Raw genomic sequence first — 72,089 nt, forward strand, 5'->3', positions numbered from 1 at the left:
AGGCATAGGCCTCGTGCCCTTCCCCAAAATTAACTCCACACGGATAAGAAATTCAAATGGAACACACACAACTATCAAATTCCTATAAGATAACATAGGAGACACTCTAGATGACCTTGGGTTCAGCAACAACTTTACCAAAGACAGGATCTGTCAAATAAATAATTGATAAACTGGACTTCATTAAACGTAAATGTTCTTCTCTATAAAAGCAACGTTCAGAGAATGAAAAGATAAGTCACAGACTGAGGTAAAATATTTGCAAAGCTTAAAGGACTATTATTAAAAATATATGAATCACTCTAAAAATGCAACTGTAAGAAAACAAACAACCCAATTTAAAAGTGGACAAAAGACCTGAACAGGCACCTCACCAAGGAAGATACAGAGTTGGCAAATCAGCTTAGAAAAATGCTCCATGCCATATCTTCAGGGAATTGCCAATTGAAGCAACAAAAAGATGTCACTGCAAGCCCACTAGAAAAGCTGAAATGCGGACACTGACCACACCAGATGCTGGGGAGGATGTGGAGCAGCAGGAGCGCTCACCCACTGCTGGTGGAAATTCACGCTCATCCCCTGCTGGTGGAAATTCACGCTCATTCCCTGCTGGTGGAAATTCATGCTCATCCCCTGCTGATGGAAACTCACACTCATCCCACTGCTGGTGGAAACTCACGCTCACCCACTGCTGGTGGAAATTCACGCTCATCCCCTGCTGGTGGAAATTCATGCTCATCCCCTGCTGATGGAAACTCACGCTCACCCACTGCTGGTGGAAACTCACGCTCATCCCCTGCTGGTGGAAACTCACGCTCACCCACTGCTGGTGGAAACTCACGCTCATCCCCTGCTGGTGGAAACTCACGCTCATCCCACTGCTGGTGGAAATTCACGCTCATCCCCTGCTGGTGGAAATTCATGCTCATCCCCTGCTGGTGGAAACTCACACTCATCCCACTGCTAGTGGAAATTCACGCTCACCCACTGCTGGTGGAAACTCACGCTTATCGGCTGCTGGTGTATTCTGAAGTGGTGCAGCCCCCTCGCAATACAGTTTGGCAGTTTCTTACAGAACTACACATGCCCTTACCGTGTGGTCCAGCAATCACACTCTTCTGTACCTACTCACATGAGCTGAAAACATTTCTACATGAAACCTTGAATGCAGCTATTAATAGCAGCTTTATTCACAGTTGCCTACAATCAGCAGCACCTATGATATCTTTCAGCAGTTGAGAGGAAAAATAAACTGGTTCATCCAGATAATGGAATAGTATTCAGAGATCTAAAAATGAGCAATTATGCCATTAAAAAACATGAAGGAACCTAAAATGTACAAAGTGACAGGAGCCCGTGTGAGAAGGCTGCAGGCTATATATGATTTCCACTGCGCCACATTCTGGAGCAGGCAACACTATGGAGACAGTGGAAGGGTCCAGGGTTGCCCGGGACTGGGGAGGGATGAGCTGGTGGAGCACAGGGGATTTCAGGGCAGTGAAAGTCCTCCATATGACACAGTCATGGTGAATTCTCAACAAAGTGCATTTATCAAAACTTAAAGAATGTGCGACACAAAGAAGGAGCCCTAATGTAAATTAGGGGCTTCAGTGGATCATGTATTAATATTGGTTTATTGATTATAACAATATATCACATTAATGACTAATGTTAGTGATTCAGGCACGTGTGTTTCTTTGGGGTGATTGGAGCACGTGTGTTTCTGTAGGGTGACTGGGGTACGTGTGTTTCTGTGGGGTGACTGGGGTACGTGTGTTTCTGTGGGGTGACTGGGGCATATGTAATCTCTGGAGTGACTGCAGCACGTATGTTCTGTGGGGTAAGGAGGCATATAGGACTCTGTATTGTCACTCTGTTTTTCCATGAAGCTAAAACTGTTGTAGGAAAAAAGTCTACTTAAAAAAGTGTCCATCTTAAACCTATGTACGCATTTTATGCTGTTAAAAGTTGCCTGATGAATATTTTTTACGATTCATGTACAACTATAAGCTGACCAAGTAGTATATATATATCTGTGACTGGGTTCAGATGTAACTTAAACTGAACTCAGCCGCACACCAGCATGCTGGTGCTACCCGACCCTCAGATCGGCTCTGATACTGTGGGCAAGAAAACCAGGCCCAGGTGCAAGGGTGTAGAAACTCTCTCTCCAACAATGCAAGGTTTTCTGGAGACACCGAAACTTCTCAGGCTCCCTGCTGCTGTTTGAAATGCCTGGAGGAACCTCACAGTGCAGATCCATGCCAACGTCCACAGGGAGAACAAAGAGGAAAAGTGACTGTCAAAGGTCTCAGCTGTGGCTCACGCCTGTAATCCCAGCACTTTCAGAGGCTGAGGCTGGTGCATCACAAGGTCAAGAGTTTGAGGCTGGCCGGGCGCGGTGGCTCACGCCTGTAATCCCAGCACTCTGGGAGGCCGAGGCGGGCGGATCACGAGGTCAGGAGATGGAGACCATCCTGGCTAACACGGTGAAACCCCGTCTCTACTAAAAATACAGAAAAATTAGCCGGGTGTGGTGGCGGGCGCTTGTAGTCCCAGCTACTCAGGAGGCTGAGGCAGGAGAATGGCGTGAACCTGGTGGGTGGAGCTTGCAGTGAGCCAAGATCGTGCCACTGCCCTCCAGCCTGGGCAACAGAGTAAGACTGTGTCTCAAAAAAAAAAAAAAAGGTCTCAGCTAATTCCAAGGTTCAGAATGGCAGCTGGGCTGAGTCTCAAGTACTAAGGATTCTGTTTCTTGTTCTTTCTCCTGTGAGAGGATTGACCACAGAGGCCCTGGAGCCAGTCTGTTGAGGGCAAAGTCTAAGCAGCCCCTTTGCCAGCTTTGCAAACTCAAGCTACTTGCTAATCTGTTCCATGCCCCCGTTTCTCTGTCTGTAAATTAGAGATCAGGTAGGTCCCTGTATTAAGTTTGCTGAGAAGGTTAAATGTGTTAATGGTTATGGAGTGTTAAGGTCATTTCGCAGCACATGATACACGCTCAGTAACTGTGAGCCTGGTTATCTTCAGGCCATCGCTGCCCACACTTTTGCTCCTAATAAGGATTTTGGAGGGCACACCTCATCATTTTAGGTGGCCAGTAGACTCCTGGCTTAGTCACTGGCTGATGCCCGTAAATTATGGACCTACTAATAATACAGACATTTACCTCTTTTCCAAGAGTCCCGCCCATTGAAACAGCATCTGTGTTTGATAGATTCTGCATTTGCTAGACAGTTGTCCCATACTAACCTCCTCTCTGCTCACCAGGGCTGGGGCTGGGGTCCAGAACGAGGGAGTCACTGCTGAGTTAGCCCCTGTGGTCTCACCTGCACCTCCTTCTGCTGGTCCATATGTGAGTCCCTCATCCTCTGGCAGGTCTCAGACCCCCACTCTCCCTAGAGCATCCACGTGGTACCAGAGAGACTGGAATTTCCACCCCGGCCTGACCATCGACTCTGCCAGTGGCTCTCATGCTATCTGTAGGAAAGAATATTTTAGTTATGATTTACAATATCTCACAGGCTGATACGTGTATAAAATGCAACAAACATGAATACTAAGCCATTTAATTAAAATGGGAAATACAAAATGCAAACTTAGATATTTGCTACATTTTAATAAACATAATTGTAACCCAAGGTGACATAGAAAAGAAGGAAACATTTTAAGGAAATACACAGGCCACACAGTGAGGGCCTTTGTATGAGTGATCAGCAGGGCAGAGCTGTTTTGGTTTTTCTCACAACCCACCAAACAAAAGGTAATGCGTGCCGCAGCCCACCTTGAAGGAAAGGCGTGCATGTCAATGTTTAAAGTGCTAAGTGAAAAATAAGCTTGATTCTTGCTTGTTCATTTATCTTCTCTACATGGAGTGCCAATCCAACGGGCAAGAGATAACGCATCTCTAAAGAAATTTTATGCTTTGTTTTAACGCATCTCACGGTGGAAACCAATCACACAGTTATGCTGACAGGAGTGAAAGAGAAGAGATGTTCAGGCAATTTCTGCAAACTCAGGATACCAATTCTAACACTTACTCAGGAGGACAAAGGTGGGACTCTATTTAGAAAATTCCCTTTAAATCATTCTTCAGTAGCCAGTTCCTGTGATTTATTCAGTAATATTGTCATTGATTTTAAATTATTTTTCAATAAAATAAATGGATTCCGTATTTTAAGCACCTTCAGGCCACCGTGGACAAGCTGACTGCCGCACACCGCTTGCTGTGAGCTGGTGCCACAGGGTCTGCCCATTGGACAGCACATGGCTCCTGACACTCGCTAGGTGAGGTCGCGGCACCTGAGCTCTCCCGGGTCCGTGAGGAAGAGTGCCCGACCTCAGGCTGGCACATTTGAAAACACTGACTCTCAAGCTCTGTACCTGTCTCCTCCTCCCACTAACACGGTGTGAACGGATGAACACACCACGCTTGCTGGCCTCAGACCTTGCTGCACGTCTTAGAGCAACCTTGCCGCTCTGCCACGAGGGAGATAAGTGCAGCCAGTGGGACACCAGACTCGCTGTAAGCTCTGTTTCCTCAGTTTTGAAAGTGGGTACAAAATAGCAACCTCAGAAGACTGCAGTGGAAGCTCAGTTACAGCAGCCCCTGCGTTGAGAGGGAGGAAGGAAGAAAAGAAAGGAGGGAAAGAGGAAAGAAAATAGGGAGAGAGGGAAGGAAGGAGGGAGACAGGCAGGAAAGGAAGCCCTGGTCTCTCTTTTCCTCACTCACAATAAGCGGTAGCAGTAGCGAACCCCCACCTGAGACACCTGCCCAGGGTGTCATCCCTGTGCCCCTCGCTGCGTCTGACCTGCCCCTCACGCCTCTGCGGCCGGCCCCATTCTTCTCTTGCATGGAGAAGAACCTGATCCCAGATGCTGGCTTGCCGCTGGCCTCCCTGCTCTCTCTCCTGTAACGGGACAGGCCGTTCCCTGAATGCCCTGCTCTCCTTGGCTCAGGTCTGGGCTGCCCACTGACCTGTCCTAGAGGAGGGCCCAGGCCCTGGACCCACATGGGTCTCCCTCACCTGCAAGAGGTGCCCGGACCCCACCTCCAGCTGGGGAGACCCCCGTGCACCCCAGAGCCTCCCTCCTGGCACTGAGTGCAGGGAAATCTAGAGTGAGGAGAGCAGGCCTGCTCCAAAATGTGAGAGCTGCCACATGCCCGGCTCCTAGTCCGCTCCTTTTGGGGAAGTACCTGACATTCAGAAGAGTAATACGCTGAAAAGATAAATGTGAACCTAATTCATCCTCAGTGAACCAGGAACGGTAAACGTTAATTCTCAGTGGCAATTCAACTTCAATCTAAACTTGGCAGGAAGCAGTTTGAGTCTTGACGGAAGCACATGTCAGACAGTAGCTTCAGACGACAATTATTCTCAGCCTCATGAGCACATGTGACTTAAACTGGATTGACTTAGAGATTACCTACTTGGAAGTCATAAAGCCCTTGACGTGCTAAAAGGGGTAGTAATATGAGGAACCGGGACGTCCTCAGAGAAACCAGGGCAGGAAGCCAATTCGGGTTCCACGAAGCAGATCGAGGGAGCAGTGGCTCTCAGAAGCCTGTGCAGCTGACAGGTCTTCGGAACTTTATTCCCGGGGATCACACTTCCCACCTCCTTTCCCATGTGCGAAGTCCATTCTCCAGGTCCCACTTAGGACACCCACTGCCTGTCTTTGCACATCATTCACGGAAGCGCAAACATGCAGCCCACCTCACATCTCCACTCCAGCACCAAACGCCATCCCAACGAGGCTTTCTGTGCCTCAATTCTAAATTTCTGGACATTTAATTGATGATAATGGATTTCATTTTTCAGAGTTTACTTGGCCTACCTGGGATGGTAAGCACTTTCTATGCACTGTACCAGGGGATCTCCGGACAGCCCTGGGTTCTGGGGCCGCCTTGCAGGGGAGAAGGCGAAGGTGGAGGGGTAGCCCTGGGTTCTGGGGCCGCCTTGCAGGGGAGAAGGCGAAGGTGGGGGTAGGAGCCTTTTCCAATGCTGCAGTAAGTGCCAGATCCACAGTCTGAACCAGATTCAAGAAACTCCAGAGTTCGCTTTCCAAACCAACCTGAGAATTATGCAGGTCCTCACATGCAGCCCCACGCCTGTCTCATTGGTCCCAGGCTATGGCTTTGACCACTTGACCCCAGCGGTGAGCGCATAGGTCACTCACTCACCTGTAGCAGGAACACGGACACAGCCGTAGAGACTGCATCCCTGGGTTTTCCCAGAAGGACCTTGGGTATGGAGGACGTGGCCCCCACAGGGCATGATCAGAATGTCCAGCACTGTCCAGTTCACTCACTCTGGAGTCCCTCCTTCCCTGGGCTGTTAAAAAGCTATAGTAAGTTCATGAGAACCAGGTTATGTTTGAAAACTCAATAGTCTTACAAAAATCCACGCTCTCTTGACTGTGTAGAAACTTCATTTGAGAACCATGTCTTCAATAAACAAGGCTGTGGTCAATTTTCAGCTCCTGGGAAGCTGAATGGCATTTGTCAGATCTGTCCTGCTTTAAGGCGAGTGACTCAGGGCTCCTGGGTGTTCTGAGGAATGTAACAGAGTCAGAGTCGGCGCCTGGCGAAGCTGGCAATGAGACAGGGGTTCCAGATGGACGTGCTTCAGAGACAGAAGAAGCCTGCAGCTCCCACGCCTCAGACATCCTGCCGGGCCTGGGTTCTGTCTCATTCCAGAGCCTTTAACTGTCTAGTCTCTGCTGGTCAGTGTATCCTACTTTTATCCATGTGCGTGGGCCAGTATTCTTCACCATCTTGCTGCTTTGTGGTCAGGGTTTTGAGCAGATGGTCCTCCCCACGTGCTGGTTCCACCATTTGCTAAAGACCTTGGAGCCATTTTCTAACACAGTGTAGCAGGTACCAAGTTTGGGAGCCTTGGTGCTTTCTACTGTGGGCCAGAAAGATAGAAATTGTTAGGAAGTATTAGAACATGCCTTCGTGAATGTTTAGCTGGTTCTAGCCCTGATGTTGACTTGGTCTTTTAAAAACTTGATTTGGAAAAAAAAGTACCCACTCTTTGAAATTCTATTTTTTTTTTGTCATTTTTATTCACAGGTCATGCCTGAAAGGCTTCGTTTCTCTTTTAAACAGGCCTGTCTGTATTCTACTTCCTAATACTGACTTTTTGCAACTTGAGGCAACTATTTCTCAAAAAGTAAGGACAATTTTTTTTAAAGTTTTTGTCTTGAAAATCCCTTCATCATCTCATTTTCAGAATAAGTTGTCCCCTGAACTAATTTGTTACCTGAAATCTTAGGACCAGGCACTTCAACTGATTAAAAAAATAAGAATTTGGGTATTTGATATTTTTTTCAGAATGTGAAACTCAATAATGTTTGAGGAAGGCAACAACTTAAAGAAAGTCAAGATGGGTCCATGTTTGATATTTAAAAGATGGTCAGAGTCCCTTTTATAGCAATTTTATCTACTGGTGAGCAAAAGAGGGAAAATAACTTTTCTGTTAGAGATGTTCCTGTTGAAAGGCCTACATTGGCAGTGGAAAGGAAGCTAAATCACAACCTTATTGCACAGTGACCATCAAGTAGTAGATAATTATTATCTTTGGACAAATTAATAGTAGATACATAAATCAATGAAAGAATAGTTGAATGAATGATGGAATGAATGAAAGAATAGTTGAATGAATAAGAGAATGAATGGATGAGTGAATAAAGAAATAGATGAATGAAAGAATGGACAAGAGAATGATGAAACTAACGGATGAGTGAATGAAGAAATGGACAAGTGAATGAAGAAATAGATGAATAAATGAAGGAATTTATGCGTGAATCATGTAATGGATGAGAATAAAGGAAGGGATGAATAAATGAAGGAATGAATGAGTGAATGAAGGAATAGATGAGCAAATGAAGAAATGGACAAGAGTATAATGGAATGAATTAATGAGTGAATGAAGGAATGGACAAGTGAATGAAGAAATGGATGAGTGAACAAAGGGATAAATGAGTAAATGAAGGAATGTATGAGTGAATGAAAGAATGGATGAGTGAACGAAGGAGTAGATGAGTAAATGAGGGAATGGATGAGTGAATGATAGAATAGATGAGAATGAAGGAATGGATGAATGAATGAAAGAATGGATGAGTGTATGAAGAAATAGATGAGTTAATGAAGGAATGGATGAGAGAATGAAAGAATGGATGAGTGAATGATGGAATAGATAAGAATGAAGGAATGGATGGGTAGATGAAGGAATGGATGACAGAATGATGAAAGGAATGGATGAGCAAATGAAGGAATGAACAAGTGAATGAAGGAATGGATGAGTTAATGAAGGAATGGATGAGAGAATGATGGAATGAATGGATGAGTAAATGAAGGAATGAACAAGTGAATGAAGGAATGGATGAGTGAATGAAGGAATGGATGAGAGAATGATGGAATGAATGGATGAGTAAATGAAGGAATGAACAAGTGAATGAAGGAATGGATGAGTGAATGATGGCATAGATGAGAATGAGGGATGGATGAGTGAAAGAAGGAATAAGTGAATGAGTGAATAAAGGAATGGTTTAGTGAATGAAGAAATGTATAAAGGAAAACTACTTTTTCCAAGGAAGTATCCATATTTGTAAAGCCGAATTTTTGTTGTTGTTTTTTCAGAAAGACCACCCTGCTCAGGGAAAACAAGGTGATTTTTAAATATTTTTTTCTGAAATAGATGTGTGAGCAGGATTACTTTAAGATGGATTTATTCAGGATGGCCACACATCTTTTCAAAGTGCTGATGCCCAGACCCTGTCACAGGCATGTGGTTGGCATCTGGTAGGAGATACTTTTAAACTCTTCCTGACTGATTAAGAAATGCAACCAAGGTGGGGATCACAACTTTAAAAAGACACACATTTCAGAACAGCTGCATGTTCAGAGAAATGACACCAGTGTTTTCAACAACCCAAAGGAAACTATGATATTAACCTTTTAAGTTGCAAGGGTCCCAGCCCATCTGTAGGAAACCTGTATGATTGCAGGAGCCGTGTGAACTGCCTGGCTCTTCTGGTGCTGTCCAGAGTCTCATGTGCATCTGTGACCTCTCAGCTGTCCTGGTGCTTTGTGTGCAGGGCTTTCAGCAGAGAATTCTCCTCTCAATAGTTGACACTACTGTTTACCAAAGATCCTGCAGTAGTTTTCTGTCGCTGTTTAACAAATTACTACACATTTAGCAGCTTTTATTGCCTCATTCTGTAGGTCAGAATGTGGGACGGCTCACCTGGGTTCCCTGTTTAGTGTCTCAGAGGCTGGAATTGAGGCACTGCTCTCAGGGAGCACTGGGGGCTTAGTAGCTCTGAGGGTGTTTCGGTTCCTCCAATACTTAGTATCTTCAAATAGCATCAACATATATTTTGCTCACAAACCAGAAAGTTGGTTAGGAGGTTGGAGGTGGCTTCTCTCTGACCCACTTGGCATCCACGGGCCTGACTGGCACTGGGACTGGCATCACCCGAAGGTCTGCCCACTCTTCCTTGCTGTGTTCCCACCAGGGGCTCCAGCATCAAGGGGCTGGAACAAAGCCCTGGGGGCACTCTTCTCTTTACGTGGTCTCTCCACCTGAGCTCCCCAGCATGCTACCTTCAGAGCAGCCAGACGCCCTCCATGCTGGCACAGGGGTTCCAAGTCACTTGCTCCCAAGGAGAGAACAAGTGACACAGTCCTGTCTTCCTCTCAGACCTGAAGGAGGGCACCTGGGGGCCTTGCAGCGTCCCTGTTGGTGCAGGCTGTGTGGATTGGGGAGGGTGGCCCAGTCCCCAGTCTCTGGGGCCTGACAGGAGGGAAACAGCCTCCACTCTGTTGGGAGTGGAAGCTACGGCAGGGTGTGCAGGAAATGCATCTGTGGCTGCTCTGGGAATATCGAGTTAGCCTCCTGGGTTTGTAATTGTCACCGAATTTGGAAATGTCTAAGCCATTGTTATGTCTGTTTTTCCTCATCACTTTCCCCTTTTACTACAATTCCATGTACATTATATTTAATATACTGTTCTGAGTGTTGTTCTAAATGGCACTAAGGAACTAGTTCCTCATAAGAGTTAAAGACTTAGCACTAAGGTCGATGTTTTTCTCAATCACTGTTTTACTTTTGATAGTTTCTTTTTTTTTTTTTTGAGACAAGAGTATCGCTCTGTCGCTCAGGCTGTCATGCAGTGGCGCAATCAGCTCACTGCAAGCTCCGCCTCCCAGGTTCACGCCATTCTCCTGCCTCAGCCTCCCAAGTAGCTGGGACTACAGGCGCCCACCACCATGCTGGGCTAATTTTTTTGTATTTTTAGTAGAGACAGGGTTTCTCCATGTGAGCCAGGATGGTCTCAATCTCCTGACCTCGTGATCCACCCGCCTCGGCCTCCCAAAGTGCTGGGATTACAGGCGTGAGCCACTGCGCCCGGCCTTGAGAGTTTCTTTTGCCCTTTCTTCCAGTTCTCTGATCTTTCCTTCCGCCATGTCTAACCTCCTGTTAATTCCATCCACAGTATTCCCCACAGCAAATGTTACATTTTTCATCTCTAGGAGATCCCATTTTCATATTTTCTTTCTCTTTATTGTGTTTGTTTCCTTTAGAGCCTTGAGCTTATTAATAACATTTATAATAACTAAGGTTATGATGTGCTAATTCCATCATCTCTGTCAGCTGGGTGTGTTTTTCATTGCATTTTCTCTGCTAAGGGGGCATTTTCCCCATTTTTCAGACGATACGGAATGTTTCTATTGCGTACTTGGTACTGTGAATACCATGTGAGACGGCCATATTTTATTTTATTTGTTAGGAGACTCAGGCCTTTTTCAGGCTCACAGTTGAATTACTTGTGGGTCAGTGTGGTTTTTTCCAGCCTTGTGATGGCCCGTCCGTCTAGGACTAGTCTGGCCCTTCTAAAACTCCACTCATGACCTGTGTAGTAGGAGGCCTCTCCATTCTTATGGTGAAGTGCAACCTTTCCAGGCCTGTGTGAGCACTGAGATGTTTCAGCCTGAAGATTCCCGGTGTCTTTTTCAGTGATCTTGTGGGCTTTTCACTCAGCATGCTGACCACGGCCCAGGTGAGGACTCATGAGGGCTCCCTGCATGTCACGGGAGTCTCTGCTGGGCGGCCTCTGCTTCCCAGGGTGCTGCCCACACAGCGTGACTGTCTCAGCTGCCCTGGGTTTTCAGTGCAGTCTCTCCAGCCAGCAGCCCCGGTTCGGTTTGCTTTTGCATTTCTGGTCTCTGGGCTGCAGAGTGGAGGCTGTGCCAGGAGGTGAGCGGGTCCATAACGAGGGCTCACTGGGTCTGTCTCCCTTCTCTCCGGAGCCTCCATGATCAGCTGTTTCTATCTGCAAACGTGTGCTTCCCATGTTTTATCTCGTTTTCTTTTTTTTTTTTTAATGAGAGGAGAGTACTTCCTGTAACTTGTCCTTCGTAAGTAGAAGAAGACCTAGAGAATAGGCTTTGTTTTGCTTTGTTTTGTTTCATAGAAGACAGAGTCTACTGTCTAATCAGCACCCAGCCAACCTTAGCTGAATTCATCTCAAACAGTGCACCGAGAAGCTGATGATGACTTGATTGAAAAATTAAAAAATCGTCAGAAATGAGATTTGTCCTTTTATAGCCCTCATTAGCTATTTGTGCATGGCAAATTAACAAAAGCTAAAAAAGAAAGCCTAAGGAAAAAAATATGTTATTTACTACACTAATGAGTATCTAAGTGTTAAATTCATTGTATTAAATGATGGTAGAATTTGTATTAATTTTTACTTAACTTCTCAATTCCTGTCAGAAGCAACCTAGATCAAAATCTGTTTACATATCCTCCAAAACAGTGCAAATCAAGGAGAGTAAATAAACTCGTAACCAAGACCTGCAATGCGGCCAGGAAGTAGACAATGCTGTGATGTTTCATACGCACTCAAGTGAAGACATGATTACCCAAAACCATCACAGCCGCCCCGCCCTGTGCCGGAGGGTAGAGCTGGGTCAGGACAGTGCTGGGCCTAAGGCATCCAGAAAGACATCAGGATAATATTAGTGAATGCATGGCATCACTTAATAAAATTAAATCAAATTAAAGAGTTAATTACACAGAGGCACAGAAGCACCTGCGTACACGTGTAAGACGCTTCACAGAATCATTTGGTGAAATTACTCCCAAAATGGAAATAACCCCAGCGTTTGTCTACAGGAGAAATGGTCAATAAATCATAATGTCATCATCAAAGGAAAGATGACATGTTGATGGGGGCAGTGCCGGGAGCGCGGGAGGTCCGGACTTCAGCAATGCTCGAGTCCAGGGATGGACAGTTGTTCCCTTGGGCCTCCCATGCAGCAGGAAGACTCATTCCTGCAAGAGCTTAATACGGGATAAATCCTCAGTCCCCGGAGCAGCCCTTGATCGGCTTCTTTGTGTTCCAATTCCATAGCTGTTGATATGCCTATAAATTCGTATGTCATTTGCTATAGTTGTTTGTTGAAATTGAGAAGAACATCTCAGAACTCATGTTGCTTTTGAGTTTGTTGTGTATGGAGACATGGGAACTCCACTGAGCAGGACACTAATTGTTTATATCAGCAGATGGTGGACATGGAACTCCAGAACGTGTGCTTACAAACTCCTATTTGTGTTAGACTCCTCCATTCATGGAAAGAAAACAGCTAGTTATGAATTACTTGTATAAATTACTAAATAATAGTTCATTACATTTTCCAAAAAGAATATAAAATTTCTGTGTAATATTTTTTATATTTTTAACATTAACAAATTAAATTTTTTGTTTTCTTTTTAATACATGATTTAGTGTTTTATAAGAAAATAATTTTAAAAATATATTAAAATAACTTTTGGATATTTTACATTTAATTTGCATTTTCTGTAAAATAGGTAAAGTTCTGAGCACTTTGAAGACAATGTGTTGAATGAGGTAATCCTGTTTTTTCTCATATAAAAGCAAAACATCATAATCTGTGATGCAGCTGAAAGAAAAAAAAGAAAAACACATTTTATGGAATAGAAACACAGTATAATGCATGAGTTGTCAATCTCTTTATTACTCATCCAAATATTGCCAAAACGCTAGCGGAGCCCCTAAGAGGGATGTTTGAGAGGTTCCATCCCAGATTTCATGCTGCTGACTCTCAATCATTTAGAAACCACCCTCCAGGAGTTTTTACTTTGTCAGTGGAAGCCTTCGTATCAAGGCAGGGGTTCGGATCACCTGTGAGTCTTCCTGCCCAGCGCTTTGTTCCTAAGCACTTGGACCCACGGTTGGTCATCTGTGGCCTGGAGATGAGAGCAGAGGCCACACAACAGAGGCCAGCGAACAAGAGAGGAGCCCCTGCCACTGCCCGCAGGTGCCCGCCAGCTTCCTCAGCCACGATGTCGCTCTTTCCTGCACTGATCACAGTGTTTTTTTTTTTTTTTTTTTGAGACGGGGTCTCGCGCTGTGTCACCCAGGCTGGAGTGCAGTGGCGCGGTCTCGGCTCACTGCAAGCTCCGCCTCCCAGGTTCACGCCATTCTCCTGCCTCAGCCTCCGAGTAGCTGGAACTACAGGCGCCCGCCACCACGCCCGGCTAGTTTTTTTGTATTTTTAGTAGAGACGGGGTTTCACCATGTTAGCCAGGATGGTCTCGATCTCCTGACCTCGTGATCCGCCCGCCTCGGCCTCCCAAAGTGCTGGGATTACAGGCTTGAGCCACCGCACAGTTTTAATCAACATCGCTAGGACACTTTGCATTTACATGCACTTCACAGGCCATCTCCCGAACAAACCCCTCAGGAAAGGCTTCAGTTGGTTCTTACTATTCCATGTGAAAAAGAGAAAAGAGAAAACGGAAAAACAAAACACAGGGTCTGGAGAACCCCCCGTCCCCTGTCCCGCCACCCCGGAAGGCACCAAAGATGTGGAGGATCTGGAACTCACGTTTTCTCTCAGATGATTCTGTTCATGGTAATGATAGAAAATATAAGTAACTATTATTAAGGATTCAGCGCAGAGAGTCCACACCTGGGGGCAATTCCTCCCTGCAGGCTGAGCCCAGCTCTGCTCTCGGCCTGGGGCTCTGTTTCTCATGAGACTTCTGGGGTGTCTGAAGAAAATGTGTGTTGGAAGAATCCATCCTCTTGAGTGGTAGAAGCAAAGCAGGTTTTCCGCAGCCACCACAGCAGGGGAGAGGCTTCTCCGGAAAAGGGGGAGGCCGAGCAAGGACAGCCGTGAAAAGGCACACTGCAAGAATCACAAGCTGCTGGGTGGCTGGAGTGGAAGCCAGACCACAGGTGGAGGGACGCAGCCCTGCGGCCCCTGACGAGCCACTTGCCTCCGAAGACACAGAAGCCCCACAGGCCAGAAGGCTGTCAGCCCAGGGAGATGATGTTCGCCTGGATCAAGGGCAGCCAAAGGCAGGAGGGCTTGTCAAAGGCTGCTGAAAAACCCCCAGTGTGAGAAGGCAAAGGCCTGGGGCGGGGCCGGGTGGAGAGATGAGGGGTCTCTCTGTTCAGGCCCTGAGCACCGTCCTGTGCCGTAGAGGGGCTGAGAGGGCGGTAACTGCTCTGTTCCCACAGCATCGTACCCTGTGGAGTCCATGCAGGATCAAGATTTGCAAATGAAACATAAATCAGTAAAATACCACACTTCCCCCAAAACTACACAAAACAGCTAAGTTGATTCACAGCCGAAGCTTCCATGTCTGTCTGGGCTGATGTTGCTCTGTGAGGATACGTTCTCCCGGTTCGTTTAGTACGAATTATTTCTAACCCCAGCAAAGGGAAAGATTGCTTGCTATTTCCAACCTTAAAATGACTTCGAGCAACAGCTTTCTTTAACCTTTGCATTCAATCAAGTGTCAGCTTCATGTGAGGCTAAAATCCACATCCCAGAGAGCAGAAAATAACAAGAATACAGCTACTAAAATAACATGGTGAACAGCACGTCGCACCACCGAAGTCTTGATGTCCTGAATAGAATTTGTGTCTTTGTCAGACACATGATTTGCTGAAAAGAATTCCCTAGGGCAGGCCCTGTTCAGCGCATGATGGCATGGTCTACAGTAGACTCCTTTGAAGCAATTTTAGCACAGTAAAGGCGGTAATTACATAACAATGGACATAACACCGATGACAGGCTGCTAATTTTCTGCAAGTAGAAGTTACTCGTTTTGGGAGAGCTCCCTTTTATTCTCCTCAGAGGGAGGAAAAGGAATGTTTTGTGGACGCTAGAAAACAAGATGCATTATGTTCTGATTTTCTTTAAAAAAAATTGCACATGTGGTAAAATAAGCATATTGTTTTCAAAAACATTCTCTTGTCCTTAAGTTTGCAATTCATTGCCAGAGTCTCAGGATACTGCAGCTCCTACGTACTCATTTCCTCCTCCGAGATGTGTTCTGAATATAAATTGTATTTAAAATAATTTGTGAGCCTGCAGTGTAAGCTCCATCCTTTGCCAACTGGTGGTGTGGAAAGGCAGGGAGCTGCTCCTGTCTTGTGCTCCCCGGGTTGGGAAACTCAAGGGCACACCAGGGCACACCAGGGAGCCAGCATGTGGTGCAGACCCAGGAGGCTGTCGCATCCATGAGAACAGCTGCACCTTCCCTCAGGGTTACAGACGCCTGGCTAAGCCCAGCCCGGGCATCCCGCGAGGCCACTCACTCAGGCAGCACACCTGCCAGCGTCTCTTCTCTTCACAACCTTTTCACGGCTTAGTCTTTCCTACAATATCCAGTGGACAGCACTTTGTGCCGTGGTGAGGACATTCGTGCGCTGCCTGTTTCCTGGCCGTCCGCCATTTCTGACACGAACCCCCTGTGGGATGGTCTCAAAGGCTGTTCAGTGACCTGGCGCCGCCCCCCTCGCTTGTGAAATGCCATTTCTCCCCCACTTTCCCAAGTTAGTTTTTCTTCCGGGACTAAATCTAATTTCTTCTCTATTCAATAGCCTCCTCTGACTAATTTAACCCTCATCCATTTCCTTTACTTCTGCTAAATTCCTACAGTCTCAGCAGCTGAGAGGAAAGCCTGGGTGGATCCCTGGGCCTCTCTGTGTCTCTACGAGGTGAGCTGCCACAGCTGTTTCACTGCTCTACACCCCGGTGCCCTCACCTATGCAACAGGATGCCACAGTCACCCTCAGCCGGGTGCTGGGAGAGTCAGGCCTGCAGCCCCCATGCACTCATCGCCAATCCCCCAAGCTTCCAACACCAGAGCCACGGGACAGAAATGCTGGTATCGGGCTCTAAAATCTCTCCATAGGCTAACAGTTTGGTTGAGGAAGACAAGCTGTCACCTCTTCCAACAAGAGGGAAATGTCTGTTGAGTGGACGGAGTCCACCACGAGCAGGTCTGAAGCGGGAGGTGGCAGCGGGCGGCTGATTCTCACTGCTGCTCACTGGACTCAATCATCTGCTTTGGAATACAAATGATGTGCTTCCTACACAGAATGAAAACACTGCATGTGATTTCATGACCTGAGATTAAACATCACGAAACCAGAGCGTGGAAATGAAAAATGCTCCAGGCTGAGGTGGGGCTGTCTGAGGTCTGGGTTCAGCTGCTTCCTCTCAAGGGGATGCGCCACTGTCTGCGTCCCTGGAGCAGGCCATGGAGGAGAGGTCAGCACAGGCCACAGGACTCCGGTGTAGGCCTCGGGGGAGGCGAGGAAGCTGGACTAAGCTCTCACTGGGGTTGGTCTGAGGCCCGGCACCTGTGGCTGGAGTGGGCCCCAGGGATGGCCAGTGAGTAGGTGGGTGACAATCAGACCTCACCAGGGGCAGGTTGACCGGGACTCAGACAGTAGCACCAGGGCCACACCAGCTGAGAGGGGCAGGAGAGGAAAACTGAAGTTCCTTACTAGGAACTGAGGGCCGAAGGTGAGCCAGCAGGAGAAGCCAAAAGTAAGGTACATATTTCCTTAGCCAGGGTTTCAACCAGTTCAAGGGGAGAACGTGCCACCATTTATCAGAGAGATGTGTTATCTGTAAAATGTACCACCAAAGATACAAGCAAGACAAGAACGTGGGTGGTCGCTGTGGGCAGGGTCTTTGCAGAGCAGGGCACTGAGGCTCAGGAAGGTTCAGAACCTTCTGGGGACCAAGGATCCTCCTTGCCCACAAGGGACACCAAGTCCTGGGGTGTGGGACACCCACCCAGGGCCCACGAGAGCCCACCATGAGGACACATAGCCTTTCCACAGCCACAGAGGATCCAGTGGGCAGGAGGTTGGGTGTGGGGTAGGAAAACCAAGCAAGGTCCGAGTTACAGAGAAAAAATACAACAAAAAACAAGACCAAGGTCCCAGGATCTGCGAAGGAAGATACAGACCTAAGGCAGCAGGACAGAGGCAGGTCGGAGAGGTTTTTATTTTGTTTTGATTTGGAAAAAGATTGCCTTTGGTTTAAAAAGGCAAGTCAGATCCTAAAATAAGAATTAATGAGTCCTGGTCCTAGTAATGATGGTTAGAACAGCAAGGATGGGGAGTAAAGGAGATAGGTACAATCAAAAAGTTTTCTATTTCATGTACTTATTTTAAGGAGAGGAAATGAAAATACGAACAGTGAACCTATTCAGACATCCAGGCTTACAGGGCATTTTTATTCTAGTTTCCTAAATATTTCTGGCACTGTTCCTGCAACATTAGCTCAGCATCTCCTGAGAAATACAAGAACATCTGTGGTTTAACAGAAGCAACTTCTAGTCTATTCAGAGCCTGAACCCCTGAGGCCTGCAGGTACCCACACCTGCACCACGTGATACCCATCTGCTGGCCCCCGTGGGAACCACCACAGCAGGGGCCCTCTGGTTGCCTCACCTCCCACCCCCGCAGTTTGCCTTTGCAGGTTTAATGGCTCTTCCAACCAAATCCTGTGGGTGACGCAAAGCAGCCCCTCCAGGCAATTCACAAATAATACACTGTAAACATTTAAATAATGAAATGCCAAAGCTACTTGATTCCCACAAAAAGATTTTGTTGATTTCTGCTGAATTCTTTGATCCACAGCCAACCTAGGGTTTAAATTTAATGATGATTTGATAAATGGAGTTGTATTCCAATCCATTACCACTTTCCCCAATAAATTAAACTTAAATTTGACATGTGACAGAATGAGAAATGGTTTCCCAGCCTCATATAAATTATACTAATGAAATCAAAGCCTCTTTTTACTTCAGAGTCATGTGTCCTGGAACTTCACTCGCTGGTTACCTTTACTGAATTTGGAAAACAGATTTCAAATACTGAAAACATATGTTGTGGCTTAATAGCCAGAAACCACAGAGGCCCCCAAGGCTGATTCATACCTGGGACACTGTGCTGGCTTCCACAGATCTGCCTTTTATGATGCACTTGGGGTAGCAGAGAAATTCATTATTTAGCTCTGTAAATCTTAGGCTTAAACACATTTTTTCTTCTTAATAGGGTCAAACTCTAATGGATATTATTGAGTTATGAATCTACGGTGCAAATTTCATGTTATATTGTGATTGAATATTTAAGTTAAAATTGGGCATGAATTAACATTTACTCTCATAAGACCAAGTCCCTTAGATAATTAGGGCCAAGTGACCACACTATGCTTCTTTTCATTTAAAAAAAAAATAGTACCTCAAGGTCTCATGGACAGTTAGTAAATTCAAAAATTTGCATTTCCACCAGGGATATTTGACATCATCCAACGCTACAAACCCTATTGGCCTCTTCATAATTGCTTTCTGATGACTGTAGTGCTGCGATAATGAGCCTGGTTATAATTTGCCACACAGCAGTGGTTTGTATTTAAATGAAATTGTGAATCCACACCCAAAGACTCTCAGATGCCGTCCTGTTCAGACTCCCACAGAACCCGTCACATCTCAGAGGATGGGGAAGGACAGAATGGGGTGGGAAGTACAGAAGTACAGGAGCCAGAACCATCGTGTGAAAGAACCTTCCACTAGACATGGGTGTGGTGACTACTAGTTAGTGCTGGTAAGATTAGTAGTATCAGTGATTGATATGGTTGACTGTGTCCCCACCCAAATCTCATCTTGAATTGTAGTTCCCATAGTCCCCATATGTCTTGGGATGGACCCAGTGGGAGGTAGTTTAATCATGGGGGCAGTTACTCCCATGCTGTTCTCATGATAGTGAGTTCTCACAAGATGTGATCGTTTTAGATGGGGATTTTCCCCCTTGGCTCGGCACTTCTCTCTCCTGCTGCCATGCGAAGAAGGACATGTTGCTTCCCCTTCCGCCATGATGTTAAGTTTCCTGACCCTCCTAAGCCATGCTGAACTGTGAGTCGATTAAACCTCTTTCCTTTCTAAAGTACCCTATCTTGGGTGTGTCTTTATCAGCAGCATGAGAACACACTAATAAAGCGATAATTACTAAAAGAAAGGACTTTTATGTATTAGAGATTGATAGGAGAACTTTACAGTTGAATACTTGTAACGATTTATGATTTTCATGATCTCATTTATTTATCCTAACTTTTGCATCACTCTTGTTTCATTATCACCAGGCAGGTTGACTTTTCTTGGTCTTCTAGGGAAGAATTTCATGTATTTAATGATCACACCAAGATAAATTACATTGACTATGAAACAGTAGAGAACACAAAGTATTATAGATGTTATAAAGTTTTATTTTTGTCATATAAATACTAAAATTTGATTATAGGCCAGGTGAAGTGGCTCACACCTGTAATCCCAGCACTTTGAGAGGCCCAGTAGGAGGACAGCTTGAGCCCAGGAGGTTAAGACCAGCCTAGGCAACAAAGCGAGACTGTATCTCCACAAAAAATATAAACAAATAAAATTACTCAGGCATGGTGGCACGTGCTTTTGGTCCCAGCTACTCGGGAGGCTGAGGGAGAGGATTCTTTGAGCCCAGAAGTTCAAGGCTGCAGTGAATTAGCTAGTCAGCCAGCCTGGAAAATAGAGCGAGACCCTGTCTCAAACAATAAATTAAGTCAGTAAGTAAATATATAAATATATAAAATTTGATTGTAAGGGAGGTTTTAGCTTGGCTTTCAAGCAAAAGAGGGCTTTTCAAAGGCAAAGATAAAATATTTTAAGGACGAGTAAAGAAATAGAAGTGAGGGTTTATAAAGATGCCTCTTTTTTTACGTCCCGGCCCATGGCTTCCTGTGTGACTCAGAGTAACAGCCAAGGCCCCAGCATGGTCTTCGTGGCCTCCGAGCTTCCCTTCCCAGTCTGTGCCATGGCAACACCCCCATTTTGTTCCTCGGGCACATTTCCTTCTCAGGCCCTCTCACTTGTCATTTCTTCTTCGTGGCACCCTCTCTCCCCGAATCCACGCCAGCATTCTTTGAGATCTCAATCCCAATAACATCTTATGCATGAGACCTTCTCTGAGAACCTCTTATAAAATAACAAAGAGCACACTTTCTCCCCTACAATTTCTAGAGCTCCAGTCTGGAACAGAGGGGCTGCACAGACACCAGGTAGGCTAAATTTGTGGGACTTCCAAAAACTCTTGGAATGATAACTGTACAGTTGACCCTTGAATAACTTGGGAATTAGGGGAGCTGAGCCTTCACACAGTTGAAAATCCACATACAACTTTTTATTTCCCCAAAATGTACCTGCAAATAGCCTACTGTTGACCAAAGTCTTACCGACAACATAAAAAGTTAATGAACACATATTTTATATGTTCTATGCATTACCTACTGTATTCTCCCAAGGAAGCAAGTTGGAGAAAAGAAAATGACATTCAGGAAATCATAAAGAAAAGAAAATGCATTCACCATTAAGTGGAGTGGACCATCATAAAGATCTTCATTCTCGTCTTCATGTTGAGCAGGCTGAGGAGGACGGCGGGGAACGGGTCTGTCTGGCTGTTCCAGAGATGGTGGAGTGGGTAGAAAACAGGCGTGTAAGGGACCTGCACAGTGTACATCTGTGCTGCACCCAGGCCAACTCCACCCATTCCCTGGAGAAGTCAGCTAGCCCCCAAGGCTTCAGGCACACGGTTTTCTAAGATCTAAGATTAAGGTTCAATATTACGTGTGCTTTGGCATCAGGGGAAATCAAGAGGCCCCAAATGACCTTGCCACTGTCCCCTCCACACTCTGCTCCCTTGGGTGAGACCCCTTAGACAAACGCCCCCTCCTCCCAGGGACCAGGCACCAGCCCCTCCTGAGCAGGGAGCCTCACTCAGCTCCTGGCCGGCCGGCAAAACTGTTCAAGTCAGTCAATTCCATCGTTCTTCAGAAGCCAGGCATCGCCTCCCCTCCCTCAGGAGCCTGCCTCCCGAGGTCCCGCTGCACATTCACATGGCCTGCAGTGTCCCCACTCAGGGCTGTGATTAATAACCTGCTGTCTGTCCATCTGCCCAGAGCCCAGGCTCCTGTGTTCTGCCCTTCCCAGGATCCCAGGGCAGGACCTTTCCTCACCCATGGAAAAAGGGGTGGGGATTAAATACTCTTTCCAAGAAAGGACTCCAAAGTCTATTTCTCATGCATCTCCTGCTGCGCCTATCTATTCAGGGTAGTCTCTTGTCAGATCCACACAGGGCAGCTTCTCCGTGTTGCTCTCTAACATACCGAGGACAGAGTCCAGCTTAGCACCTGAGGCGACACAGACCCTCCATCAACAGTGGATGGGAAAGTTGACAGATGACCTCCGGAGAAGTCAAAGCAGCCCTGCACAGGCTGCTCTGAGCATAACGCCCAGCCCAGCTCCATAGGTACATGGGTTCTGGGGCAGACAGGGGACCTGCTGTGGGACTCACCAGAGAGGGTGAGGGCAGCCGTGCAAGTGAGCCCACCAGAGCTGCTTCGCTTGGGGTAGGCTGGGGAGACCACCTCTGAGGCCGGAGGGTCAGGGTGGCTTTTCTGGAGACCCTGACCATGAGCCAGCTCAGAGAGGGTCCTGCTGTTCAGCAACTGCCAGGCCTTCAGCATTTAAGCATCTTCACAATATTGTCTTCCTTACACACCTGGCATATTCCTGGTTACCCAATATTCATCTTTGAACTGAATTAATTTAACCATTTAATAGTCTCATAAGAAATTATCCATGAAAATTGTGGGTCTGCTATTTAAATATTTAATTTAATGGTAGGTCAACACTAATTTATGTTTCTGGGAGTCTGACTGAAAAACAAGATGATGCGTGAAAGTTAACGAGTGTCTGAGACGGAGGGTAAATTCTGGAATTTCACGTGTTAGGATGTACACACAGAATATATGGAGAATGGCAGGGAAAGAATCATTTGAAGAGAAACCAGCCAGAAATAGCACATGAATTCGAGGACTCTGCATTTTATCCAAGGCCCTGAGACACGGCCACCAACAATAGGTAAGAAGCAGTTCACGGAACCGTACAGCATAAACCACTCCATTTCCCAAAGGACAGCAATGCCCTGGACCAGGCACTGAACTAAGAAGCAAAGGAGGGAAGAAAGGTGCAAATGGGACACAGCGAGGAAATTCAGAGCGGGGGGCCAGGAACTGGGTCTGGACAATGCAGGGTGACCACCCAGAACACCAGCTGGGACTGTGGGACCTGGTGCTGCCCCAGGTTCCCCCCGCGGTGCGGGCCGGCCGAGGCTCCTGGCAGCTAAATTTATGCCATTTGACTTCATTAACTCGTGTGGCGCAAATATCTCTAGAAGCTGTAACAGATTGCGCACTTTAGGAGTGACATTCCTAAACCCCATGCTTTGTGTGTCACCGTCCTTAAGAGAAGAGGGGCTGATGGTGTGGGATCTGTGAGGCCGTGGTCAGTCCCTGCATTTCAGGCCCTACAACGCTGCTTACTTTGATCTAAAATATAGCTGAAAGAACCACAGGTTTTTAATTCCAGAAGAGGTTAAATTCCTGACTTTGTTATTACCATCTGTGATCCTGGGCAGAGGACGTCTTCTGTCTGAGTTTTATCAGCCCCAAAGGGCACCGCGTTACTTCAGAGATGGTGGTAAGAGCCCTAAATGAGTGAACGGTGTCCACATCCGAGAAGGACGTGGCCCATCCCAGGTCAACCACGCATGGTGATTAGAACTGTGTTAACCATCAGCTTAGGCCCTGTGTGGAATTTCCTTCACTTACGAAAAAATGTAGAAAAAATCATTCTCTTAAACAGTGAATGCATCTGAGTACCTTGGAGGAAATTGCTGAGGGAGCATCCACGTGAAAATCCCCGGCTGCAGCACACACATGCTCAGTCAGTGCAGTGAACAGGCAGCCTCCGTGCTCCCACATCATTGGGTTAAACACAACAATGTCATCCTCTTAATTAGACACATGTGTGGCTTCCAAGGGCTTCAGTGCGAGGAGCCTGTGTGCAGGCTTGGATGTTCCTGCTGCCTGTGCTCTCTGTCACTCTGAGAGTTTCGTTGGGGTTTGTCCACACCACACTTGCATGAAAGGATGGGTCTTGGGGTGTCTGGCTCACCTCTTATCTCTAGCACTTTAGTTAATAATTGTCTTTCGAAGGAAGAAACACATGTGAAGAGGGCCAACAGCTGGTGGAGCGTGAGGCGCGTACCTGGTGTGCATAGGGGCTCCCATGCCCGCCACCTGGTGCCAGTGCCCCCCCCCAGCAGGCACCCTGTCCCCTAGTCTGGTGCCCCCACCCAGCAGACACACTGGTCCCCATCCTGCCCCCCCAGCAGGTACCCTGTGACCCCCAGAATGGAATCCCGCCCAGCAGACACATTGTCCCCCAGCCTGGCTCTCCCACCCAGCAGGCACCCTGTGACCCCCAGCCTGGCTCTCCCACCCAGCAGGCACCCTGTCCCCCAGCCTGGCTACCCCACCCAGCAGGCACCCTGTCCCCCAGCCTGGAGTCCCACCTAGCAGGCACCCTGTGACCCCCCAGCCTGGTGCACCCGAGAGGCAGGAGTGGGCTGCACGGGGTCTGAGGAGGGAGGGGAGGGGAGGTTGTGTTCTAGAAAGCCAGTCATTGGCACTGTGGAAAGCATTGAGGGTGGGAAGCTTAGGTGGACCTGAAATAACTGAGGCAGCTTAAACGATGAAGAGGTTATTCGAGCCAAATTAGAGGGATGGCAGGAAACACTTTCAGGGTGCCTTGGGAAATGTCCGGGAGAACAAAAGAGAGATCTGAGCTTTTAAGGAAAAGGACAAAGGAGGGGGGTATTACAGAGGCTGTTTTTCAGGATGACAGTCCCCGTGTGATGGTGTTAGAAGCGGTGTGGAGGCAGGGGCCTGCCTGTGACCCTCTGAAGGGGCCCTTCTGGCCGGCAGGTGTGTGGCTGGGCAGTGACAGCAGGAAGCGGTGACCCTGGGGGGTCTGAAATTCTTCCTTTCAGGCCTGCCAGAGGCTCCAGCCAAAGAGCCCTCCTGGCTGCATCGGGAGCCTTTAGAGCCACCGCTGCCAGGGGCTACTTTTGGTCTCTTGGAACCTGTTGGAAGGGGTTGCTCCGCTGGCTGATGTATGTTTAAAAGTAGCCACACCTCGGAAATATTTAAGACTCTGCCCCCATGAACATCAATTAAGCCTGATAATCGATTACAGCTTCCAGCGGCCACAATCCCCTTATAGATCCATAATAGGAAAATACATTGCCTTACTGTTACATTACACTGAAAGAAAATTGAAACTGAATTTACAACAATTTCCAGGGAGTGAATCAATGTTCCACAGCCAGTACAAGGCATTTTCTTCCCAAAAGAAGGCCCTTCACCCCAGTTAGATAATTAATAGCTAATCAGTTCCCAGCTGTGTGTCATCGTGCCTGGAAAAACCCAGTGCGTTTGGGAGTCCTGAGACTCTTCCCCTCACTTTTCTTGTTCCTAAAAATCATGACGGCAAGTGCAGCATTGAGGAACGTGACGGATCTGAAATTAATCTGATGTGAATCCAGCACAGACGTTTTCATTTTGTGCTCACCTCTGATTCCACAGGGCCTGATTATTCACTAGTTTTAAAACCCCTTTCATTATTTAGAAATGACAGAGTGGATTAAAGAAAACACTGTGAAAGGGACAATTATGGGAACAGCATGCAAGTTTTAATGAACAGTTTCCAAATCAGCACCTCACCTGTGATAAGGCGTTTTCTTCATCGCTCATGGAAATACACAGCGTCATCATCATCTTAATGAAAAGGCCAAAAACACATTTTAATTTCAGCCAACCTCACCTGCTTAATTATTAAATGCAGGGGTACTTGTTAAAGCACTTAAATTAAGTCATTATTCTGGATGAGAAATGTTCCTTATTTTTAGTTCTCAAAATGTGAAGGAACTAATCCTCATTCTCAAATAACTTACTATGCCTGATGTCGTGAATGAAGTGAAGAAATGCATGAATTTATCTTATTCTATGTTTTACCATTCATGTTTCTTTCACTCTCAAATTTAGAATTGTGACCAGGTTTATAATTGTTTTATTATTTTTATTTTAAACTTCTAAACTAAAATATTTACTCCTAAATACATACCAGATATATATCTAAACAATCATGTATTGGTATGTAGAAGTGTATCATAAATAACTACAAATAACAAGGTCTTTGAGAAAAAAATTTACAAAAAGTAGATATCCAAATGTGACTTAAAACTCATCATAGCTTTTTGAAAACCTCCAAAATCCCTCCCAGTCGTCGTTCTCCTCGGGTTGCTGCTTTTAATTACACAGAGGGTGGCGATTTGAATGGCCACCACATTTCAGTCACAACACAGACAGCCACGGTTCATGGACAGGTGTCTCAGTGATGGTGTGAATTAAAAAAAGGAAACAAAATACCTAGTGGAAAGGAAGGCATCCGAGAAGTTGGCCAGTGCTTAGAGGTGGAAATGAGACATTGCTGATCAGCCCTCACGTGGGCTTGGAGTTCAACTTCGCTTTGTGTAGAATGAGAGTCTCCAAGCTGATAAAATAGCATCAAGTGATTCTCCGGCCAGTGGCAGCTGTGGGGGCTACCTGACAGAAATAAATGTAAAAATAACCCTAAATATCTCGTATTTTGGGTGCTCTTATAAATGATATATTTGTTTAAAAATTTCAATTTCCAGTCACTTGTTGCTATTACGTAGAAATTCAACTTATTTTTAGGCACTGGCTGCCTGTCCTGGAAACTTGTTAAACTGATGTACTTATCTTAGTAGCTTTTCCGTGAATTCTCTGCGATTCTCTGCACAGACAAGCATGTCTTCTGAATGGAGGCAGCTGTGGGTCTTCTTCTCCCGGCCTCATTGCTCCGGGCAGGACGTCCCGTGCGAGGCTCCTGGGAGGGAGACGGGCTGCAGGGAGCCCGGCCATCCCATGCAAGGCAGGGCGCTGGCTCTGGGGTTTTCATCAGGCCCTGGAGGAGCGTGAGGAAGCGCCCTCGTTCTAGTACACGTTTGCTAGTGCTTGTTTGTTTTTTGAGTCAGTGTTTGATTTTGCCAGACGTGTTTTCTGCATGGACTGAGGTGGTCACGGGTTTCTCTTTCTACGTCTGTAAACAGGACAAACCCATCAGCGACACCTGAATGCTAAACCAAGCGAGGAGCTTCTGTTCCCTGCTGGATGGAAACCGCACGGCTATGAGCCCAGCATCTGTGTTCACGAAGGCTGCCGTGCAGCCGCTCTCGCCTCTGGGTTTGGTATCAGGGTGAGGCTGGCTGGATTGTGTGGGCTGGGGGTGGTCCTTCGCCTTGAGTTTTGTGAAGGAATGTGTGGGGCATGGGCGTCATTTCGTTCCTATCTTGGCAGGAGTCACAGCAGAGCCTGGAGGGCTCAGTTTCTTTATGGAAACCCTCCCCAACCCTGGACGCTTCCCAGTTGGGCCTCGGCCCACCGTGGCTGCGGCTCCGGCCTCCCCAGTGTCCTCCTGAAACTCCCTCTGAGTGTGTGTGGACGCCGACAGTGCCTCATCTGTCCGGACACCAGGGCCCTGTGTGTCCTGTCCCGAATCTCCCCAGCCCGCAGCCCTGCTCCCCGGCGCTGGAAGGCAGTTCAGGGCTGTCTTGCCCTTTCCTGGAGGTGGCTGTGGAAGGTCCCAAGTAAGTGTTCTCAGCCCTGCGGCCGGTCAGGCCCTTCCTCTGTTGCCTTAGGTAGGAACGGGAGGTAGGGAAGACCCAGGGTCTCCAAATGGCTGTCAGGTCCTGGGAGGGCCCAATGCTGGGCTCATGAACCTGACCTCTGGGGCATGGCCTTTCTCCGTGTGCTCTGGGCTGCCTCGAGTGGGAGTGGTCACTCTGCCTGAGCAACAGCATATGGTGCTTATCCAGGTGTGCACAGAGGCCAAGTGCTCCCTGGCAGGTGGTCCCAGGAGCCCCCGACTATGTCAGGATGCAGAGGTGGATGTGGCTCCCGTCCCTAAACTAACTGAGGCTGCCAGCTCCACCCTCTTCCCTGTACAGTGGATCAGGACACCTGCCTAATCCATCCCACGTCATGGCCTGGAGAATGAGACCACATCTGGTCATCACACGCAGCTCAGTCTGTAGGTTGCCAGACAGCCTACAGCCAGCATCGAGGTTGAGGGGGCCCAGGGGGTCACGGTGGCTGACACAGGACAGGCGGCATCTGCTCCAAAAGGCGACCCTGCCTCTGGGCTTGCCGAATTCGTGTGGGGCTGGTGAGACCCCCAGAGGTTCCCCACAGAGCCCCAATCACAGAGATACATCAGCCAGCACCTTCCGACCTCCTGGGCCCCACAGGCTAAGGGGGACAGCAGGCAGCCTGCAGACAGGGGACAGCCCTGGGTGAAGCTGGGCATCCACAAATCACCTGACAAAGGGTAGAAGTGACCCCGAGTGCAGTGTGCACACCAGGGTCCGGGGTCCTGCTAAGGCTGCTGTGTTTCCTCTGCAGAGACGTAAACACGATGACGCGCTGGGCTCAGTGGAAGGCTGCCGCCCTCCCGTGTCCGAGACCACAAGACTCCAAAGGCCCCGTGTGTCCTCCTCGGGCCTTGGGGAACTTGGCAGGGCTGCCCACTGGCTCCATCAGCATAAAGACTTCAGAATTACCAACTTTTGAAGAATTTCTCAACTTTGAGAACAACCGAGGTCCCTGTGCACGGCTCTGTGGATGTGAGTTGGTCCTGCGACAGGCAACAACGCGTTTGCAGGTGAGGGGAGGCCAGCAAGAGCAGGAGTGGCATCAGTCGACAGGCAACGCGTTTGCAGGTGAGGGGAGGCCAGCAAGAGCAGGAGTGGCGTCATCGGTCCAGTTACAGAACAGAATCACAGGACAAGATCCGGTAGACCCCGTGTTTGCCAGCAGACACTCGCTCTCTTCCACAACCTGAGCAGGGGAGAGCCGAGGGGTGTGGAAGGGACCCCACCTGCACTCACTCCCAGGCCCATGGCCAGTTCCTCTTTCTGCTTCAGGAAAACATCCTTTTCCCCTGGAACCCAGTGTTTGATTCACCGACCTGCTTGGAAAGCAGCCTGGAGACGGCCATCTTCCTGCTGGGACACCGGGCACTCCAGGGCTTCTGTTTTCCTTCCTGTGGACATCATCATAGACACGACTTCACACTGTCTGTTTATCCCAATGTAAGCTCTTCAGAACAGCCTTCACGTCGGCATTGGTTATGAGCGACAGGGGAGGGAGCAAAGCCTCCTCCTCCAACCCATCTTTTCGCATCCCCACCCCCAGGAATGTAAGGACAGAAACTGAAGGCCTCATCATTCTGCCTCTGGTCTTCCTGTTAATAAAAAATAAGTCTGTGTTAATTAGATTTGAAGATGAGTTTTCCACCCAGGCACTTTTCCCTGAATTATCTTCGTCCACACGAGAGATTCTTTCCAGGGCTGGAGCTCATGGCTGGGCTGTGGCCTGTGCCATCCCATGGAGGTTAGAAGGTGGGCAGAGATGTGCCCGGCTTCCTGTAAGACGTCTCATTATAATGCCACCCCAGGCAGTAATTTGATCTTTTTTTTTTTCTTTTAAAAGATGAAATTCCCCTTTTATCCCTTTGGTTATAGCTCCTCTGCTTGTTAAACCTTAAGGAAAAGGCTAAAATCTTTTGCCACCATTGTACTGTCAGTATGTATTTCAAAAAGAAAAATAACAATATACCTATTGCATTAAAAATGTTCTGATCTGATTGTAGCTACAAGGTAACAGATATGAAAGAATCTAGTGCTCTCCCCTATGACAATTATAAATGCTGCATTTTCCTTATTCCAGGAAATGTTAACGAAATTTGGGAACACTAAATTAATATAATTTGCCCAAAGGTGCTTATGTCTGTCTGGAGGACTGGATAAGTTCGTTGTAGTGTAGAAAATGCATATCATACAAATCGTGTTCAGAAACCCCTGCTAAAACTAGTCTTATTGTTTTGTGATCACATTATATGAAGGAGTAAATGCTGTATCAGAGATTCCGGGAATAAAACTTGATTATTAAAAACACCCTACACAACCCCTCAGTGTCCAAGGGACATAAAAGGTAATGTCAGGCGTACCTGTATATCAACATAAATGTGATTTTCAGATAAGTAATTACAGCATAGTCCACAGTAATATCTGACATTTTTATTGCTTGAATATTTTTGTAATAAGGAAAAATAATGCAGTACAAATTTACGGTATTTTTACACTAGATTGAAATTAGCATTTTCTAAATATTTGAATTTTCCTTTCGATTGATTTTATCCATTATCCTCTTCTAAAGTATCAATCCAGTGGATTTTCTAGGATTTGAATTTAGCAACAATTGTATATGTATTTTCACTACGTAGAATCTTGTGTGCACCTGCAGTATGTCAGGTCACTTTAGGCAGGCATGTAGTTACAGTATTAGTCACTATGGGGTTATTTGATGACCTCGCCGACGCCGTAATGCAGGTTGACCTGTGTCTGTTTTCAAGGAAAATGTGCATGCTTCCTGACGCTCGGCCTCATCAGCTCCGTGGGGGTCAGTCCTGCCAGGGCCCCTGCTGCTGGCTTCATCCTTCTCTTTGGAAGAATTCTCTTTTTCCCAGTGGAACACTCTGCTTTCAGCCACACTTCGGGCCACTGGAAACCCCAACTCTCTCCAGCCCCACACAGGTCTTTGAGAATAAGGAGAGATGAGCGTGGCCAAGTCGCCATCAGGTGAAGGACTGAGTCTTGTGCACCCTCCTTGGCCTTCCCTGGTGTCGCTGTTCAGCAGGGAATGTTCCGGAGCGAGGAAGTCAGAGCAGCCAGTGCCTCCGGCAAGTGCAGCCAGGCGAGAGACACTCACTGTTGTCATCACCATAAACACAACAGTGCACAGTTCTAAATTTAAAACCAGAGAGTCTACTGTGGTTTGAATGTGTGACCCTTCAAGTCCACGTTGAAACTGAATCCCACTGTGGTGGCGTGAGGACATGGGGCCTTTGGGAAGTGAAGGGATGAGTGCCTTGTGCAGGGGCTGGCAGAAGGTGGTTAAGGCTGCCACAGGCCCTCCCCCACCCTCCCTGTGAGGACCAGGCACCTGCCCCAAGGCCACCTTGGATATAGACAGCAGCCTTCACTAGACACTGACCCTGCCAGCACCTTGATCTTGGACTCCCAGCCTTCAGTACTGTGAAAAATAAATTTATATTGCTTATAAGTTACTTTCTATTACTTGTGAATTACCCAGTCTGTGGTATTTTGTTACAGCAGCACAGAGGGACGGAGACACACTCATACTCACCTCAAGCTTAGCAACTGGACTGGTGCTCCTTCTCACTTCTTAGTCACCTTTTTCCCAACAGAGTCATCCTATTTCATCTCTGTATTTTATTTCTGTATAGAAGAACCTGAAAACAATGTCTTTGCTGACATGAACTATGTTGTATTTCTTCATGAAAGTTAATATTCTCCACATTCCAAGCCAAGACTGAAAAAGTCACAACTGCCAGGCTTGGTAGTTCATGCCTGTAATCTCAGCCCTTTGGGATGCTGAGGCAAGAGGATCACTTAAGACCAGGAGTTCAACACCAGCCTGGGCAACATAGTGAGACTTTGTCTTTACCATTTTTTTGTTTTCAATTAGCCGGGTGTGGTGGTGCACACTTGTAGTCCCAGCTATTCAGGGGGCTGAGGTGGAAGGATCATTTGAGCCCAGGAGGTCGAGGCTGCAGTGAGCCATGATTGTGTCACTGCACTCCAGCCTGGGAGAGAGTCAGAGTTCATTCCTCCACCAAAAAAAAAAAAAAAAAAAAAAGAAAGAAAAAAAAAGTCACAATATGAAGCCTGACAGATAGGAAAGTCATTGTTTAGGTCAGTAAGTTAAAGCCCTAAATGCTTCCAGATGGAATAGAGTTTGATGAAGTGTCAAGGTTTACAGAGGCAGGCCAAAGCCAGTCTGAGGAAATCCTATACAAGTGACCACTGAGAAGCAGGGGAACGGGACCAGTTTGATTGCAAACAGTCAAAGGAGGGTGAGCCACCAATTCACCTTTCTGCTCCAATGTCTCCTGTGCTTAAGACTCAAGTTTTTATGACCATTGGCTAGACAGGTCTGCATACGCTGCATATGTAAATTTCACTGCAAACTCAAATAAACTGAAATCAAAACCTACTGCTCTCCTCCTAGAACTTATATGCAAGACAGCAAACAACAAAAAGACTCTGGTCACTCAATGTCACCATCATTTCCAAGCTGCTCTGGCTCTAGGAAACCCTCACGGTGAGAGCCAACACTTAGCGAATCTCGTTAGACAAAATTCCAGCAACGTTTTCAGCCAGCCTCCCCATTTCACTCCTGCGTGAACTGCATTCAGGCCACACTATCCATGCTCAGTCTGTGCCTGGCCCCTAAGACCAGCCTTTCTCCCGCCACGGGCTGACCAGAACCGCCCACGGCTTTCCTAAGCACAGTTCTGAAAGGTACCATACATTAAAAAAACAAAACAAAACAAAACTTCCTTCTTCTGCAGAACAAAAACCAACCTCATACCCTGGCCAATAAGACCTCCACAATTTATAAACAGGTTCCTCAAGACATATTTTCCAAGAATATTTTCAATTTTCTGCACAGAAAACACTTTGACTCTTGCCCTTCATTATCAGTGACCAGAATGTTCAAGCGTTTGGCATTTGTTCACGTCTTCCCCCCTCACATCTTTCAAGTTTTAAAATTCCCATGCACGATTCCAGGCCACGCCTGAAGGTGCTCCCCCTCCAAGCCGTCCCTGTGTCGTCTCCACCCTGGCTTCCTCCCTGACACCTGCCATGTGCAGACGCCCTTGCACTAGGCCCCAGTGTCTGCCTTCATCCCCAGCGAGCCTCTGAACTCAAGAACAGGGTGCAGGTCGCTTTTGGCAGGGGTCCTATTAGACACCTGAGTGCAGTTCACCTCATAATTCATACCCCTGGGAACCCCTTGAGGGCCATGGGCACCTTCATCCAGGAATACTTACAGGGGAGTTTAGGGAGAAACTGTAGAAAGTACCTAAGAGAGCTCCATTTTGTTTTAAAGCCAGATGGTCAGTTTGCAAGGTGCTCAGCACAGCACTGTTTCGGTGACCAAGACAGCTCTCATTTCCAGTGCCCTTGGAGTCTTGCTTTAGTTCCAAACTATATGCTTCATCAAGCTGTGAAATAAACGTAAAAGAGAAGACACCTGAAACTTCTTAAACTAACAAAAATTTGAATTCAGAATGTGTAAAGAATACCTACAAATCAATAAAAGATGAAATAAAAAGTGATGCAAAGTGGACAAGAATTGCAAACTGTCACTCCAGAGACCAAAATTCACGTTAATCATTAAGAATCAGAAACTGTAAATGAAAACCTTGATGAGATGCCTTTTATACCTAACACTGCAACACCGGAAGGTCTGCCGATGCCAGGCAGTGTTGAACAGACGGTGCGAGGGGCAGCCCAGGTGGGTGAGCCAGCATGATGCAGCCACCTCGGAGGCTGTTTGGAATTGCCTGGAAATGAGCGGGACGGGCCAGGCAGTGACCAGCAATGATCAATCCACGCCTGGGCGTGAGCTCCGGCACGTTCTCTGCAGAGTGTGGCCGTCTCTTCTCAGATAGGATCCACCTCTGCCATGCTCTGGCCCAGAGAGGTGGTCTCCGGGGCCCATCAGCTTAGCTTCTTGGCTGCTGGACCCCAGGCCCATTGGAAGGGAGGCCGGTGGGCGGGAAGCAGCCAGGGGGGAACGGCGTGGATGCTGCCCTACCCTACAGCCACATCCTTCCAGTCACTTTGCTACCGGGATCAACACGTACAAAAGGGGAACCTGGTTGAGTTCTCAGGTCACGTCGACGGCACCTTCTGTTCTAGTATAAATAGGTGCTGAGAACTGGATGGTACCTACTTAAAAAGGAGGACTGTTTATCTGAAGTTTAAATTTAGGTGGGTGTCCTGTATTTTTATTTGGTAAATCCAGCAATCCTGGCTGCTACCCGTTCTCTGAACTCCCAGAACAAATCGTTTCTTACCTGATATTCTAGTCGCTTACACGAATTCTGTCACAGGCAAGCAATTTAAGTCCCATCTTTGACCGTTACAGAGGCGGAGAAGATGAGTCTACGGGGACATATTGCCTTCCTCAAGTTCTTTTTTTCTGTGCTTAGTCACTGTGCAGGGCAAAACCGCTTTGGAAGAGAGTGTGTGTTGAGTCCACCTTTCACAAAAGATAAATGGACACATAACTGATGGAAGAATCCATTTTTATAAAAATAATACAGGGCTTTAAAATCAAAGTGAAGGTTTGGAAACCCTCATTGTCACTTGCAACTGAGACTTTCAGCAAGAGACTGAAAGTATAATGTGGTATTTACATTTTGGGCTTGCTTGAGAGAAGTTAACAAAATAACCACAAATAAGAACCTATCACATCTCAGGGCTAATAATGGCTAATAGAATAAATGAAATATTATACTTAATATGGCAACGAGTACGGATGCATTTGAAAGCGCTGATATCATGCAGATGATGCTCTTGGACCACAATGGATTTAAATTGGAAATTAACAACAGAAGGAAATTTGAGAAATCCAAAAGTATTTATAAATTGAACAACACATTTCTAAATAATTCATGAGCCAAAAGAGAAATTACAAGGGAAATTAGAAAGTATGCTTTTCTAAATGACAATAAAATCAAAACATCAAAAGTTATGGGACAAAGCTAAAGGAGTGCCTAGAGGAAAATTTATAGCTTTAAATGCCTCTGTGAAAAGATAACGAAGATCTCAAGTCAATAATCTAAGCTTCTGCAGTGAAAATCTAGACAAAGAAAAGCAAATTAAACTGAAGGCAAGTCAATAAAAGAAACACTAAAGATTAAAGGAGAATTAATGAAATAGAAAAATAGAGAAAATTTGAGGGAACCAAAAGTTCATACTTTGAAAAGATCAACAACATTGATAAGCCTTTAGCTTGAAGAAAAAAATAAGACAGGCCAGGCGTGGTAGCTCACGACCGTAATCCCAGCACTTTGGGAGGCTGAGGCGGGCAGATCCCGAGGTGAGGAGTTCGAGACCAGCCTGACCAACATGGTGAAACCCTGTACTAAAAATACAAAAAAATTAGCTGGGCATGGTGGTGTGCACCTGTAATCCCAGCTACTCAGGAGGCTAAGGCAGGAGAATCGCTTGAACCCAGGAGGCAGAGGTTGCAGTAAGCCGAGATTGTGCCACTGTGCTCCAACCTGGGTGACAGGGCAAGACTGTCAAAAAAGTAAAAAAAAAAAAAAAAAAAAAAAAGGCTGAGAAAAGAAGACACAGATAGTGAAATTTATGAATGTAAGAAGAGACATTACCAGTGACTCCTCTGAAATTAAAAGTTACAAAAATATTCTCTGAACAACATTTTGGGAATAAATTCTATGACATCGATGTAGTTGTCAAATTCCTAGAAAGGAACAAATTAGCAAAATGACTCCAGATATAATAGAAAATCTGAATAAATGTATGGCAAGTAAAGAAGTTGAATGAAGAATTAAAAATCTTCAGACAAAGAAAAATTCAGGCTCAGATGGTCTCACCCAGATAGTAATTTTTTATCAAATATTTAAACACGTAATATCAATATCTCACAAACTCTGCCATTAAATAGAGGAGAAAAGAATGATTAACAACTCATTCTATGATTCAATGAGACAAGAGAGTGTGTGTTGGGCCCACCTTTCACAAAAGACAGATAGACACATAACTGCTGAACGAATTCATTGCATTTTTTAAAAAGTAATACAAGGCTTTAAAATCAAATTAAAGGCTTGGAAATCCTCATTGTTGCTTGCAACTGAGAATTTTAGCAAGAGACTGAAAGTGTACTGTGCTGTTTACCTGTCTATCACCCTGACAGAAAAGCCAAAGGCATAGCAAGAAAGAAAATTACAGACCAATATCTCTCGTATATAAATGGAAAAGCTCTTGACAAAATATTAGCAAACTAAAGCCACATCACATTATACAATAAACACTATGATCAAGTGGGATTTGTTCCAGAGAAAAGAGGTTGGTTTAAGATTCAAAACTCAATGTAAAGCATCCTATTTGTACAAAAAGCACATGATCATTTCAATAGATGCAGAAAAAGCACTGAACAAAATGCAGTGCACTTTCATGGCAAAAGCCCTCCACAAACTAGGAATCTAATAAATCAAAAACTGATAAAGAAAATCTAAACACAATCCCCAAGCTGACACCTTGCTAAATGGAGGGGGACGAACCACGTCCCTCTGAGTTCAGGAAAAAGGCAAGGACATCTCCTCTCATCTCCTTTCCAATGTGGTACAGCCTGTGCGAACAGGGCAAAAAGGCGCCCGAATTGGAAGAAATAAACACACTATTTGTATTTGCAGATGTCAGAGTCCTGTACATAAAAAATCCTGAGGAATCCACAGACAACTATTAAAACTAATTTTTAAAAGCACAGCAAGTTGACAGAATACAAATTAATATGAAATCAATTGTATTTCTATATGCAAGCAATGAACAACCTGAAAAGGAAATTAGGAATGCAATTTTATTCACATCATCCAAAATTATAAAATACTTGGGAATAAATTTAACAAAAGTAGTGCAAGTCACGTGCACTATGAATTAGAAAATGTTCCTGATAGGAATTAAAGTGACTTTAAAGATATGGAGAGACATTTTCTGTTCATGGATTGTGAGACTCAACATTGATTTAATGTACAAAATAACGCCCCACCCCACAAGATAGCATGTTTGAATCCCAGACACCTTTGAATATGTTACTTGGCAAAAATTGGCGTTGCAGGTGTACTGAAGGATTTTGAGTGGTGAGATTCTCCAGGACTGCCCAGGCCAGGCCAGTGTCACCACGTGGGTCCCTATGGGAGAAAGAGGGAGGTGGGAGAGCTACAGGAAGGAAGGCAAAGGGAAGGGCCACTGACTGAGGAAGTCAGATGCCTCTAGAACATGGGAAATGCCAGGAAAAAGACCTGCTTCTGGGGCCTATGGAAGCAGCACAGCCCTGCCAGCACATTCATTTTAGCCTGGTGAGACCAGCTTTGGACTTCTGACTTCCAGAGCTGTGAGGTAATAAACGTGTGCTATTTTCAGTCATTAATTTTGTGGTAATTTCTTACATCAGCAATAGAAAGCTCATCAAGAAGATAATTCTCTCCAAATCGATATGGATCCAATGCCCTCTCCATCAGAATTCCACACGGCTTTTTAAAGAAATTGACAACCGTATCCTAATATTTATACAAAAATGAAAAATGCCAAGAATAACCAAATCAATTTTGAAAAAAAGAGAAAAAGGACTTTAACTTCCTGATTTTGAAGCATACTAGGAAGTGACAGGTCTCAGGACAGGTGGCACCAGCGTGAAGAAACATGTGGAGACCAGGGAACAGACGAGAGTCCAGGAACAAATCCCAACATTTACTGTCAATTGATTTTCTCAAAGGTGAGATTAAAAATTTGTCAAAACATATGAATACGCACTTCACCAAAGAAGATATTATGGATGGCTAATAAGCACATGCAAAGATGCTCAGCATCATTCATCTTCAGGGAAATGCAAATTAAAACTACAATGAGATACTGTCTCACACGCACTAGCATGGTTAGAAACCTGGTTCATTGTAGGACGAACAATAAATCACCATCCTTCACTTAAACCACACATAAAAGTAACCTTTTAAAGCTTAAAAATGTAAATATTAGAGGAAAACTATTAAGTGCATAGAATACGTACCCAAACATCTTTATGGTATAAGGCTAGTGTAGATTTCCTAAATAAGACTCCCAAAAGCATAAAATTTAAAACTCATAAAGTTTAAACAGGTGACTACATCATGACCCCCAGGGAAAGAGCAGTATCTCCACAGAGAAGGAAACAGGAGCGGGAGCAGGTGAATCCAAGGTGAATCAAATGAATGACCAGCTCTTTTGCTAACTTCCTGATTCATCAGTTCTTATCTCACCACAGTATTTCTTCCAGAAACTATTATCAATTCTCTTTCTTGCTATTGCCATTTTCCTTGAGGAATATTCAAACTATTTTCCTAAAAACTGTATTCTTAAAATTTCACTTTCAATTTCGGCACAGGCATCCTGCTGACCAATCTTCCCACCAGGAATGAGAACCACTGGATGAAAGAAAAGGTGTCTTCCAGGCGCTATCTCAGACTCGCCAGGTGGAGCCCCATTCTAGACAGAGGGCAAGCAGGTTGAGGCAGGCCTGGCTTTTTGTGGGGTTCTCCCTTCCCGGGCATTTGCTAGTGTGGTGTTAGTTAGGGTTGGAGAGTTCAGAGAGCTGACCTTAAAGACATGGGTGACAGCCAAACCGCAGGCTGAGTTCTGAGCAGACAAACACAACCGTCCAGAAAAAACTGAGCATTCAGGTTTACTCACACTGCTATAAAGATACTACCTGAGCCTGGGTAATTTATAAACAAGAGGTTTAATTGACTTACAGGTCCACATGGCTGCGGAGGCCTCAGGAAACTTACAATCATTGCGGAGGTGAAAGGGAAGCTGGCACCTTCCTCACAAGGTGGCAGGAGAGAAAGAAACGGCGGGGAAGTGCCACACGACAGCCATCAGCTCTTAGAAGAACTCACGCACGATCCTGAGAACAGCCTGGGAGAAACCAACCCCACGATCCAATCATCTCCCACCAGGTCGCTCCCTGGACACATGGGGATTACAATTCAAGATGAGATCTGGGTGGAGACATGGAGCCAAAGCATATCACCAACATGGCAGCCAGATTCTGAGAGCATAGAGCTTTCTCAGCTGGGTCTCGAAGCGTGTGCAGCTTTCTCCCTGAATGAAACATCTGCAGTTTGTAAGTGGCTCAGGCCTGGAAAACAAGAGACCATGGAGAGCTGTGGTTGAGGTCGCCAAACAGCCCCTTGGCTGGGGCTAGCCCATTTGCCTGCCCCTAGGCTGGGGACCATGAGCAGGAGTTCAGCTCTACTTCAGACCAGCAGAAACGAGAGCAGATCTGTGGGACCTGCCTCCTCCCCGACTGCCGCCAGGACACGGAAATGAATGCTTAGCCCAGGCAGTCAGCGTGCTCCAGCCTGGATTTTCTGCAGCCTCACACATCATATCCAGCCTAAGCCAGAAAGTGCATGCTTAGCCAAGGGGGTCAGCGTGCTCCGGCCTGGACTCTCTGCAGCATCACACACTGTAACTGGCTGCATTTGTTTGCTAGGGTTGCTGCACAACAAAATATCACACACTGGGTGCCTTAAGCAGCGGAACTGTGTTCTCTAGTGATTCGGGAGGACAGATGTTCGAGATGAAAGTGGGGCCAGAGTTGCGTTCTCCTGCGGCCTCTTCCATTTGGGGGTGGATAGCAGCCTTCCTGCTGTGTCCTCACATGGTCACCCCCTGTGTGGGGCTCTGTGTCCTCCTTTCCCCTGGACATAAGAAGTCACAAGACCCCCATCATCCTGGATCAGCCCACCTGAATGACCTCATTTTCACTTGATTATGTTTTCAAAGGCCCCATCTTCAAATAAGGTCACATTCTCAATTACTGAGGGTCAGGTGTTATGAATTGGTGGTCACCATTCAATTCATAGCACAGCATTCAGTTAAAGATTACCAAGCAAACCAGTGAGAGGACAAAGCAAACTAAAAATCAAAGGAGAGTAGAGAGAGAAGTAATGGCAGGGGAGGCTCATCCACAGCAGCCAGAAGCGGCTGCAGAGGGGAGGCACGGCAGAGGCTGCACATGGAGCCAGTGGGAGCTGGGGACAGGTGGGATCCCCGCCCCTTCCGAGTTGATGGGGTGGGAGCAGGCAGGACACCCATGTCATGGCTGCAGATCCAGGCCTCCTGCTCCACAGAGCAGGCAGGATCCCCACCCCATGTGTGCAGCTGCAGCCACCCAAACCACGGCTGTGGACCCAGGCATCTCTGCCCTCACAGGCTCAGAAGTTCCTGCTTCTGCTGCCTGGCTTCTCACTGCTGTTGGCACCAACTCCAATCTTGGAGAAAAGTTAGGGCCGAGCCCAGACACTTTCTCAGCCTGGCTGGGTGTGTACATGCTCCAGGCAGTGCTGACACACCAGCCCCCTGCTGCCTCAGCCCACCTCCAGACTTTGGGCACCAAGGAGCTTAGGAGGGAAACTGAGGGGAAGCTGAGGGCAGCTCAGGGCTGGCCTGCATGCATCCTTGGCACCTACAGTCTGGGTGCCATGAAGCATGGCAGGAGGCAGACAGGTTCCTGGGCAGAGGGGACAGGTCCCTGGTGAGGCCTCACCTTCAGACCAGGGAGGCCCTGAAGGTTGGGGTCTTGCAAACCAAAGTGAAAACTTGTGGTGTCTTTTTTAGGCCTGCCCATGGCTGCCCATGGATCATTTGGCATTCACTTCCTCCCCTCTGAGGCCCATAAAAGCTCTGGGCTCAACCAGAGCTGAGCAGACATCCGGATGACCTGCTGCAGAGAGGAGCTACCCACTCCAGGGCCTCATCTTTGCTAGGAGCTGGGGAGATGGTGGGATGACCTGCTGCAGAGAGGAGCTACCCACTCCAGGGGGCCTGCTCTGTGCCAAGAGCTGCAGACAATGGGATGACCAGCTGCAGAGAGGAGCTACCATCTGCTAGGAGCTGGACACTCATCAGGGCACCCTGGCTGTGGAAAGAAGCTATCTCCTTCTCTGAGCTGTTCTATCACTCAATAAAGCTCCCCTTCGTCCTGCTCACCCTCCACTTGCCTGCATACTTCATTCTTCCTGGTCACAGGAAAAGAACTTGGGACCTACTGAGTGGCATGGCTAAAAAAGCTGTAATACAAAAGGGGCTGAAATACACCCCTTGCTCACCACATTGCAGGCAAAGAGAAGGAGAGAAGAGCTGCGGCCCTATGGGGAGCCCAGACCTTGGAGCTCCCCAAGCCAAGGCTGTAACTCCCTCTTTGAAGCCCTGCGGTTCTTGGTGTCTTCAGGCCTCCAGGTGCCACTGCATTCCCCAGTGCCGGCCATGGAAGCTGCTTGTGGTGTGCCTAGTCAAGCCACAACCTTGCAGAGAGTTGGCACCCATGCTGGCACCTGGAGCTACCTGCCCGGCTGCAGCAACTGGCATGTCGACTGCACACTGGCTGGACCCCACATTTGCTCATGCACCCCTTGCTGCTCCATGCCTAACTTGCCCTTAGCAGGCATGGGACCCAGGCTAGTTGTGTGAGTGGAACACAGCCTGCTAGGCCAAGTGGGGAGAACCAGCCCAGTGGGCTTGAGCACAACTCAGGCAAACGTGCCACCAGCCACAGAGATTTCTGGACCAAAAATGCCACACAAAAGACCCTGTAAGAAAAGGACAAGAGAAGCTGATCAGGGAGCACCAGTCTCTGTGGTGAAGAGATGCAGATTACAATGAAGGTGTCCTCCAAGAAGACCAGCCATGAGGTGGAGAAGCCAATCAGACATAAACTATATTTTCCAAAAAATGCAACAAATGGAAGTTGTATAACTGGAAAATAAAATAATTGCAGCTAAGCACTAAATACGTGGGTATTAGAAGTGATTGAAATAGTCAACTGGAAGGCACACACAGCAGAAAATACTAGGTTGGTGCAAAAGTAATTGTGGTTTTGGCCTGTGAATTTTAAATCATTATAACAGGTTCAAATACATCCTCATGAATCAAAATAGGAACCATTACAGTCAGCACAATTTTTGCCAATGAGAAATAAGTTTGTTTATTCCCATAGCATAAAAATCCATGCTTCGGGATTTGACAAACTCTCAGAAAGCATTTCCTGCATCCTGTTGGGTGTGGAAGTGTTTTCCCTGCAAGAAGTTGTCAAGATGCTTGAAGTGGTAGTCGGCTGGCAAGGGGTCAGATGAATATGGCGGATGAGGCAAAATTTGTAGTCGAATTCATTTAACTTTTGAAGTGCTGGTTGTGAGACGTGTGGTCAGGCATTGTGGTGGAGAAGAACTGGACCCTTTTTATTGACCAATGCCAGCTGCAGGCATTGCAGTTTCTGGTGCCTCTCACTGATTTTCTGAGCACGTCTCAGGTATAATGGTTCCACTCGGACTCAGAACCGTGGTGGATCAGACCAGCAGTAGACCACCAGACAGTGACCAGGACCTTTTGTTGGTGCAAGTTTGGCTTTGGGAAGTGCTTTGCAGCTTCTTCTCAGTCCGGCCACTGAGCTGGTCATCACGGGTTGTCACATAAAATCCACTTTTCATCGCACGTCACAGTCTGAGAAATGGTTCGTTGTTGTGCAGAATGAGAAGACACTTCAAAATGACAATTTTTTAAAAAATTTTCACTCAGCTTGTGAGGCACCCACTTATCAAGCTTTTCACCTTTACGATTTGCTTCAAATGGCGAACGACCATAGAATGGCCAACGTTGAGTTCTTCGGCAGCTTCTCGTGTCGTTGTAAGGGGATCAGTTGCTCTCAATTGGTCATTGTCAACTTCCGATGGCCGGCCACTACGCTCCTCATCTTCAAGGCTCTCATCTTTTTTGCAAAACTTCTTTTTGCACTGTAGGTTCATTGGCAGCTCCGGGGCCAAATGCATCGTTGATGTTGCGAGTTGTCTCAGCTGCTTTATGATCCATTTTAAATAAGAAAATTACTTGAATTTGCTTTTTTCCTAACATCATTTCCATAGTCTAAAATAAACATAAAATAAACAGCAAGTAATGTCATTAACAAAAAAACATAAAGTGAGAAATGCTCATTAAAATGATGTATAGCATAACCACATGTATTTTTAAATGTTTTCCAATGTCAAATGGCAAATTCCAACAACGCAAACGGTGCAATTACTTTTGCACTCACAGGCTGAACACACAAGAAAAGAGGATGGAAAACATTTTAGGAAATAAAAATAACGGCAGGAAAGAGGATACCAGCACAGAGGTGAAACCAGGCACTACTCCAAGAAGACACAGTGTCGAGAGACCATTCATCCCCGAAAACAGGTTTGAACTTTCTTCTGAGTTCTTTGTAATTTGACTTTTATTATTGCCAACCTAAATAAGAGATAGAAAGAGAGAGAAAGACCCTCTAAAGAAAAAATATTTGTTTGGGAATTGTGCATTGCAATGGGAGTCAGTGAGTACATTCAGGGAGGTCAAGGAAGACAAGTTTTTTTGAAGAAAACATAAGTTGTTTGGAGACAATTATCCTTGGCTACAAGGGCCAATAGCAAGGGTGGCACCGGTGTGAGGCTGGACAGGCAGGTGCTGAGCAGACGTCCTCCCAGAGGTGCTTTTGACTGAGGCCGCTGGGGCTTTCATGCATGGATGTCATGTCTGCAGAGTCTTTAGGTCTTGTTGTCGAGGCATTCGTGCAGCAGAGCTCTTGCGAGGTCCTTGGGGCTTTGGTGCATGGATGTGGTGTTTGCAGAGTCTTTGGTGATAGTTCTTGTTGTCAGGTGTTCGTGCAGCAGAGCCCTCCCTCCAAGGCCTTCCCCAGCTCAGCTCATCCAGGTTTTAACACAAGCGACTCCACTTTCATTCTGACAACTTTCACCATATTTGAAAAAAAAAGTGTAGAAAATAGGTAACATTTGTCGGGCTATTTCACTGCTAGTCAAGACTTCTGGTTTAAGCCCTGACCCCGTCCGTCCGCACGTTGGAGAAGCTGTAGAAATGGCGCTCGCCTGGGAGTCACAGGGAGGAGCCCAGCTGTGGTTGTCTTTCACTGATTGCTTAATTTCTGTTATTTTTAATTTTTTGTCCCATGAATGGAAGGGCTGGACAATCTTACAGCTTTTAAATTCTTTGACATTACAAAGTGTTGCAAATTGATTTATAGCACACGTTGTATATTTTATCCTCTCTGACCTGAAAGTACAAAAGAGTATGCTTATTTGCATAATGTATATGTTTAAATTAACAGATGTTTCCATTATATACATTATTTTTTTCTAAATCGGTATTTTTCCATCTTAGTAGCAACCTTTTAACTCCAGTAACAAAAGTTTAAGTTTTGAGAACTTGATACAAGAGAAAAGATGCAGGCTATTAAATTTATAATTCATCACATACATTGTCAAATTTAAAAGTGAGCAACTGGTATTTTTTCAATTTAGTGTAATTCAATATAGGATAATTACAAAATTTGTTATTTGATAGCTAAATAGTAGAAGAGTGAATGTTCTCCATTTATATATGGAAATGTTAGCATGATTTATGTATTTCTAATTATCTGATGATAAATCTTTAGTGTATGCTGCATCTCCAGAGAAATTCATTTTTATCTACACTCCTATTACAAACACCTTGAAAAAGGCCACTTAACACATTTCAAGAAACACAAATGTATTTTTAATGGAAATAACCCTCTTTGTGGCCTTCTTTTCAGAAGAGTCTACTTTTGAGAATAATTACTCACTTACCAGTGAGAGGATTTAAACTTTAAAAGCGGAAACACTCGAAGATTTAGCATTTGCAAAGCCCGTAAGAGAACGCAGACATTCTGGTGAATCAAATCTCTGGCTGATCACGCACGTGGAGCTTCTAGTTGCAAATGAGCAAGTGAGTAAGTGTAAGGGGGGTGTGCGGCCCTCCAGATTAGTGAAAAAGACGCTGTCTCAAGGGAAGAGACAGTGGAGAGGCTCGGTGCTCCAGGCAGGCCCGGCGACTTGGAAGCTGAGTGGGGCTGGGCTCTGAGGCGTGTGACAGACGCTGAGGCCAGGCCTTCGGCACGTACTGAACCTAGTGAGGTCTGCGGCCGGAAAGGCAGGAAAGAAGCCACAGGGAAGGAAAGGCCTGGCCACCTGTTCCTGTCCCAGGGCCCACGTGTGGAGCTGTCAAATGAGGCCCCATCGATTATTTTGCCTTTGTGGGAGGGGAACCATCTGGAAAACCTTGTTTTCGGCTTATTGCTTAAAAAAGTTGGTGCTTTAGACAAAATGGATCAGCTGCCAGTGGGAACCGGCTGTCTCGTAGAATTCAGACAGCTTTGCTATCCTGGAGACTGGAAATCTGAAGAGGGCGTTCTATGATTTTTCACAGCAGGAGGCATTTTATTTGGGTCGATTCCATGTTGTTCAAGAACATCCTGTGCTCTGGTTTTCGCAGCTAGAAGAAAAGGAAACACAGCGAGCAAACAGCTCTTTTCCTCGGCTGCTGAAGAGGAATAGACCCGACAGTCAGACGTGGGCTTCTCCCCGGAAGCCCCTGGATGGTCTGCGGTGCTGATGGCCACATGCTGTTAAACAAAAGGTACTTTACTTTGCTCAAGTGTCTGATTCACAGCTCCGCAGCTCCTATGACAAATTGCAGTGAGGCTCTGAATGTGTGGAGATACTCACAGCAGGAGGAAGAAGGGTGTGGAAAAAACACACCTGACGCTTGCCACCGCCTGGCCTGGAGAACGCGGGACCGGGCACCAGGTCACCCGGCACACGCAGGCTCCACACACAAGGGACACACTCGGTGTGGACCAGGGAGGCGGAGGGGCAGGGGGCTCGCCAACTCTCACTAAAGGCACCTATAGGGGCACCAGGACCTCCATGGCCCAGACATGTGGAGTCAGGAGCTGCAGCGGGTGGACCCGGAACCTGATTTTACAAGGAATGACCCACAGAGCCTGTCCTGGGGGCCCTGGGAGGAGCTGGCACGGGCAGGAATGATGGGCCAGGGTCACCAGCTCGTTCTTAATCCCGAACAGCCTGTCCCGCCGGGCCCCAGGGCTCTGTCTGGAGGAGTCTGACCAAACAGTGAAAGCCCTTGATGAAAGAAAAACTTCAGGCAAATGACGTTGGACGGAGTTTAACTGAGCAATGATCGGGCAGCCTTCCCAGCCGGAGGAGGCTCAGAGACTCCCGCGCAGCCGCGTGTGGGGGGAAGATTCATGCACAGGGAAAGGAAAGTCACAGAAACGGATGTGAGGGACAGAGACGGCTGGATGGGTTACAGCCTGCATTTGCCTTATTTTAACAGGTTCAAACAACTGGCTCTGTCTGAGGGGCCAAATCTCCGTGATTGACGCAAGTGCAGGCTACAGTCTGTGTACAATTCCACTTAGGTTATAGCTCACGCCGAACTTAAAATATGTAAAGAGGCAGCTTTAGGGCACACTTGATTTGACACCCAGGAGAAGGGGCCCCCTGCACTCCCCCAAGCCCTTGGGGACAGGCCTCGGGCGCCCTCCCTGCTCCCTCACTGGGCAGAGGGGCCTCCACTCCCCCAAGCCCTTAGGGACAGGCCTTGGGCACCCTCCCTGCTGCCTCACTGGGCCTGACTCCGAGGCAGTCCTGGCGGCTGCATCCTGCACTGTGCTGCTGGCTCCTGGCTGCTCTCTTCCCGCCTGGATGACTTTGAAAAGCCACGCATCCCTACCTCTACCCAGGCACCCCAGGAAGCGGGCAGCCCAGCAGCTGTGGGAAACACCAGCCCCAGCAACAGCTGTGGGAAGCACCAGCCCCAGCAACCTTCCTTGAAAGCTCTGCAGGGGCCGGCTGCTGTAGCAGGCACTTCAGTCTGGTAAATCAATACTACGTTGCGTGGAACGTGGGCATGGATGCCACTCTGTCCAGGATTGAGTGCAGCGGCACTCGCTCTTCTCCATTGTTAGGAAAGAGGTGTCTGGAATAAGAAAAACCATTCCTTTTTATTTTTAAAGGAACCAAGGGTCATGGGCTCCCCTTGGAAGCAGCTTGAGGCTCTACACAGCTGACAGTGGCAGCTGCACCCCCAGGAAGCTGTGCTCACCTGTGAGTTGAGTGGGGCGCATCTAGAATGGGGCTCTGGAAACTGGCTGCCGAGGTGACAGCCCCACACAGCCCCTGAGGTTGTGAACCTGGGTGAGTGAGGCAGGCCCCCTGCAGCTGCCTGCACCCATCCAGCTGTTTCTGGCTCCTTCTCACCTGATGAGTTGGTATTAAATCCAGACCAGTTATGACCTGGAGGGAGGGGGAGGCCTTGACTGTTCCTACAGCCCAGCTATGAAGTAATTCTCAAAATCCAACTATTTTAATGTTTGAGTGTATTTGAATGTGTTTAATTGGTTCAAAATTTAAAATAAAAAATAAATAAGTAAAATCCCACTTGTCCACTTGTTCACCCAGCAACAGAACTCCTGTCTGAAGTTAATTGCTTCTTCTGTGTCTTCTAGATGATCCCAGAAACAGTCTGGCCATATGCAACAAATAACAGCAAATAGCCTCCATGTATATATATACGTGTGCCTCTGCACACACACAGTGCACAGGGCATGCTACATGTGTGTGTGTGTATATATATATTCCCCTGTTTATAGACAGGAAGGTGCCCCCTGCGCACACACAGTGCACAGGGCATGCTACGTGTGTGTGTGTGTATATATATATATATATTTCCCTGTTTATAGACAGGAAGGTGCCCCTACACACACACAGTGCACAGTGCCTGCTACATGTATATATGTGTGTGTGTGTATATATATTCCCCTGTTTATAGACAGGAAGGTGCCCCTGCACACACACAGTGCACAGTGCATGCTACATGTTCTGCATTACACCTGTAGTATGTTACACACTGTATGCTACACACTATGTGATACAGCATATTGTTGAAACTGGAGAATTTCCTGAATTCCGCTCGAAAGATGTACAACAGGAGTGTGGCTCACCTGTTTGGCCGCCCTGCAGCTCAAACCCCTAGCAGGAGCATGCAGAGGGGCAGGGGCAGAAGCTGGGGCAAGGACTTTGGGCTCTTGGCCCTACAGTAGTGTCTAGAGGTGCGTGCGCGCAACCCCCGTGTCACAGAGCTCTCTCAGTTTGGCTGCCTGCAGATGGCTTCAGTGTTAACCAGCTCAACGAACCTTCTGCCTTATCACAAGGGCAGAGAGCCAATGTGACAGCCTTTTGTATCCCAAGCTCTTGTCCAGCGTCCTGGAAGAATCGAATCACAAGCGGACTCCAAGGATAAGTGTGGGGTTCTATTGAGTGGTGAAGGTGGATCTCAGCAGATGGATGGGGAGCTGGAAGGTGGAGGGGGCGGGGAGATCCTTTTCCCCTGGGGTCTGGCTGTTGTCAGCGAACTCCTCTTGGTGTTCAGGCCCCTCTTCCCTCCTTCTTTGCAGTGTTGCTCTCTGCTGCTCTCCACCACTCTCTGCCACTCTCCGCCGCTCTTCAACGCTCTCTGCCCCTCTCCACTCCTCTCGACATTCAGCGGTTTGTGCGTTTGCCCGCTAAGGTCTCGGGTTTATATGGGCACAGGATGGGGGTGTGGCAGGCCAGAGTGGTCTTGGAAATGCAACATTCAGGTGGGAAAACAGGAGTGCCTGCTCTCACTTCAGCCTGTGGGCAGAGGCCCGAGGGTGGAGCCCTCACAGTGAGCCTGCTCTTCTCTACCTGCCCTTTCCTGCCCCTCCTGTGTCATCATGACCTACGTGGTGCACTGTCTACGATATGTTGCTTATAACATTATTTATATCCCGTGAATGTTTTCCAACTTTAATCCTTATATACACAAAAACATATGATGCACACAATCTAAAATCAGGTGGTCCTTCAACCATTATCTTGAAGATTATGCCTTACTAGTGTAGAGTTTATCATTCTTTTGAAAAGAAATGTTATTTTCCATTGAGTAGGTATGGCCTTGTTTATTTAAGCAACGCCTTATTGAATTACTCATAAGGTATTTCAGTATTTTTTAATACATCAATGGAGATACTTTATACATATGTGATAACATATATCTAATAAAATTTAAGACATTAAATTATCAGGTCAAAAGAGTATGAGTGTTTTATCTTTTGTGTCTAATTTTCAATTGCTTTTTATAAATGTGAAGCTGGTTTGCAATGCTGCCAGCAGTGTGGAAGACAGCACATGTCTTTCCACATTCTTAGCGATCCAATTATTCCTAATCCTAGAGGCAGAAATCAAAAGTCATCATTCATGATTTCAATTGTTTTCTTATTCTTAATTAAATTAAGCACCCTTTAGCGCATCTGTACTCTGTTTATTGTCTCATCTTTTGGCCATTTTTTCAGTTGGATTATTGGTATTTTTATTACAGAACTGTAGAATCCATTTAACCATTTAAAATATGTGCTTTATGATAGCAACGAATTTCATGATTTGTCCATTTCCTTGGAACCATGTCACTTTTAAAATATTAATCCAATTATAAATTTTAATTGTTCTACTTATATTAATACTTGGAAACATTTCTCATGCTGAAACCGTAAGAAAACATCTTCATGTTTTTTTGGTGCTTATATACTTTTCAATTTTACATTTAAATATTTGATTCAAAAATAGTTTATTATGGTATAAACTGTGAGAAAATGATTTAACTACCCTTTTGTTAAAACCACAACCATATTCTTTGCTGCAGATTACAGGGTTCGTTAATACCATGCTTTTTCTTTAAGTTCGAAATTCCTACTCTGAAGTATTCAGGGCCAGGGTTTATTTTTCTTGTCCCCACAATGCAAACATTTGTGTTATTCAACTGCATAAAGCACTGATAATTAAAGAGAAACCTTTTGAAACCTAAAGGAATTTATTTTGCTATTTACTAATTTTTATAAATTATTTAGTTGGATAGGATTGTTTCTAAGTTTTAGGTAAAATTTTTAAAAATAAAATAAAACACAGTTAAAATGCTTTGGTCCCTAACCCTCATTTTCCATGGAAAGGATCATTGCTCCTTGGAAAAACTGGCTGATTCTATTTCTGGTGAAGACAGGCACAAAGTGAGCCATGGCATCATGTTATGCCAGGAAAAAGCAAAACAACAAAACAACACAACACAAAACAAGAAAAACCTCAAAGACAACTCTTCTTCAAAGCCATGGGATGTGTCTAAGAATAGTCACAGCAGCAGAAGAGGAAACTAGCAAGTCCCACAAAGAGTAAAATGAACAACGGTGTTATCCATACTCACAATGGATGATGGAGCAGCAGGGGTGACACGTGAGATACCGCACACATCAGTGCAGGTTAATTTCACACGCATGAGTTGAGCAGGGAAGCCAGACTTAAGACTGAACACTGTATGGTCCCATTTGCATAAACAACAAAACAGGCAGAACTAACCTGTGTCGTTCCACGGCCGGGTAGTGGCTGTGCTGCCGCATGGACGGCAGGAGCGGCAAGAAGGATATTCTCGCTGTGGGCCCCACTCTTGGCCCACAAATGTGCTCGGTTTGCAAAAATCCATGGAGCTGGAAACTTGTGACGCGTGCACCTTTCTGTGTGATGTTTTCTCTCATCAAAACTTTCTCGAGAACACGCAGGATAGAACCTGAACAGCTTCCCCTGGAAAAGAATGGGACTGTTTTAACATCAAGAATGAAGATAACCTTGAGGGACTCTAAACACATCTGTAGTTTAAATCCCATGAATTATTAATAATTCTCAACAACACCTAAAATCAAAGGAATCCATGATCACTTTTGGGAGATAACAGAGGAAAAAACCTCATAATTTTGAAAATGGAAAGAAGGCAAATGCATTGATCCTGCCTTTCGTATAAAAACTGTACCTCAGGGCGAGGAAAGAGTCAACAAGGGGAAGTTTCTCTTCATGGAAATATTTCAGCTAATAAATAAGAAAAGCATGGTAACATTAAAATACTACAAATATGCTACCCACATGCATTAATGTACCTATGTGGTGATTATCAAGGCTGTTTACATTAAAGCATGAGACACACTGGATACTCCATTGTTCCACAGTGGGGAGGTCCCAGCACAACTGCCCTCAAAGTCCAAGGAAGCTGAGAGGCCAGAGAAAGAGGCCAGTAAACCTGGTTTCTCAGAAAGAAACATTTAGTAGGAACTTAGGGACAGAAGCCGTGTCTGCAGCCAGACAAGATGGTGGATCCCTGCCCATAAACCCCAAGCCCAGGGCCTATGAGCCAGGGCAAAGGGCTGGTTCAGAAAGCATGGGTGGGACAACTGAAGTGCAACAACATCAAGTTGTCTGGACCCAAAGGCACGATTTACAGTAGATACTTACTCACACGCAAGGAACAAGATTGTTACCAGCCATGGGTTCCTATGCTCCCATGCAACAGAGGGGTCACGAGGCCACGGATTCTTACACTCCCATGCAACAGAGGGGTCACGAGGCCACGGGTTCTTACACTCCCATGCAACAGAGGGGTCACGAGGCCATGCGCGTTCCCCAGAGAAGGCTTTGTCAGGAGTCTGTGCTTAAATACGAGGCGGCAGCACTGGAGAGAGAGGTCTCGGGCTGGCTCCCTGAGGGCAGGTCTTTTTGGTGTGTTAGGAAGGATGTCAAGGATAAGCATGAGGCATGCGAACATCATTACATGTGTGGGACGGAGCTGGGGGTGCATGGGCACAGTGAAAAATCAGTCTGATACATACATTGTTCATGATAAATAACACCTAAGCCCCTCCTGGGTGGGGATTTTAACCTTTTAATGAGGCAAGAGGTAAAGCTCAGCCATTCTTCTGGTCTCGTGCACACGGCAGTGACAGAGGTGGGCTCCCTTGAGTGAGGTTTCCAGCAGAACCCTGGGTAGCTTGGTTTCTCCAGGGTCTGTGGAGCCAGTGGGGGTGGTGAGGTAAGGTCAGGTGCTTAGCTGATGTGCACGGAAAGACGCATCAGTGGGAATGGGCCACGTTCCTATGGGGGCCAAGTCTTGCCTTTACTCTGTCTCAAGATAAACTGGAAATCTTAGAGGACTTCCTGGAATTGGAGTTAATGAAAAGTCAACACGGTGGGTGTCATCCAAGGTGGAGCTGCTTCAGCCTCCACATCTGCCCTTCTTGACAGTTGCACACAAGATCACAATAAATACTCTTGCCAAAAACATCAGCCATGAATTCAGTTAAGCATCTTGATCTACCCATTTACTGGAAGTATGGAGAACAGAAAAAGAAAAAAAAAACTTAGAAAAAAACAACATGAGAACTGTATCCCTAAAGTAGCTAATAGGACGTCTACATAACAAAAAATCTGGTTTTTTCAACAACAGTAAAAAAATTATAAAAAATAAAAATTGAAAAAAAAAAAGAAATGAAGGAGGAATACCTAGAGCAGTAGAGTCTTCAGGGGTATTTTAATTAATAATAATTTATGTAATGTGTTTGAATTGTTTCAATTGCATAAACTATTTAATTTTTTTTTTTTTTTGAGACAGAGTTTCACTCTGTCACCCAGACTGGAATGCAGTCGCGTGATCTCAGCTCACTGCAACCTCCACCTCCCAGGTGCAAGTGATTTTCCTGCCTCAGCCTCCCAAGTAGCTGGGACTACAGGCGCCTGCCATCATGCCCGGCTAATTTTTGTATTTTTAGTAGAGACAGGGTTTTGCCACGTTGGCCAGGATGGTCTCGATCTCTTGACCTTGTGATCCGCCCACATCGGCCTCCCAAAGTGCTGGGATTACAGGCGTGAGCCACCATACCTGGCCTTAAAATGTATTTTAAATTCATTAGAATGATTATAGAAATGTGAGGAGTGGTTGAATATTTGATGATATTAAGAGAATACTTAATTGTGGATTAATTTCAAGTTTGATAATAAATTGTCACTATGTTTAAAGGTGTTGGTGTGTCTTTTAAAGATACACATAGAAATATTTAGAAATAAGTGCAGAAATATATGTTGGAATTACTAGCACAATGGAATAAGGAAACACACAAGGATATTCACTGGCACATAATTTGATCAGGTGAAAAGGTGGAAAAAATATAAGTATCCAGATAGTACACAATGGACAAAAGAATTGGTGCAGTGATAGAAAGAAGGCTAGACCTAGCCCAAGGCATCAGATGAGGTCATCTTGGGGAAGGGGAGAGAGTGAGAAATAGAGGAAATGAGACGGGCTCTGAGCTGATCAACGCTCAAGACAGGTCATGGGTAAATTAGAGTTAATTATGCTATAATCTCCCCTAGGTATGTATTTGAAATTTTCCATAACAAGGAGTGATATAAAAGTATAAGAATAAAATAATTTTATTCAAATAAGGATTAGGAGCTCCAATCTCTCATCTGAAACAATTGAAAAAATCTAAAAGACCATTTCAACTAGAAGAGAATTTGACCCCAGGAAAAGGGTCAGTGTCTACAAGCAATGTGAGGAAAAGTCAGCAACAAAACAAGACGTTGCTGAACTGAAGTATTTTTTTTTACAAAAAAGTGTGAAAAATTTGTTTTTTTAAAGGCAAAACAAAACAGTAATCATAGTTCAACATTATTTATGAACATAGATACAAAAAGTTTAGATAAAATAAGTCATATGTAGCTGTGTATAAAGAAACATAAATCCATCTTGAGTAATTAACACTTATCTCAGGAATACAAAGATTATTCAAGAGCTAAACAACCTATCACTTACCTTCTTCATTACCTTAACAAATTGAAAGGTGAAAAATAAAAACCATTTCAACAGAGAAAAAAACTGATGCAATTCAACCAATCAATTACAATACAAATATCTACAAAACAATAAAAGAGATTTCTCAAATTTGATTTTCTTTAAAAAGTATCTACCACAACCTTATATCAGTCCTTTAAAAGTGAAAAATTACCTGCATTTCCACTTAAGGCAAAATTAAAAATGTCTTTTTTGTAAATTTTCATAAATTTCACACTTTTACTGCAGGTGTTAGAGAGTGAAATGAAGCAAGTCAACAGGAATATGGGGGAAATATTCATTATTTGTGAACACAGTGGTTCTCTACATAGAAAATACAAGCTAAAAATACACTATAGAAATTGCATATCTAGCTAGATTTTAGTTTGGGAAGTTATTTGCAATGTGTAATACGGCATTAGTATAAGGATTACATAAAGGTCATCTACTTATCAAATACATGGAGACAAATGAGAACAAAAGGAAACAGACTAAGAATGGGTAATTCACCCAGGAGAAAATAACCAAACAGCTAATGAGTTTATGAAAAAAAATCAGCATCACTGTTAATTAAGAATACAGACATCAAAGATATAATTTCTTAGTTATTTGCTTTAAAAAAATAACAGATATGAACAAGTTATCATGGATGTAGAGAAAAGGAAACTCTTATAAACAAGGTGTTGGAGTAGATATTTATACAACCAGGTTGAAGAGCCATTTTACAGTGTCCATTAAAATGTCAGTGTGCATCTGCTATAACATAGCAATTCCAGCTTTGAGAATATATCTTAGAGTATCACTAATGTATTTATATAAGGAAATATATTCAGAATGTTCACTGCAGCATTATTTGTCAGGGTGGAAAAGTAGAAGAAATCTACATATCCAAATAGTAAGAAATGGACAGACTGTTTTCTGAGAAGCTTGATGAGCCATTGGGGCAGATCTGACCATTATGTGCAAAAATTTGTGCTTCAAAATGATTAGAAAATTGATAAGCCCTTAGACAAATCGATTAAGAAATCCAAATTTCCAAAAATAAGTCATTATGTAAAAGGAGACACCAGTAGAGATCCTAGAGATATTAAAATTATATGGAATGTGATAAATAGCAATGTAGATGAAATCATCAAATTCATTGAAAATATAATTAACAAAGGTAATGAACAAAAGATATAAAATCAGTATAGCCTGAAATATGAATTTGTTAATTAAAACCTTCCTACAAAGAAAACTCCATCCAGATGGCTGTGAGTTCTGATTTCTAGACCCCTTCAGTACACAGAGTGGAAAAGCCTGCTGCAGGTTGTTTATCTGAGGACAGGGATCCACGCCCCTGTGGGGTGCACCTGTGCCTAGTGACAAAACTGTCACACGATGAGGACCTGTGGCCCTGGGCAGCGTGGGTCTTGTTAGACACAAGCTCATGATGACAGGACATGTGGGAAGATATTTGACAGTCAGTAAAACTCTGCAAATCCTGTGTTGAGATGTTCAGGGAACAGTCTATAGTCTATGACTGGAAAGATAAGAGAAAGAACATTGAAGGGGAACCGCCACACCGGCACCTCCATACCAACTTACTGTGTTCTTCCTGCATGTTTCATGTGCGGTTAGTGAAGCCTTTTTTTTTTTTTTTTGCGGGAGGAGGTGGGACGGAGTCTTGCTCTGTTGCCCAGGCTGGAGTTCAATGGCGCGATCTCGGCTCACTGCAACCTCCTCCTGGGTTCAAGCAATTCTCCTGCATCAGCCTCCCAAGTATCTGGGACTACAGCCATGTGCCACCACGCCCAGCTAATTTTTTTGTGTGTTTTTAGTAGAGACACGGTTTTACCATGTTAGCTAGGCTGGTCTCAAACTCCTGACCTTAGGCAATCCGTCCGCCTCAGCCTCCCAAAGTGCTGGGATTACAGGCATGAGCCACCATACCCGGCCAAGCCTCATTTGTTTTTAATGGACATACTAGCTTTTTATTGCTGCATGATACATGAGCAAAAGCTTAAAAGCTCAACACTCTTTTATCATCTCACAGTTTTTGTAGGTGAAAAATCAGGGTTCAGCTTAGCTGTGTCATCTGCTCGGGGTCTCAAAAGGCTACAACCCAGGTGTTGGCCAAGGCTATGGGCTCATCAGAGGTTGCACTTGGGAAGGGAAAGGTCTGCTCCCAAGCTCCTTCGTGTTGTTGGCTGAATTCATCTCCTTGTAGTTGGAGGACTAAGGTTCTGCTCTGTTGTGGATGGCAGCTGGGGGCTCCTCTCAGCTGGCAGACAGGGGTCCCCCACTGCTCCCCTCAGACACGGGTCCCCCGCGGCTCCCCTCAGACACGGGTCCCCCGCAGCGCCCCTCAGACACGGGTCCCCCGCAGCGCCCCTCAGAGACAGGTCCCCAGCAGCGCCCCTCAGACGCGGGTCCCCCGCAGTCCCCTCAGACACGGGTCCCCGGCAGCCCCCTCAGACGCGGGTCCCCCGCAGCCCCCCTCAGAGACAGGTCCCCAGCAGCGCCCCTCAGACGCGGGTCCCCCGCAGTCCCCTCAGACACGGGTCCCCAGCAGCGCCCCTCAGACACGGGTCCCCGGCAGCCCCCTCAGACACGGGTCCCCCGCAGCCCCCCTCAGACACGGGTCCCCGGCAGCCCCCTCAGACGCGGGTCCCCCGCAGCCCCCTCAGACACGGGTCCCCCGCAGCCCCCTCAGACACGGGTCCCCCACAGCCCCCCTCAGACACGGGTCCCCCGCAGCCCCCCTCAAGAGACAGGTCCCCGGCAGCCCCCCTCAGACACGGGTCCCCGGCAGCGCCCCTCAGACACGGGTCCCCCGCAGCCCCCCTCAGAGACAGGTCCCCGGCAGTGCCTTTGGCCCCCCAGCGGCCTCTCATGATGCAGCACCTCACTTCTTCCAGGCAGAAGTGGAGAGAGTCTTTCCGGTGAAAGCGAGCGAGACAGAGCTCTGTGTGAATACGGTAACTAACGGAGAGCGCGACTCCCACTGCTGCCATTTCACGTTGGTTAGACACCAGTGACTGGTCTCACCCACTCAGAGGAAGGGATTATACAGTCATGAACATGGGACCCTGCCAGTCTGGTCTGTCCACCACATAAACCTCATTTTGAAGAATTTCATGAGTCCCAAGGGTCACCGACAGCCTCACCGACGCTCTGCTGTGAATCGAGGCTCCACCTAAACATTCCTTTTCAGTGCGTCCTCTTTTCTCGTCCTTTTATTTTCCTGTTTTATTTCGGCATAAATTAGTAAAATTTTATTATGCATTTTGTCCTTTCATTGACTTTTTGACTGTATTTTTTTTTCAGTGTTTTCTCTTGAAGTTATTATATCCATTTCTACTTGTATGGTCTACTCTGAGGTAATATTGTGTGACTTCATCTACAGTAAAACAACCTCATGCTGCTATAAATCCACTTGTCTTCCCTGCTATCTGCAAGTGATGCCCCACATTTAAATTTGATGTTATAAAACTCACTATCTTTTCTATTTTTGTTTGAAATAACCAATTAATTTTGAAGAATTTAAGCAAAGAAGGAAAATAATTGTTTTTATTTATTTTCATATTTATTATCTCTAGTATTCTTCATTACTTTATGACACCATTTTTCATCTGGTATAATTTCTCTTCAGCCTAAAGAATTTTCTTTAGCGTTTTTTTAAGTATGGATCTGCTGGCAACACACTCATCCAGCTTCAATTCATCTTAAAATGTTTTCATTTACCCTTTATCTTTGAAAGATAGTTTTTCTAGATATGTTTGTCAGTTGAAAGTCTTTTTATTTTTGGTGACATTTTCTTCTGGATTCCATTATTTTTGCGACAAAGCATCATTATTCAGCTGTATCACTGTTCCCCAGTGGGTAACAAATCTCTCTTATCAGGCGGCTCCTGAGAGTCCAGCTTATCTTCAGCTTTCAGCCTCTGGCCTCTGACAGCTTGCTGTGCTTCCTGGAGCTGAGAATCACTGTTTCTGATCAAGTCATTTTCTACAAATGCTTCGTCCATTTCAATGTGTTTTTATTTTCTTCTGGGGCTCACACGGCCCACGAGTTCCAGCTTTTGATTCTGTCCCTGGCACAGTTGACATGCTGTTGCTCTTTTTTTATTTTATTTTTTTCCTCTGTGCTATGCTTGAATTAGAATGATGTTTACTGACATCCTTTGGTTTTTATCAATCCAATTGCATGCATGTTAGACATTTCATCATGTCCAGTATGCCTTTCATATGATGACTGCAGTTTTTGGCTCTCTGTTCTTCAGCTTCAATATTTTCTAACGATGTCACTTCTAGGGCATTGATTCTCCTTTGCTCTGCCCACTCTGGCATTTGCATCTAGTGAGCTCTTCATTACAGCGATTGTCTCCTCGATTCTGGAGTTTCTATTTGCTTCTTTTATACAGAGTCCATCGTTGTGGTAAAACTATCCGTGGTGTTATCTATTTCATGTATAAAGCTGCCATTTAAATGGCCAATGTTAATGCCAGTATCTGGGCTGTGTGTTACACATAAAGTGGAGATTTCAGTTACCAGGAGGCTGGTGTGTGGCTTGCAGGAGGCTCTGATTATCCCGCTCCCCGCTCAGGGCAGGGGTATCCAGGGTACCCTGAAGGAGCCTAGGGGATGCCTGGGGCCCCTCACTCTTCAGAAATCCTGGTCTCAGCTTCCACCTCCAGCACCACCCAGAATCCAGTCTGATTTGCAGCTTTGTTCTCTTTGGTTTCTTAGCTTCTTGATTCACGGAGGTTCCACATTTTTTAAATGCCTCAATAGAAAGACAACATTGATATGACCATCACTTTTCTGAGTCTTTTTTTCTGAAGATCTGAAACCACGAGACCTGCCGAACTTGCCTACGCATGGATGTTCCCCCCAATTTTGTCCAAATGTTTTAGTTGTCTTGGCAAAGTATTGGTGTTCCTCCAGACATTCCACAGTAACTGGAAATGAGAACTTCCTGGTCGCACACTGAGAAAGGAGGACTTGGACGAAGGGAATTTGAGCCCAGAGGCAGGAGGTGATTATGAGTTCGGCTTTGACACTCTCCGTGGCATCCCAGTGGATATGTCATTCAAAGAGTCACACATGGGACCCAAACTCTCTGATGAGGACCCAGTGGGACACACATTTTTAGGCATTAGTAGCATTTGGGAAGGGGGTCATCAAAATAATGCAAAGCACTAAGATCACTGGGCTAGAACTCCTGGGGAGAGGGGAGGATGCAGCGTCACCCCCGTTCTGGGCAGGTGGACCAGGAGCGGGCAAAGCAAACTGAACACACAGACACCAAAGAGCAAGGAAACCAGGAATGCCGGTAGCTCCAACGCCCAGAGACGGACGTGGATTAGCAGATCAAATATGGCCGTTTGCAGGGAATGTTTACATCAAGCGCTTACACATCACAGGCAGCAAGGGCATGAGTGAGTCTTACGCTTAGGCCAGAGGCCTGTTCCTGCTCTGAAAATTCCAGGGTGACACAGGAGTGGGGGATCGGAGAGAAAAGTCGGTCTGGAGCAGGGAGACTGGGCTTCCCCTCCCTGAGGGTCCACTGAGATCACTGAACGGGAGTGGCCAACTGAGCGGGTTGATTTTCCCCATAGTGTTTTAGGGATGTTACAGGGCCCTCCCTTAGACTGTGGCCAGACAAATGAATTTTCCTATCTCAGTCTCCACAAAGGAGAGAGGCCAAGTCCTGGTGATTCTCTAAACTGCTGTCCCATGTGGTCTGGGACCTGGGGAACGAGGGGGCACTGCAGAGGGTGTCTGGTCCATCACTCCTGAGCACGTGGGCCTGGCTCACAAATGCCACCCATGGAATGAATACCAGAGGGAGCTGTGCTTTGAACTGAGATCATTTGCGGTGGTTACTTATTACTTTGTCCCAAAATTTGCTCTGAAACTAACATCTACGAGATGCACTCTAAAATAGTTGTGTGGTTTTTCTTTGTAATTAAAAATCAAAACCAAAAGCTGTCCAACGGCTAAAATCACGGGCGTTCCCTCCAAGTAGAAAGTGGGTATCCGACGGCCAGGAACACTCAAACTGTGATGACAAAAATGTTGTTTTCATTCCGTCATGGGCATCAGCGGCGAATCGGATGCTGTGGTGTGGATGGTAGAGTGGATTCTTATAAGATCACCCCGGATGGTCCGGTCCTCAGGACACGCAGGTCCTCGGGCCCTGAATCAAAAGCATCCACAGTCTCCAACGATCCTGAAGACACCGTCTTTACTCTAACAATCTTGAGGGTTTTTTCTCTTCTCATTTGAATTTATTTTATTTTCTTTATTATGTAAGACGATCTAGGTTTTTGTTCAACGTGTGTGACCATTTATAGGTTCCCATTACTATTTCTAATTAAAAGAATATTTTAGCCTATAATGTGAACGATATTGATGAGTAAATTCTCAAACACTAAATGCGATGAGATTAAATATTAAAAATTTATGCACATGGTTTCTTCAAATAAATAATGCACATATTTGGCTTTTTATGTTTAAAGATTGTTCATTTCTAATGTGGATTTCCAAGCTTTTGTTTATTGTATATTATTAAGAGTAAATTATTATAACTAGATGCATCCTGTCATTCATTCTGACCCTCTTTGAAGCACATCATGGCTCAGTAGTGCCTCTGGCAAAGAGTTGACTGGAGGAAAGAAGAAATACCAATTTTCTATATCAAGTATTGACTTCAAGGCTAAATCACTCATTCAACCCATGCAGGTGGTGTTTAGATCTGGAACAAAAGGGATTCTTCATGCCCAAAGCTGGGACTGTCTTTATCGGCCTGCTCTTAATTTCCACATGGCAATATGGTCCAAAACTTGGACTTCAAACTCTAACGCAGATGTTAATTTTCCTGTTCTAATTAGAACATAACCTTTAGTTATATGAGTCAAGGTCTCATTTTTGTCTATTGTTTTAATTCTTTGGTTGAAGACAATTACTGGGATCTGTCCTCGAATTAGTGGGTATCATAGACTGTAGATCAGAAACCCGGCCTCTGGGTCAGGGCCCGGCAGTCCCTCCCTTGAGCCTGCATGGTGAGGAGGAGGGTGCAGTCAGCCGCGGATGTGGCCCAGGTGCATGGGGTGCGCCCCGTCTGCCTGTCCATGTCACTCTGGGTCTGCCCTCAAGTGGGTGGGCACCAAGGAAGGGAGCGGCGTGCCCAGCCTGGTGCTCGCAGGGAGTGGGGCCGGCCAGGGCAGCTGCTCCGGGGTGGTTGGATGGAGAACTGGACTCCGATGTCCACACACGTAATTGAGAGAACCCTTAAGGTACAGTTAGGAGAGTGGGGAGCAAAGAAGAGAAGGACGAAGCCGTGAAGCCAGTCCGGAGCCTCCGGTAGCCAGAAGACAAAATTACAACAAGTTTAGATAAAGATCTTGATTGGTATTGAGAGTGTGCGTCCCAGTGAGCCAAGCAGAGGCGGCTGTGATTTTATAGACAGAAGAGGAAGCAAGCGGGAAACACAACGCGAGAGAGTTGTCTCGTTTACAAGAGTAGAGCAGTGGAAAAGAGTAGAGCCGTGGGACTGACGACCGAGCCGTGGGACTGACGACCGAGCCGTGGGACAGACGACTGAGCCGTGGGACAGACGACCGTCTCTTGTAAAAGACCCTGGGCAAGGGGAGGGGGTCTGGTTACTTTTCTTGTAAAGGCTGAAGCAGAGGAACCTCCTTACCATGCCGGCTAGGACCGGCCTGTTTGGAGATCTGGCTTCTGTGTGCTTTCTCCTGATGTCTCCAGAGGTCAGATAAAGATCTCGCTCCTCCTTGGTGGTGTGGGACCTGCAGCTCACTCCGGTCTGGGCCCTGCACAACAGCTTGTTCCAAACTGCTGCCTTCCACAGAATTCACTTAGCTCCATATCACAGGGCAGAGATGCCAGGGGCCTGGGGATTCTGCACCAAGGTTGACCTTCCCAGCATAAGGAAGGGATAGTGGGCAAGGCAGAGGATTATTTGACAGATTGTTAGCGCAGACGAGGACTTTCACAGAGGCAAATATATGGCATCCAACCTGTGTCTGTGCTTGCTCCTGTCCCAGATACAAATGCAGCCAGAACTCCGCCCAGATAGTCCCACACCTGGAATTAGTCAGACCCTGTGCTGCTCCATCTTGAAACACTGTTACCCAAATTGAAATGTGGCTTTTCTTGTTACTGTAATATTAGCAGGAGGATGAAACCCTACCGTGGAAGCAGCCCAGGGAAGGGCCTGTGCACTGTGTACCCTCTGCCACCAGAGGAAATGTCTGCTGGGTGGGCTGCAGACTTCTGAGGGATGATACAAGTTTTGTGGGGACTGAAGCCTCATCTTTCATGATAACAGACTCACACGATGCACATTCAAGCATACATACATGCAGGACACACATGTGCACACACTTTCATGACACACATCCACTCCAGATGCTCATTCATGCAGACACACACATGCAAGACACAAACACACACCTGTGCACACACATAAATAACACACACCCAAAAATGCACATTCATGTATACGCACATGCAGGACACACACATGCACACGTGATGCACATTCATGCACACAGACAGGATACACGTGTACACACATACATGACACACATAAGATGAAATTCATGTCTGGACACACACTAACGCATGCATGGACACACATACGCATAGGTGTACAACTCCCTTTTGTTTCTCACCATTAAAAATAATCCCATAATGTTTTAACTGATTTAAAATCCATTCAAAGGACTGTCAGTGGAAGACGTCTGATGGCCCCGGTTCAGAGGCCTCCAGGGATTCCGGAGAGCAGAGACCTGGGTGCCTCTCTCCTGCCCACACAAGACGGAGATGCCAGAGCGGGCCAGGGGACCAAGAGGACACGTGCTCAGAAGAGTCTGAAAGTCCGACGTGTGATCTCTCTCCATCTGCACCTCTCGACCCACCCAGGCCACATCCGGCTGGGCTGCAGCAATTCCCCTTGGGCATCACCCCTTGTGGTCCCGTCTCCACAGAGCAGCCAGATGATCTTTCTACAAGACCTAAATCAGATGTCATGTCTTAATTAAAACCTTTTTTTTTTTTTTTTGGAGATGAAGTCTTGCTCTGTCACCCAGGCTGGAGTGCAGTGGCGTGATCTTGGCTCACTGCGAGCTCTGCCTCCCGGGTTCACGTCATTCTCCTGCCTCAGCCTCCCGAGTAGCTGGGACTACAGGCGCCTGCCACCACGCCTAGCTAATTTTTTGTATTTTTTAGTAGAGACAGGGTTTCACCGTGTTAGCCAGGATGGTCTCGATCTCCTGACCTCGTGATCCACCTGCCTCAGCCTCCCAAAGTGCTGGGATTACAGGCGTGAGCCACCGTGCCCGGCCCAATTAAAACCTTTAATGGCTTTCCACTGGACTCCGGATTCTTCTCCCTGATTTATAAAGCTCCGTGATCTGGCCCTGTCTGCATCCCAGCCTCGCCCGGGTCCACCTCCCTGGTTTCATATCATGATCCCCTTTCTTGTCTTTTTCTTTTTGGTGCTAAAATGAAAACAAATACACCACTAATGTGAACAGTTGGCTGACTTTTTGAGAAGATAAACAGTCAACAAAACTTTACCCGAACTAAGAAAGATTCAAATAAATAAAATCAGAAATGAAGGAGAAGACCTCACAGCCACCACCACAGAAATACGAAGGGTCACATGGCCGGTGTGAACAATTACACCGCAACAAACCAGATGGCCCACGGAAATACGAAGGGCCACACAACCAGTGTAAGCAATTAAACAGCAACAAACCGATGGCCCCGAAGAAATGGACAGGTCCATAGACACGAACTACCTGGCAAGACTGAATTATGAGGAAAAGAACATCTGAAGAGACCTAAATAGTACAAAGATTGGATTCGTTAAAAAAAAAAAAAACACTTTCCATCAAAGAAAAGCCAAGGAAGGGCCTAATGGCTTTACTGATAAATCCTACAGACAGTTAAGGAAGTAACACCCATCCTCCTCAAATGCTTTCAAAAAACTGAAGGAGAGAGGATACTTCCTAATTCATTTAGTGAGGCCAGAATTATGCTGATCCCAAAGCCAGACGAGGACACTGTGAGAAAAGATGCTCTGCCCGAGATTTCTGAATCAACTGCTCCATCCCCCAGGAAGGTCTTCACAGGCAGCCCCGAGACGGTCACTCATGTGGTGCCAGCTCTCCATCCATATCCACCTGCAGGCTCAGAGGAGCCCCACACCCTAACCCACAGTGGCCGCCAATCGCCCCTCATGCATCTCTGCCGTAACGTCTGCTTCAGGCTTGCCAGGTCCTTATGTTTCTGTTGTTGGTGGCCTTGTCCTCACCGGGCATCCCCTTCATCTACACAGAAGCCCCTGAGATGAGGGGCACAGCCAGGGATCTCACTGCTGCAGGCCCTGTACTCAGGAGGATACTGGGCATACAGTAGGTGCTCAATTAATGCTGAATGAATAAAGCTCATGGTGCACAGCGAACCCTCAGATATGGGAAGGACAGAACAGGCCGTTCTGATGCTCATTCCAGGCCCTGCTGTGGGGTATCTTGTGTGTCACGGAGGAGCTTATCTGAGGGCCGTGGAGATGCTCCGTGCGCCATTCTCTGATGTTTGGGTTCTGTGGATGAGGAGATCAGGCTCACGGAGGGGAAGCTGAGTCCGGCTGGTAGGCTGGAGTGGGTACTTCGTGGCCCTGTTGCTGTCAGAGTTCCTGCCTTTCCCTCCATTCATAGCCGCCTCCTTTATAAAAGTCTCATTAATTTCAAACTCTTTGAAACTGCTGCCTCCAGCACCTTGCTTCTTACAGTGGAATCATCCTTTGAATGTGACTATCATTACAAAAAGCAAAACTCCAGTGGCTTTCCAAGCTCGTGTTAGAAACTCTCCTTTGCAGAAAACAGACCTCGAGATGGAGGAGTCCGAGGCTCTTCTGGCTGCTGTTTGACCCCCACTGGGGAAGGGGAGCTGTAAAATTGTCACAGGCCCACGGAGGCCTTCCCCGCTCCATTGCCCTGGACTATGACAGAGGCCACATAAGCAAGTCCACAGGCACCACCCCGCTGAGTAGGTAGGGAAGGTTGTCTGGGTCGGCTGAGACCCTACACAGGTGTGTTTCATGGTCTCAGAAACTCACACCAACCTACATCTCAGAAATGCAGTCACCTCCACAATATTCTGGTGATGATTAATGATTGCAGATACATTAATTTAATGCATATATTCCTTACTATCACGTCTCTGCACTCGGACTTCGGTGCCACGTCCCCGTCTCTGCACTCGGCCTTCGGCGCCACGTCCCCATCTCCGCACTCGGCCTTCGGCGCCACGTCTATGTCTCTGCACTCGGCCTTCGGTGCCACGTTCAATATTCCAAGTGGAGCACTCACGCACACGTTTTCTCACTAAAATCCTCATGTGGGAGGTGCACATGTCAGTCATAAAGTGCTTGCGGTTAGATTGGGCATATGGAATCCCAGGTCCCTAACACAGCTGTGGCCATTCCTGTCTCATCTTCACGAAGTCATCAGAATAGCTGAAGGCTTAGAGCAAGTGCAAAATCTTTTGTGGCCTCCAAACACAAACAGGGGACGCTGTGAGGATGTTGAAAGGGAAGGGGCAGCGCAGGTGTCTTGAGCCTCCGGCCGGCGCACCACAGAGGAGAGACGCGGAAAGCCGGTGAACTGGATCAAGTTTGATGTCGATGGATGAAGGTCCCTATGCAGGTGTTGCAAGCCTGGCAAAGACAGACAACGAACGTCAAGCATCTCCCAGCTTCCGCACTGAGCTGTTCAGATTCGGTAATTCATTTAATCCTCTCCATGACTTTTACTGGAAAATGGTATCCTCATCGCTTGACCAGATGCACTGAGGCTTCGGGAGTCCAGACACAATTCAAAGGGAGTGAAGGACAAAGCCTGGGTTCGACTCTCGGGCTGTGTGTGCCCTCAGCTCACTGCGTTTTCAGCGCCAGACTGCAGTTCAGTGGGAAGGAGAAGCAACCCTCTCCCATACATTCATGGAAAGCATTCGTCGCCACACACACCCTGTAAACATGCCAGCCACGCCTCTGAAACACAGAGACAATACAAGAAGACAGGCGTGTTTGCTTTGAAAATCATGTCAATTCGTACTTTCAGCTAATAACTGGCTTCAGCCAACTGACGGCCCGTGTCTTCTCTTTTGTTATAGAAAAGGTTGACTTCAGCTTGTTCACCAGTCACAGAATTGTGAAGAGGGCTCCAGGCAATCCTCAAAGCGGGCATCACTCAGGGTGGAAAAGGTAGTCCTGTGACAAGACGGCTCCAAAGCTGGTGCCTGGTGGACCCGTGGAGGGAGTGTGGTGATGGGGGTGCCAGGTGCCTACGTGCAGCTATGGATCAGAGGCCTGCAGGCTGGGCTTGGTCCTTCGACACGGAATGGGGCCCTCCCCTGGTCCTACCACCTACACACTCACTGCAGAGCAGTCCCTGGTACTGGCATCTGGAGACAAAGCAGCGTGGCCAGGTGGGCTGGGACCAACCCAGCTGCACGTCCTCCCAGTGGCTTCCTGGGAACACTCGGACCCCAGCTTCCATCCTGGGCGCTGCCCTCATGCCCTCCTGGCCTCTCCGGTGTTGATTAGACCAAAAGCAGCACTTCACGCAGGGTGCCGGAGCCTTCTAAAACATCTTTCTAAGCAAAGGTGATTGTGAACATTGCATCACGTGGTTCCTTATTTAACGAAGAGTTTCCTTTCAAGTCTGATGAATTTTGTCATCTATCACGTTTTTACCATCCCCTGGCTATCCACATCCTCTACCTATCATTTATGTTCAGGAAAGCATCTATTCTTATTCTAAATTATGACCTCTTCTGTTTACTGACTGACTGTTCTTCTCACCCACAGAACATACACTCAAGCCTTCAGCTCTCGCCCGCCCTTCACCATCCAGCTCCAGGCTAATCTCTGGCACATGGAAGCTGCACAGTAAATCTCTGTTGACTTATTAACTGATGAGTAGTTGTTTGGAAGCGATAACACAATTTCCCAGGGAATTAGTACTGTAATTCTATCCCCACAAGTTCACAGGAGACAATTAAATTTATAATATAACAAATACAGAATGCTTGTGGTGAATATAATTTTGAGTAATTTTTTTCTTTAATCAAAATGAAAAGCTATATAAGCTTTTGCAGGACAGCGTGCCTCACTCTGGGTCAGAACTGAGCATATTAATTCATGAAAGCCTCTTGTCCAGGGTTCTGGTGGGAGTCCCACTGCCTCAGAACCACGGTGGTGAGCAGGCTTTCAAAACTCTGGTTCCTTCTCCCAGGGGTGCAGGAAGCTCCAGAATTTCCCTCTTCTTTCTCATGGGATCTACTGCCCAGAGGTCAACAGTGAGTCTCGGCTGCTGTCGAGACAGACAGGAGGGACAGAGTGCCCAACCCAAAACAGTAGCAGCATCCAGTAAAGGAAATCAAAGGTCCTTGAAAAAGTCAAACTTACAGGTAATCCAACTATATCCAGAGAGTAAAGAAACAGTGATTTTCCTAAGTTAGAAATCGTTACATTAATTGTAATAATAAAAAAATGATCTGTGTGAACCCCGGGACAAGAGATGGAAGACGCCATGGTCTCTACACACTGGCGATGCTCTTCGTGCCCTTGGGTGCTGCGTGGGGGTTGCCAAGTCAGAGGGCGCCGTGCTGCAGGGGCCGCTCCACACCCTGCTTTCCTCCTGGGTGTGCTTCCCACACCCCATGCCATGAGCCCCTCCTGCTGCAAGGGCAGGGTGTTCCTGTGAAATAGTCGTATGGGGTGGGAGATAAACGCACTTCAAATTCTCTAGGATGTGTCATTGGGAAGAAGGTCAAAGTCCCAACAGGCAGAAACCACCCAAATATCCATCAGTGAACAAAAGGAAAAATGAGATGCGGCTTAGCCACACAAAGGAACGTCATTCATCCATAATCTAGAAAACATTGTGCCTAATGACAGCGGTCAGATGCAAAAGACCTTTGACTCCCTGTGTTTGCATGAAGTCTAGGAGAGGAGTGTCTGTCCAGACAGGAGGCAGCTTAGTGGCTGCTGAGAGCTGTGGACGGGGGACAGAGGGACAACAGGAGAAGGGCAGGGGTCTCCTATTTTTCTCCTGGAGCTGATCAAATGATCCAGTTGAGGGTGGGGATGGCTGCACATATTTGTGAATATACTCAAAACCATCGAATTGTACAGTTTAAACGTGCAAATTGTACGGTATTTGAAGTATAGCTCAACAAGCTGTTTTCCAAAAGACTGATGTAATAACAAGAGAAAATAGACACATTTATGTGGTGAAACATGGTATGGAGAGAATGTATAGTTTTAAATCCATATATTAGAAAATCACAAAGGCTGAAAATCAATAAATTTTGTGTGTGTATTTAAGATTTGTTTTACAATGGCATTAACAAAAGCAACAGAATCTATGCAAGACCAGTATACTCAAAGTCATGAAATGTTTTTCCAAGAAATTAAAGACCTAAAGAAATAAGCAATGTTTGGATTCTGGAAGACTCAGCACACTAAAGGTAAATACGCTCTAGAATCAAGGTCATCTCAGTGACAATACCTGCAGGCCTTTTCTTCTGTGGACATTGACAAACTGAGTCTAACATAGAGGCAGAGACAAAGCATGGCCTGTAATCCCAGTGCTTTCGGAGGCTGAGGCCAGAAAACTTTGTGAGACCAGGCATTCCAGACCAGACGGGGCAACACAGTGAGATCCCATCCCTATGAAAAATAATTTCAAAACCATAAAATACAGGCAGACAAATGAGGAGCTGAGGGCAATACAGACATGCAGGCCCCAGGAACTGCCCCATGGCCGGTGGTTTCTCCAGTAGCAGTGACCAGTGGCGCGGGCGCAGAGACGGTCAGGGATGGAATGGAACGTGGAGCTGAGAATCAGACCTTCACAGACACAGACACTTAGCTCATGGCTGAGTTTGGAGTAGAGCAGAGGGATGTGTTGTTGTTTTTTTTAACTTCAACAGGTAATATTGGGTCAAATAAATATGAAAACTAAATAATGAGACGATATATACTTTATATTGCACACAAAAATAAATGCATGGTGAATTTTAAATCTAAATGTGAAAGATATAGTAAGACAAATTATAAATAATAACAGGGTATCTACATTTTTCATTAGGGAATTATTTCTTTAAAGAGACACAAGGAATAACAACCGTAAAAGAATAAATCAACACATTGGATTGCATTTGTATTAAGAATATTTGCTCCTAGAGAGACACCAATAAAAAGTTAAAAGCAAGCCACACAGTGCAAGAGCATCCTTGCAACACATAGCTGGCAGAGAGCTTGGAGCTGACACAGAAGAATAACTGCCATAAATCAGGATCAAAACCACAAATGACCTAATTAAACAGATGGGTAAAAGACTCAAATGGGTCCTTTACAGAAGAGGATATCCAGCTGCCCAATATCCGTATGAAATGTCTTGGACCTCATTTGCAAACAACTTTCTGTAATGAGGAAAATGCAAACTTAAAGCCACACTGGATACCTCCACACCATGGATGGGGAAGCAAGGAAGCAATATTGCCACTATCCAGCAATAATAAAGGTACTCATTTATGACCTGCCAACGTCACACCTAACTAGACACAGAGCAGGGCTGCGAGCTGTGTGCAGGAGGACTCATGGAAGCATATTCACACAATTGAAGATCTGAAAGATGCCAATGCACAGCAGGGGCAGGATGTGGACACAGCCCTTCAGGGGAGGAATCCACAGCAGGGGCGTCTGCAAACCTTTTCTGTAACCATCAGGCAGTGAGTGGCGTAGGCCTTGCAGGCCATGCAGCCTCTATCAGGGGCTCGCCTCTGCCACTGCAGGGAGCAGCAGTCTTCACCAACAAGTAAAGGAATGAGCATGGCTGTGTCCAGTAAGACTTCACAGACCAAAACAGGCCACAGTGGCTGAATGTGGCCCCCACTGACTGTAGTTTCTTGACACCTTGTTTAAAGCAATATAAATTAATGGACTGAAGCGATATGTGTGCAGTAAAGTAGATAAATATCACAAATGCAATATTGCATAAAAACAGGTAGATACAAGAATACAGATCACAGAATTCCATTTTCATAAATTTCAAACAAGATAAAACCATAGTATTCAAAGGTGAATGTCTAGGTGGTAGAAAGGACAAAGAAAGAAAAGCGAGGAAAGAATAAGTACGAATGATCACTCTGGTTGTTCCTTTTTCAGGAAAAGGAGGAGGTAGTGACTGAGGGGTGTGAGGGAGTACTGTAGATCACTTTCAATCTTCTGCTTTTTGACCAAAGTGTTTGATCATAAGCTTCCAAACTGTGCATTTTGTTCTTTTTTATATGTGTGTTATAATTCGTAATATAAACAAAATGTTCTCATATTATCTATCTAAAATAATGAATTTGTGGTGGGTAACCCTCCAAAACATATCGCATTCCCATTTCACAGGAGAGACAGCTGTGGCCTGAGAAGATAGACTTGGTTCTCAGAGATGTAAAGTAGAAAAGCAGCATTGGGATAACAATACGTGTTTTTAGTGGAGGAAGCTGAGGACTGAAGCTTGTTTTTATAAAACTCTCTTTAAAAATCTGGAATTGAAGGGAGTGCAGGAGGCAAAATTTAAAAGATGCCCCACACCACAGCCCCAGCAGAGCCAGTCCTGGGTGATCTGGTCAACACTAATCTCAACACCACCCTGAAGGAGATTTGCAGACAGAATTAAAGTCCCAAGTCAGGTGACCATAAATAAGGTAAATAACTATTCCTGGAATTTCGTGTTGAGTTTTTTTTGTATCTCTGATTTTGTATCCCCTCAAAAACATGACAGTCAAACAATTTAAAAGATAGCAAAATGTTAATTTTTATGTCGTCTGGATGATGAGTGCATGAGTGTCTTTATTGAATGCTTAAAATATTTTATAATTAATAAAAATTCAAAAGAATATAAATAAATAATATGAAAATGAGATAAAGGGATCAGGAGAATATACTATGTATTTGTTTAAGATTTAATAGTTTTTCACCAAAAGTAAAAGTTGGTAAGAGTTAACAGTGTAACATATATTTTAGACTACTGGAAAAACAGTTTTACATGCCAGGCGTATAAGGAAAGTAAAATGTGCTTTTGGTAAAAGAGTATAATAAGTCATGAGAATAGTATTTTTTTGCCCAGTTTAGAGGGTTAAAGGATTCTTTTAAGTTAGATAGAATAAAGCTAAAAGTTTGAGCAAGTTGTGGAATGTTTGTGAAAAAGTAGTCTTATAAAATAAATTATGTGTGTGATCACATTGCTAAAGTTAAAGGGGTATTATTCAGTTTTTCTGTAAATTGAACATTGAATGAAAGCACAATACAGTTTTCTTAGAGCATTGCTCTGGTTTTTAACCGAAAATTGTAAAGGGTTAGAAAAGATTTCTGAAAATCTTTCCTTATGGTCAAACTGATTAATATTAAATAGATTTGTCCATAAGGTTTTATTAAGAATTGGATTTAACATCAATAGGACACTAATGCAAAAGTAAAATTTGGCTTTTTTTGAACTGTATTTGCATAAATGTGTTGTTGGTATATATTCCAAAATAATGTGAAACTTCTGTAATTGTAATATGACTTAGTATGCCTTATTAATGATAACTAAAATTATTTTAAATAATTGTGTGCCACGGAAGTGATAAATTTCCTTGTCAATTGTGTCTTTGACCATGGCTGCCCTAAGGTTTTTTGTTACCCACAGACAATTGTCTCATTCTAATTCTCTTTAAAATGTGGTTTCATAATCAGCTATAAAACTCTAACAGGTGTTCTTAAATGCAGGTTTCTGATAACTCAGAGATTGTGACATTAAAATGGAGAGGAAAGAACTTCCAAGACTCTCTAGGAAAAGTAATGTGTTCATAAATATTGAGCAAAACATGAATTAACTGCATAAACTGAGCTAATAAAAGGCTGAAGTCATGTTTTTTTTTTTTACTTTTGGCTTAAAACCTTGTGGATCCTTTGTTTTGTTTTAAGAGAGAATAAAAAATACTTCTCTTTCAAGCTATTTATAACCTTTACCAGTTAAGTATACTCCTATAAACAAAATTTGAATCATATTTCTATCTACCAGATTTCTCCAAAATTTGGAAACTATTTGTGAATATTCTTAACTTACAGCAGTATAGTTATTTGCATAAGTGTAATAATNCTATTTGTGAATATTCTTAACTTACAGCAGTATAGTTATTTGCATAAGTGTAATAATCTGTTTTCTTTTGTAGTAGGGCACAATTGCAGACACTGGTTATTTTACCAAGGCTTTGACTAGAATGGCATGCTTTTAGATACAAACAGACTATTTTAAGGAATCAAAGTTCACTTATAGAGCCAATAAAAGCCTGTTGGGAAAACTGGCCTAATACTTTGTCTACCCAGTCCCTGTGCAGGGTTCCTGACCTGTAGTAAGTAAAGAATGTCACTTTCTAACAGGCCCAGGAACCCAAGTTATCTTGGGACCTAAAGAGAAGAAGAATTTATGCATCTAATACAGGTATTTGATGGCACAAGTCCATGGCAGGGCTCAAAGCTTTAAAAAGTCTTTTCTGAGACTCCTTATGAAACAAAGTTCTATCAAAGCCAATTTTAAAAAGAGGCTGTGATTATTCTTGCTATGTTTTATGCAAATAATCAGGCCAAGTATAATATGACTAAAGCTTATTTTGCAAACAAATCAGGCCTAGCATGATTTTACTTTAATAAAAACAAGGACTAGAGAGATAAAAATTATGTTTCAAGAACTGTAATACACCTGCTATTAGATTCCAGTCTCATCAGTTGTTTATGAGGTGGTTTTTTTTCATGCAATTCAGACTGATCCTGCTCACTCCTATCAACCAATCATGATGTCTGGCTGCAGCTCAGAAGAAACAAGAGGGATGGGTAATGCAAAAATCTGGATCAATATTCTAATTTGGGGCATATATTGGAATCAGCCAGCAGCTCCATGCCCCAGAGCCTTAGCCACCAGCTACCTGGGTATCTCAGCAGTCTCAGAAGTTTTAGGAACTGCTCTCACTCCCTTATTTCATTTTGACTTTTCTACTTGTCTTAAAACTCAAGGAGCCTTTTATACTTGTGGCCAATCAGTTCACCAATGCCTCCCCACTAACGGGACTAGAACTTGTACCATAGGCTATGTATCCACAGACAACTTCATCGTCCCTGTCAATCTCTCTCTTCCAGTACCAATCTATGGACATTCCATGTTGCCCAGGGTGAAGAGGGCTATCCAATTATTTCCTCTTCTCATGGGACTTGACATTGTAACCTATACAGGAACTGGAATTGCCAGATTCATAAAAGCCTCCTTAACCTATAGCCCACTCTCAAAGGAAATAGCCAACAACATTGACTTCATGGCTAAAGGCTTAACAACCATGCAAGAGCAGATCCACTCTTTAGCTGCCATA

The 72,089-nt window shown here is 45.7% G+C and overlaps 1 protein-coding gene across 1 annotated transcript; it reads right to left on the reverse strand.

The window, feature by feature from the left end:
* Nucleotides 1-29,421: 29,421 nt before the first annotated feature.
* LOC112605256 lies at nt 29,422-49,538 on the reverse strand. The gene is made up of 2 exons (XM_025354965.1): nt 49,314-49,538; nt 29,422-30,162 (listed from the first exon to the last, which is right to left on the reverse strand). The coding sequence occupies exons 1-2, from the start codon at nt 49,435-49,437 to the stop codon at nt 29,708-29,710; spliced, it is 579 nt and encodes a 192-aa protein (XP_025210750.1). The 5' UTR covers nt 49,438-49,538; the 3' UTR covers nt 29,422-29,707.
* Nucleotides 49,539-72,089: the final 22,551 nt, after the last annotated feature.

The sequence above is a fragment of the Theropithecus gelada genome, chromosome 13 (genome assembly GCF_003255815.1).
Source record: "Theropithecus gelada isolate Dixy chromosome 13, Tgel_1.0, whole genome shotgun sequence".
In the NCBI taxonomy this organism is placed as follows: domain Eukaryota; kingdom Metazoa; phylum Chordata; class Mammalia; order Primates; family Cercopithecidae; genus Theropithecus; species Theropithecus gelada.

What these genes read in the sequence shown, in the direction of transcription:
- LOC112605256 (XM_025354965.1), bottom strand. Translation starts at nt 49,437, where the DNA reads ATGGATTTTTGCAAACCGAGCACATTTGTGGGCCAAGAGTGGGGCCCA. An exon ending in CCGGCCGTGGAACGACACAG is followed by an intron (nt 30,163 to 49,313) that starts GTTAGTTCTGCC and finishes TTTTAAATTTAG; the next exon opens with AACTGTGCACTGTTGTGTTT.